Genomic DNA, 72,089 nt, shown 5'->3' with positions numbered 1-72,089 from the left:
CTTGACTCCAAACCCCAATCGGTAGAGAACAGCCCTGAACCAAATTCTTATCAACCAAACTTATCTTTATTGACCAGGCCTCACTGAGCAGCTAAACTCTAACAATAAAAGTCAGGAGGCTGCGTTCCTCTTATCTCCCACCCCAGCCTCTGCACAATACACGTGTGGCTAGATTCCAGACTGATATATCGGACTGATTGTTATCTATTAAACTCTCCACAATAAATTCTGATAAGCCCAGAGGACCGCTCCCCTGTGTTGCACCTTTATCTGTTACGAGGTGTGTGTTGTGATCCCGTGGTGCCAGTTAGCCATTAAAAAACCCGTGTCGCTCTGTGGGGGGTAAAGTCCTGCCGTGGGGAGTGCAGGTGGGGATTGGGGTGAGCCAGTTGCTCCGGAGGTAGATTCTGTGATGCCCCTTAGTTAGTAATGACATGGCTGCTTCCAGATCCCAGGTGAAATTTATCCCATGGGCCAAGGATCAGCACGAGGCTTTAGAGTTTAATGTCACCGCCGGTGAGCAGTGTGGTTTGGGAGAGTCTAAAGCAGGGAATGAACTGGTTTAGACCAAAACCATGACTACTGAGTACCTCAGGACACCCTCAGCACTCTCTCATTCATGCTCAAATGCTACAAAACAGAGGCTAAGCCAAGTGCTACCTCTGTCCCCTCCACTGGCTGACGAGGAATCTGTCCCATTTCTAGGCCCTTTATCCTTCTGCTGGAGCAGATTCCTCTGTGACAGGGAGATGGCATGACAGCTTCTGCAGCCTGACCCCTAAACAGCTTTGTGGCCACCTGCCCTGGCCAGTGATGGATCTAGCTGGCTCCACAAGTTGAAGGATTCTGCTCTGTCTCAGCCACTATGCTCTAAGACAGCTGTTCTGCAGCCAGCCAGGTAGGACCGCAGGACGAGGCAGGTACAAAAAGAAGGAGACAGGAGGGCGCTGGGTCATTATTGGAACTGGGGGAAAAGGTCAATTATTGTTTGTTGGGGAATTTTGGGGGGCAAAATCTGCGATTTTGGTCAAAATTTCCCACAATTTTTTGTCGTCTTTTTTTTCCTGAGGAAAAACCGAAAGCAAAAACCACAAAATGTTTTGATTTCTAAAACCACTTGTAGTTTATTAAAAAAAATTGGGGCTTTCCGTTAAAAGTGTCGGGTTTTCAGAAACTGGATTATTTTTTGTGCCAAAACTGAACACTTGGACTGAAACATTTTGGAGTTTCGGTTTCCCATTTTTGATTGAAAACCCAACAAGTTTAATAGAAAACAATTCCTCCCCTCCGCAAAACATATTTGGTTTTTTGCCAATCTGCCACATTTCATTGAAATTTGGTTTGGATGGAAAAATCTTGAGCAGCTCTAGGTATGGTGCTCATACATTCTCCATGTGCAATGAGCAAATTCCAGTCTGAATGATCAGTATTTATTATTTGTATTGCAGTAGCAACCAGATCAGAGCCCCATTGGTCACTATAATCATAATAAAAAAGTGTCTGCCCCAAAGAGCTTTCAGTATACCAGCCTTTTGTTTTAGATTAATCAAAGCAACACACACAAAAAGATAGTCTCCATGAGAGAGCGCAGTATCTGTGTGTGCTCTCTGACCTGGATGCTAGAGCAGCTCCTATCTCTGCAGACAGTAGAACCTTCAGAGATTTAAAGTTGCAGGACACAGAAAATAAAAGGTATACATATATCCACACATGCCAATGGGCACTTTGGTTTTGCACTGATTTACCTGATTATGCTTCTATCTGTCCTTCTACCATGGATCTGCCCATTAAATACAGTAGCACACAACTGCAGCTTCTGCCCTTTCCATGCCATAAGTGCGCTGTCTTCTTTGGTCATGAAAGATGGATGTGTCCATCTTTGATGTCTCTTTACCCAGGGGGTCTTGGATTACAGCCGATTTCTTAATGTCGACTAGATCTGATTGAAACATTTCATCAAAACATTTTTGGGGATGAAAAATGGCTTTTTGTGGGGAAACCCAAACCCAAATATTTTTGGGTAAAATATTTGGTTTTTGGTTAAAAAAAAAAAAGTTGGGTTTTCAGAAACAGAGATTTTTTTTCCAAAATGTGTAATGAAAAACCTTATTCAAAAAACATATGTAGTAGCATTAAAACAGCAGAACTTTGATTTGTAGACAAGCACATGCCTACCTGGCGCTAGCCCTCACCTGAAAAGCCTCAGTACCACATCATAGCAGTTTCCCATCATACAACGTGAACTTGTGCTATCAAATAGAGCTGGCTGGAAAATTTCCAACGCAAAAATTTCCCGCCAGAAAATGGAGTTTTGTCAAAATTGCAAGGTTTTGTGGAAATGTGTTGATTTTGACCACCACTTTAATGGGAAAGTGTCAAAACGAACTGTTTTGGTTTAATAACATCAAAACATTTTGTTTTCATACGATAAAAATGTTTTGTTTTGACACTTTGACTTTTATATTCTATCATAATAACGTAATGTTATATTATATTTTTAATATTAGATACAATAGCATATTTCAACCTTTTATAGAGCATTATAACATATTGACTTGCGCACAGCAAAACGGTTCACGTTTGAGAATCAGAATTTTGCAGAATTTGCATTCCGTGAGAAATCTTGCAGTTCCAGCTCTTGGTTCCAATTTGGAATGAAAACAAATTTTGAAACATCCGAATTTTCCCTGGGAGAGAAAGGCCAGTATCAGACTAGCTCTATGCCAAGACCCCACAGGGCCTTCCCCACTGCTTTATGGCTTTGAGTCTAAGGCTCGAATCTGTCACGTTTCACTTGGTTTCATATTGAAACGAAAGCTGTGGCCCATAGCACTCAGTATCTCAGCAGCTGGATCCATTTACTTGGGACCTTTTACTGCTGGGGGGCTGGGAAAATCCCCCAGCACATTTAGAAAACAGGAATAGGACAGGGAGCGGAGCTAGGGGCTTAGCGATCTTCATTCTGGTCAGCACCTGCTCATCATTCATCTGCCTTTATTGCCCATTCTCAGCATCTTGCTGCACTTTAATGCAAACCCTCATGCCCCTGACGGAAAGAAACATTCTCCAGGCCTTCCCGGTGGTTCAGTTACACTTCTGGCACATATCTACTAGCTAGATCAGGAGTTCAGTACCTGGGCTATGATGGGATCATTTGAATGCATTTCAGAGGTCCCTGGGCACGTTTTGCTTCGAGAGAGTGCTGCTCTGTACACTGCAGAGAAAAGGCTGGGTCATGAGGTTCTGATCCAGATCCAAACTTCCTCGAAGTGCAGGGGCATCAGCATCTCGGGGGAGATGACAGTTCATTCTAGCAGCGGGCGGCTGTCGGTTTCTGCAACTTCTGGGCTGTTTAGGTCCAAGGTTTTGGTTTTGGCCCCTCACTAATTGATGGTAAGGTAATGTGGGTCCATAAGGCCCCCAACTGGGAGTCAGAGCACCTGAGTGGCTCTGCCACTGACTCACTGACTAACCTTGGGCAAGTCGCTTTGGACAACTTTTGTTTTTTATAAGTATCCACTGATTTTTCAGTACCTCTATCTTTAGGTGCCCAACTTAAGACAGTGGGCTCGATTTTGAGAAGGGCTGAGCACCTGCAGCTCCCAGTGATTTCAGTTAAAGGTGGGAGAGGGCAGCACCTCTAGTGGACACGTCTGAAAACGTTTAGCTGGACGTCTGTGCCTCAGTTTCCCAATCTGTAAAATTGCTCATGAGACAGTCCCTCCTTTGTAAAGCGCTTTGAGAGGACTGAGGACAGGCACTAGCTAAGACCTAAGAGCTATTGTTATTATTTATTATGAAATGGAAGTCCCAGCTTGTTTTCATATTTTGCAAGGGGCTAATTCATGGCTCAGTGAGTGAAACCTCTGCTCAGAGCGCATTTCCGTAAAGACAAAGGACTTACTATATATTTTATATGGGGGTGGAAATCTTTCCTTATGTAACATTCTGAGTCTAGATTGTTGTATGTTTCACGTCTCTTTAGCACAGCTGGAGCAGCAAACATGTGGGAAACAGGTATTTCTTATGCATGGCAGGGTGCAGGTCCAACAGATGATGAACGACTCTAGATGTCAGATACTATGGACTGAGAGTCTATAAAGCCTGTAGGTACGTAGTCTAGATGGACAAGAAGACAGAAAGACTGACTCTGGGCCACCTTTTCAGCGGTGCTCTGGACACTGGGTGCATGCTGGAGGGTGAGCTCTTTTAAAAATCAGGCCTCTGTTCGTGCACTAGGAATTCTGGCCGTGAGCCTCTGTTTTCATTGCATGATCACGCGATGCACATACCGTAACACAAGCTCCTACACCTCAGATGGCGTCTGGCTGCAGAGCACAGGGCCTCCCCCGCGGTACCATTCGCTGAGTGCTCCGTGCAATGCTCAGCGTGGTGTGTGTGCGATCGTGTAATGCGAGCGCCAGATGTGCTGCACACGTGGGAGGGGGCAGTGATAAAGTGGCTGTGGGAAAGAGGCAGCTGGATAGAAGCCCAGACCAGCACTAAGCGTGGTCCACACTGAATTCCTCCGGCTGGATGCCTTCTCCCTTGGCACTGCAGCAGCAGGTGTGGCTCTGACATGCTCATTCCGGTGCTGGCTGGTGCTAATCCCTTGTCCGTATTTTCCTCACAGCATGTGAAAGCAAATCTTTGGTATTAATCTCATTTTCCAGCGCTCCCTCCAGATGGGCTCCCAGGCACAGGTGAGAATTTCCCCACCGCCCTCCCCAGAGATTTGCCCCCTCGCTCTGTTAATTATATTCCCTGACCTGGCCAAAAGAATTTTCTCATCCCCAGCCCATCCAGGCTGTCGGAGTCTGGGCAGGGCCAGCTGAAGCGGAGTGCTAGGCTGGAAAGCAGGAAGAATCCCAGGCAACCAGGCTCCCAAGCTGTTCAGGGACCGGACAGGAGCTGGCGCTCCGAAAATGCAGCTCAAAGAGGCTAGAACACCCCGTGCCAAATTCACAAGGGACGCCTAAGCTTGTGTGACTCATTTAGACGCCCTCACACTCACCCTTGGGCCTAATCACTTACCACCATGGAAAGGAGCCTAAACTGCTGTAGGGAGCCTGAAGTAAGTTGTATGATAAAGTAGTCCCCAGCCTGCTCTAACATATGTCTTCTTCCAGCTCCTCAGCTTGTAAATTACACTCCAGTAGCCTCCCTTACCCATGGGCATGAAGCAGGTGTGGGATGGTCTGTGGGAGTCTGAGCGAGCGTATCAGAGATCTAATTCGCATCACCTCTGGATTCGTCCCATCCCCTCACCGGGGGCTAGCCTCCCCCACCATGCCCCTCTAAGGGCCTTTGCCAGATCTGCTGCTGATGATGATCCACAGACAATCACAGCTGTTGTGAAAGAAAGCATAGAATCAAATGAAGGAGAAATCTTAAATGAACCAAACTGTACCATAGAATCTCCATGGATAGTAATTCTATGCTCGAATAATAAGAATATAGCAGTAGGGATATATTACAGACCACCTGACCAGGATGATGATAGTGACTGCGAAATGCTCAGGGAGATTAGAAAGGCAATTAAAATAAATAACTCAATAATAATGAGGGATTTCAACTTTCCCCATATTGACTGGGTACATGTCACCTCAGGACAAGATGCAAAGATAAAGTTTCTTGACACCTTAAATGACTGCTTCTTGGAGCAGCTAGTCCTGGAACCCACAAGAGGAGAAGCAATTCTTGATTTAGTCCTAAGTGGAGCACAGGATCAGGTGCAAGATGTGAATATAGCTGGACCGCTTGGTAATAGTGACCATAATATAATTAAATTTAACATCCCTGTGGTGGGGAAAACACCGCAGTGGCCCAACACTGTAGCATTTAATTTCAGAAAGGGGAACTACACAAAAATGAGGAAGTTAGTTAAACAGAAATTAAAAGGTACAGCACCAAAAGTCAAATCCCTGCAAGCTGCATGGAAACTTGGCTCAGCTTAAATGTATACCCCAAATTAAAAACCATAGTAAGAGAACCAAAAAAGAGCCACTGTGGCTAAACAACAAAGTCAAAGAAGCTGTGAGAGGCAAAAAGGCATCCTTTAAAAAGTGGAAGTTAAATCCTAGTGAGGAAAATAGAAAGGAGCATCAACTCTGGCAAATTAAGTGTAAAAATATAATTAGGAAGGCCAAAAAAGAATTTGAGGAACAGTTAGCCAAAGACTCAAAAAGTAATAGCAATATCTTTTTTTTAAAGTATATCAGAAGCAGGAAGCCTGCTAAACAACCAGTGGGGCCGCAGGACGATCGAGATGCTAAAGGAGCACTCAAGGACGATAAAGCCATTGTGGAGAAACTAAATGGATTCTTTGCATCGATCTTCACAGTTGAGGATGTGAGGGAGATTCCCAAACCTGAGCCATTCTTTTTAGGTGATAAATCTGAGAAACTGTCACAGATTGAGGTGTCATTAGAGGAGGTTTTGGAACAAATTGATAAGCTAAACAGTAATAAGTCACCAGGACCAGATGGTATTCACCCAAGGGTTCTGAAGGAACTCAAATGTGAAATTGCAGGACTACTAACTGTAATCTGTAACCTATCATTTACAGCTTCTGTACCAAATGACTGGAGGATAGCTAATGCGATGCCAATGTTTAAAAAGGGCTTCAGAAGTGACCCCGGCAATTACAGGTTGGTAAGCCTGACTTCAGTACTGGGCAAACTGGTTGAAATTATGGTAAAGAACAAAATTGTCAGACACATAGATGAACATAATTTGTTGGGGAGTAGTCAACATGGTTTTTGTAAAGGGAAATCATGCCTCACCAATCTACTAGAATTCTTTGAGGGGGTCAATAAGCATGTGGACAAGGGGGATCCAATGGATATAGTGTATTTAGATTTTCAGAAAGCCTTTGACAAGGTCCTTTATCAAAGGCTATTAAGCAAAGTAAGCTGTCATGGGATAAGAGGGAAGGTGCTCTCATGGGTTGGTAACTGGTTAAAAGATAGGAAACAAAGGGTAGGAATAAATAGTCAGTTTTCAGAATGGAGAGAGGTGTCCCCCAGGGGTCTGTACTGGGTCCAGTCCTATTTAACATATTCATAAATGATCTGGAAAAAGGGATAAACAGTGAGGTGGCAAAATTTGCAGATGATACAAAACTACTCAAGATAGTTAAGTCCCAGGCATACTGTGAAGAGCTACAAAAGGATCTCTCCAATCTGGGTGACCGGGCAACAAAATGGCAGATGAAATTCAATGTTGATAAATGCAAAGTAATGCACATTGGAAAACATAATCTCAACTATACATATACAATGATGGGGTCTAAATTAGTTGTTACCACTCGAAAGAGATCTTGGAGTCATTGTGGACAGTTCTCTGAAAACATCCACTCAATGCGCAGCAGCAGTCAAAAAAGCAAACAGAATGTTGGGAATCGTTAAGAAAGGGATAGATAATAAGACAGGAAATATCATATTGCCTCTATATAAATCCATGGTACGCCCACATCTTGAATACTGCGTGCAGATGGGGTGGCCCCATCTCAAAAAAGATATATTGGAATTGGAAAAGGTTCAGAAAAGGGCAACAAAAATGATTAGGGGTATGGAGCATCTGCCATATGAGGAGCGATTAATAAGACTGGGACTTTTCAGCTTGGAAAAGAGACGACTAAGGGGGGATATGATAGAGGTCTATAAAATCATGACTGGTGTGGAGAAAGTAAATAAGGAAGTGTTATTTACTCCTTCTCATAACACAAGAATTAGGGGTCACCAAATGCAATTAATAGGCACCAGGTTTAAAACAAACAAAAGGAAGTATTTTTTCACACAATGCACAGTCAACCTTTGGAACTCCTTGCCAGAGGATGTTGTGAAGGCCAAGACTATAACAGGGTTCAAAAAAGAACTAGATAAATTCATGGAGGATAGGTCCATCAATGGCTATTAGCCACGATGGACATGGATGGTGTCCCTAGCCTCTGTTTGCCAGAAGCTGGGAATGGGCAACAGGGGATGGATCCCTTGATGATGACCTGTTCTGTTCATTCCTTCTGGGGCACCTGGCATTGGCCACTGTTGGCAGACAGGATACTGGGCTAGATGGACCTTTGGTCTGACCCAGTATGGCCGTTGTTATGTTCTTATATTGAGTACCGTGTGCGCACACGCTGGCTGATCTGCTGCTGGCATATCCCCAGAGCTTCCCAGGGGAGTTCTGCTCGTGAACACACTGGCCCTGCCTGGACTAACTTTGAGTGGAGTTTGCAACCGCTTATCAGTGCAGTTGGCTCTAAGCATGTTTTGTGTCCACACCCAGATAATAGTCACTTAGTAACCATACCACTTGCCATGCATCAGCCTTGCTTAGAGGCCTAGGCTGGCACATGGCTGATAGGCTTTGCCAGTGTGGGTTTGCTGTGTGAACAGCACCCCAACCACACCTAAGTTTCAGAGTAGCAGCCGTGTTAGTCTGTATCTGCAAAAAGAACAGGAGTACTTGTGGCACCTTAGAGACTAACAAATTTATTAGAGCAAAAGCTTTCGTGGGCTTGTCTTTCTTGCTCCAAATCATCTACGCAGGCCGCATCATGATGCTAATGCCATCCTGTATACGTGGATATGGTAGTTGCCCCGACTTTCCCACAATGCACCAGTTAGGCAGCATGGCAGTGGCGATGCACAACCACGGTCGACACATGATTAGTTTGTGCAGAAAAAAAAGCTGATGGTTAGAAGAACACAACTCCCATGTGTTTGCTGTAAGCGGGATGAGAGCCATGACCTGGTTACAATAGGGTTGCAACAACCCTGTGTGGGCAGGGTCGCCGTGAGGATGAACACAAGGGGGGACAGGCAGAAAGCCCTAGCAACACCCCGACCAGAGGTTTGATACAGATGAACAACAACAAAAAATTCTTCTACGAAATCTCCCTCCAGGAAATTATAAACTGTACACGCCACCTGCCTCCCCCTCTGCAGACTGCAGTCACACAGTACCTGGGAGGCCAGCACTTGGGCTTTGGTGTGATTTCCGGTGCTATTTATTAGAGCTCGTAATTCAGATGAGAAAATGGAAAATGTCATACGTTTCTCCTCCCAGCTGCCTCCCGTGCCGCCCGACCAGGCTGCTGCTTTCCGCCCCCCCCCCTCCCCTCTGTGCTCCTGGCAGCTGGGAAGTGAAACCTACAAGAATCCAGATGCTCTCCAAAGCTGCTGCTTCCCGGGGCTTTGGAGAGCTAGATCCTTGTAAATTTCACTCTGCAGCTGCCAGCAAGAGGGAGGCGGGCGGGGGAGTTGGTTAGAAGATCTGGGTGAGGAGGAGACGGAGATGGCTCCTGAACATGGAAAATAAACAGAACCAGAGAGGAGAAGTGATAGAGGTTAGGGATGGGTGGAAGGTACAACAGCTCAGAGCACTCCAGGCTGAGACTCATGATTTGGTTACGCAACTTGGGGATTATGTTTAACCCTTTCCCTCTGGGACTGACAGCATAATAAATAAACGTAATAATGAATACGTCTGCCCTCCTTATTAATGACTGTCAATCGTGGTCATTGCAGTCATGCCTAAGAACCAATTGAGAACGGTCCCGTTGTGCAAGGTGCTGTACAAACGTGGAGTAGCAGACAGCCACTGCCCTGAAGAGCTCACAGTCTAAAGAGACAAGGCAAACACAGGGCAGAGGAAAGGGACATAGGACATGGGTGGAATCTGAGGATCTCAAATTTCATCTGGCTGTCTTAAAGCACTTCACAACTAATTAGTAATATAAACACTCCAGTTTTGGCCCGTGTATGTATTCATTATTGCCATTTCACCACTGGCTAAGCTGAGAAGCAGAGAATGTAAAGAACTTGACCAAGCTCGCAGAGTGAGTCAGTAGCAGGGACCCATCCATGATGTAAATAGTTCAAAGAAGGTGTAAAATGAACAGCACCCCAAGAGCTACCAAACTCCTGGACCTGTGATGTCTGAATTTTATACATTCATCATCATGGCAAACCCCAAAGGGACACAGCCTCCTTGCAGGTCAAGCACCACCTGGATCAATCTCTAACTAGCTCTTTAAGGTGGTCTGGGTGGCTAGTCAGTTTCTGTCCATCACTGGTGATCTTACCATGCCACTGACATTTATGGTAACCACATGCTCACCAGCCATGGAGTGATAAACACGCTCCGTGATTTTCTGGTCTTCCCTCCTAAGAATATGTCCATATCAAGAAAGCTGATGAAACCAAATCAGTGCTGATGGAGGCGGGTTGCGGGGTTTGGCGCTGAAGATCCTAATTTTATACATTAGCCCTGTGAACCTAGTAGTACACGTGGAAATTATTTGCTCTGAGTTAAATACACTTGTAGCAAAGGGACATGCCCACCCGCCCCACTGATACACGGGAGCCATGGAGCGACCTGTCAGGGCGCACAACGGCGCCATTTGCTCCTCTGTTAAATCGCTCCTTAAAACCTACCTCTGCTGCAATTTGTATTCAGGGCGTGCTTAGAAACCTCAAACAAGATCAGAGCCCCGTCGGCTCGGGATTTCACATACCCAGAGAGACAGGCCCTGCTCCAAAGAGCTCACAGTCTAAATAGGCTAAGGGTGATAAAGGAAACTGAGGCACAGAGAGAAGAAATTACTTTCCCAAGGTCAGCCGGCAGAGCCACATATGGCACCTGGATTCCTGACTCCCAGGCCAGTGCTCTGTTCACTAGCTCATGCCGCCTTCTTGTGCAATGCCTATACAAGCCACTGATCTTTGGCATTGCCTAGGCCACCTGGAATGACTGTGACCACCTAGACTACTAATTAATACAAACACGAACAGACGCTACTGTTCCTTTGTCTCTCCCACCCCATCCCTGTTGGTCTGTTTATCTCCCTGTTGCATCCCACCATTATCCTAGATTGGGATCTCTCTGGGGCAGGGACTGTCTTTGTGTTACTTGTTCATACAGCACCTAGCAGAATGGGAACCTGAATGGGACCTCTAGGCAAAATTCTAAGCTGTGAATATCCTCTCCCCATAGGGAATGTGTCAGTCATGAGTGTGCTTTGCTTGTGACTGGGTTTGTGCAGATGACATAGTCTCATTGCCGTGCTATGAATTTTTTCCCCAGGACTTGAGTTCAGAACTTAAGAATGGCCATACTGGGTCAGACCAAAGGACCATCTAGCCCAGTATCCTGTCTTCCAACGGTGGCCAATGCCAGGTGCTTCAGAGGGAATGAACAGAACAGGTAATCATCAAGTGACCCATCCCCTGTCATCCACTCCCAGCTTCTGGCAATCAGAGGCTAGGGACACCCAGAGCATGGGGTTGCATCCTTGACCATCTTGGCTTATAGCCATTGATGGACCTCTTCTCCATGAATGTACCTAATTCTTTTTTGAACCCTGTTATAGTCTCGGCCTTTACAACATTTTCTGGCAAGGAGTTCCACAGGTTGACTGTGCATTGCATTAAGTACATCCTTTTGTTTATTTTAAACCTGCTGCCTGTTCATTTCACAAAGTAACCTGATAAGTCTGTTGCTCCTGTTTGTATCACACACAGGCCAGATAACTGCTGGTGGAGCCCTTTCCAAATTAGACCCTTTCTGTCTCATTCTGCCCTCCAGTGGTTACATTCCAGAATTCCTTATAGTCAGAGCCAACTTCACAGATCTCCCGTAAAATGTAAGGCCAAATTCTGCCCTGAGATGAATACAGCATCTCAGATGTGTTAAGGATAGGGATAGTTACCTTAGAACCTAGTTGATGGACCGATCTGCACTGGGAAATGGAAGTGTCTATCTACGATTCCCTTTGACCTCACTGGGCTTTGAATCAGGGCCCAGTTGACTTTTGGAGGACAGATGAGGCTTTCTGAATGGAGAAGATGCTTTCCGTTCTTCCAGCCTTGATCAGCGAACCCTGTGGGGAATTCCATGCTTCCCCCTCACGTTTTCACAATTCACATTTTATTTCCCCTCAAAACTGTGAGCTCATAGCTAGTCTGATGCGATTCTGCCACCTCGTGGCAGATAGTCGCCTCACCAGCATTGTTGCTCCAGAGCTCAATTCTTTAATGCCAAAGCACAGAACCAAATCCCATGGCAAAGGGATTTATCGCTAAGGAAAGGACACCGCAGAAGGAAGCAGTGTGTATTGTTCCACTACACTGTGCCAGAAGATAGTGTGTTGCTGAGATTCTCACTCCTAGGTCACTAATCCAGGGAGCGGAAGGATGTTGTAACTTACGGATGGCCACGGTGCACGTGATGAGTTCGCTAGGTCTCAGGCAGGTCCCTCATAGAGAACATATTGCACAACAGAAATCAGCATTGCTGTTTGTCCCCTGGCCTCTCTGCTGAGATTGCCAAGAAGGGGACAAAGACTAACATGCCTGCTCACTCCTGGAAGTGGCCCCTCCAGGCCTGGATTGAGGGGAATATGTCAGAGGTCTATAAAATCATGAATGGGGATGGAGAAGGGGAAGAGGGAAGTGTTATTTGCCTCTTCATGTAACACATGAAGCAGGGATCACCCAATGAGATTAATAAGCAGCAGATTTAAAACAAACATAAGGAAGTACTTCACACGATGCACAGTCCACCTGTGGAACTCATTGGCAGGGGATGTTGTGAAGGCCAAAAGTATAACTGGATTCAAAAAAGCGTTAGCTAAGTTCATGGAGGACAGGTCTATAGGTAGCTATTAGTCATGCTGTGGGTGTCCCTAGCTTTTGACTGCCAGAAGCTGGGAGGGGATGACAGGAGATGGATCACTCCATGACAGCCCTGTTCTGTTCTTTCCATCTGAAGCAGCTGGCACTGGTCACTGTCAGAGACAGGATACCGGACTAGATGGACCATTGGTCTGACCCAGTATGGCCATGCTTATGTTCACATTCATAGAATATCAGGGTTGGAAGGGACCTCAGACGGTTATCTTGTCCAACCCCCTGCTCAAAGCAGGACCAATTCCTAGATAGATTTTTGCCCCAGATCCCTAAATGGCCCCCTCAAAGATTGAACTCACAGCCCTGGGTTTAGCAGGCTAATGCTCAAACCACTGAGCTGTCCCCCCCCCCCCCCCCGTTAAGGTATACAGGGCTGGGTACTAGGAATCTGTCCTGCCATTGCCAGGGCTGTACTGTATCAGTTTGTTCTTGACACAAATGGACTATTTGTTTTAGAACTGTCAATCAGGGACCTTTCTTTAACTCTGCTTTGAAACTTGCCTCCCCCCCTCCCCAATACACACATGAGCCAGCCCCTACATCCGGGAGCCAGACTAGGAGGTGAATGGTTACAGAACAGCCGCTCTTCTGCAAAAACCTTTGCCTTGAATTTCATCCTAGCCCCTTAGCTCAGTCCATATAAAAACCCACCACCACCAGGTGAGTCCTCTGGGTAGTCTCTGCTGAGCAGGGCTAATAGCAAGGTGTGGGAGGAGGGGAGCCAGGCCTGAACTAGCAGGCCGTGTTGCAGGTTAAGTTTGAGGTGCGTTGGGAGCTGTCTGTGGGCAGCTTGCACTGAACGTAACCGGAGTTAGTCTGAGACATTCCTTTCTTCCTTTTACGTATATTGAAAAGACACCAAGTTGACTCCTACAAATAGAGGAAATAAGTAAAACAAAGCTCATGCATCAGTATCTGACACTGGCACGAAAATCAGCTCCTCAGCTGTTTTACACGCAAACACAGCGGCCCATAAAGTATTTTAATAACTCCCCTTTGAGATCTTGAGATGGAAGGTGCTAAAGAAGTGCACAGTTCTGAAAGCTCTGCTCTTGGGATTATTGCGTGGAAGTTCTCTGGCCTGTCTGGATGCAGGGACTGGCTCATGTGTGTATTGGGGTGTATTTTCTGGCCTGTGCTCTACAGGAGGTCAGACTAGATGATCATAATGGTCCTTTTTGGCCTTGGAATCTAGGAACTTTGGCGTTTGCTTTCCGGGTCTGCGTTGGTTTGACCCTGAGACTCAGAGCAGCGCTGGGGAAATCCTGTGTGCCCCGAAACTGAAGTACAATGCTTAGAATAAACTATTGGAGAGAGGAAGAGCTGAGTTCCACACCTCTCCTTGTGATCCCTTGCCAGCATTAGCTTCACCTTGGGTGCTGCTGTCCTCATCCCGGACTCCTGGGTCCTCCCACTGAGCCTGTGCTGGGTTCCCTCAGCCCCCAGATGTGTATGCACATCACACCGTGCAGGACACTTAACAAACATTTCTTATTTGGCTCTTTAACTAAGAGAGGGAGGGAAGGGCAGGGGGCAATTGGCCACAGCTGCTGCAGTCCCATGACCCTTACCCAGAAGAGGCCCCGTTAGGGAGGTCAGAGTCACCCCGACTGCCTTTGTCTGTGTGGGTCTCTGTGCTCCTTAAGCCATTCCAGGGGGCAGGGAAACTCCTGGCTAAATAAGGTCAGGAGTGTCGATTTCCCCCTAAGGAACAGCCCCCACCAGGGAGAGGCCCACCCCAAAGGTTATGCAAAGGTGAAAGGGTCACCCCAGGAGAGACAGCGGCTTCTCCTCATTGAAGGATCAGCCTCATGTCCCTCAACAGGGGGAAGGTTCGCAACCTTCCAATAACGGACGCTTTGGGGTTACCTGACCCTTCCCATTATAAGGCCCTGTTTTCAGTTGTTTATATCTTTGCTAACCTTTTGACGTCGGGAAGAAGGGGTCACGCTTGGGGGAGGGGGACTAGGACGCACTCCCCTCTAGAGCCTGGAATGGAACCCCAGAGTGCTGAGCCTCATATTCCTCTGCTGTCCCCAAATATCTGTGAAATTCACGGGTGAAGTGCAGGTCTCGGGCCCTCAACCCGAGGGCCGTAGTGCAGGTCTCGGGCCATAGGGGTGTCAAGAGGGCGGACTTTTTTTTTTTCAGTTTGCTTTTTTAAAAACGTAGATAATTACACACAGAAAAACCTGTTAAAAGAATAGAATGAAGGTAGCAAAGTCCAGCACTCGTGATAGGAAATTCTAGAATTAAGGTCTCCTGTGGGACCTTATTTGCCCCACGCCTTGTGCAGAAGCATTTTGATACTGTCTTGAACTACATGCTCAAATGCAATTTTTTCCCCACATTTTGGTACCGAGCCCCCCTCCCCACCCACATGGCCTTGTATCTGCCCTGTGATCCTGCCCCCATGCTATGGTCACACTCCCCACTTTGAGTAGCTGGAGGCAGGAGTGGTGGCATGGGGTCCCTTTCTCCCCATAGGGGTTGCATCAGGGGCCCCTCTTTCTTTGGGAACAGCAGAGGTGGCAGCAGGGGTCCCCTCTAGCCTCCCAGAGAGGCAGGGCAGCAGAAAGAAGGGGACTCCATAGTACTTATTGCAGCAGTCAGGGTTTATTGGCTTGGGTGAGTAGATGGGGTAGGCCTGTTGTACCCTTCCCCTCCTGCTACACACAGTGTCTCTGTTGGGGTGGTGCTGGCAGGGCCCCAGGGCAATGGCTCTCAGACTTACAATGTATGGAAGAGGTCAAACCTCTCAGAATGATTGTTTCAGCCTCAGGCAGGAATCACTGCATTCTTTATCCTGGGGTCAGTTTTCTTCATAACCATGCTAACTAGAAACTGACTTTATTCCTTAAAGGACAGCTGAGAATCTAACATAATCACATGACTCCAGGAGCTGGGGCCTTAAAAGTGCCAGTCTGGAGTGCAGAAGGGAAATCTTCCCAATGGCCCTCTCTCCAGGGTGCTGAAAGCCTTTTCTCTCCCAAACATGATGGGCCAGATCCAAAGCCCCCTGAAGATATGGGAATCTGTCCATTGACCAGAGTGGGCTCTGGAGTAGGCCCCGGATCAACTCCCCCCTCTGCGTACTTGCTATGAATCAGAATAATATTCTTCCCAAAGTCCCCAGCCAGCCAAGGCACAATGACAACTAGCCGTAACAAACTGACGAGAAACACCAGTGCACCCCTTTGGAGTGGGCATGGCGGACCACAGTGGATTGCTCGCTTTCCGCCCTGGCAGTGTGAAATACGAAGGAGAGTGCATTGGTCATGGGCTCCCAGGAGCTGGGAAGGGAGTGATGGGACCTTGTAGCTATACAGGAGCACTAGCCGCTTGAAGCAGGGGATCCTTAGGCCCTGATTCAGCAAAGCACTTAAGCACAGGCTTACCTGTACGCACATGCTGAAGTCCCATTGAAGTCAATGTGCCCCTATGGGGACGCTGGTCAACATGCGATTGCTACTTTCTCTAGGGTGCAACCCTCCAGCGGGCTGTTACGGGGGGGTCGTGGTAGGACTGTCTCAGATTCAGTGTTCCAGGGGGCGCGTAGCTTGATTGCCTGCGAATGCAGCTTGGTCCTGAACTCAGTCAAAGGCGGATGATAACTCTGAGGACGTCTACGTGGAGCTGGGATTCCCAGCTGGTGGAGACGTATTTGCTCTAGCAGGCTAAACACAGCGGTGCAGCCAGGCTAGCACAGGTTGCAGTTCAGGCTAGCTGCCCGCGTACATACCCAGGGGCCTCCAGGTGGGTGCATACCTGCACGGCTAGCCCAAGCCAGGCCCATGTTTCCCCGGGGGATTGTCATTGTTGCAGGGGTTATGCAGAACCAGTGCCTTCTGGTTTGGGCGTGGCATGGGAATGGGAGAGAGCTGCAAGGCAGGACCAAGCTGACTGACCCATCTGGAGGTGGGTCTGGATTGTTGCATGCCAGGGCTGAGGTGCACTGAGGGAGCACCGTGCGGCCGCGCGGTGGTACAGTTTGTGAGCGGGTCCTTTCAGAGCCCAGCAGGACTCAGTGGGGCGGGACTGAAGGACATCAGCAGGGTGGGGAGGGCACAGGCTAAAATGGCAGGGGAGCTGTGAGCTGGGATTGAGGGGCATTGCCAGAGCTGGGGGGCACTGGAACAGCAGAAAGCCTGTCGGTCAGGACTGAGGTCCCTTGCGTTGTACCCAGTGAGATCAGGAACTTTAAATTCAGGACGTTCCCCTCAAAGTAGAAAGCAAGTACGAAATCCGCAGGGGACGGGGGGCGGGATGGGGCTCGCTCTGTGCTGGAGCATGGACGCTTAGACGCTTGTCTACTGCAGGGCCCTTGGCCCCCCGCCCCTCCCGCCCCCAGCTCCCATGTGTGATGGGCTTGTCATGCCTCAGCTTGTTTAAAAGGCTGCTGCGGACGGGGCAGAGCTGCTCGGGGCCTGTCACCCTGGAGGTGGGTTCAGTAGGGAGAGTAATGAGTATTCAATTGCTCCCTTAGGTCTTTTCTTGAGCCTAATCCTCATTAGACTGAAACCCATTTCAATTAGCACAGGCCAGGCTCCCCCTTTGTCTTTCCTTTAATTGGACCGTTCCTGCTGCTAAATGGGCAGCTTAAGCATCCCAAAGACCCTGAGAAAAGCTCGGCATGCCCCCTAATGGGGTTTGAAAGTGGAGACATAACAGCATAATCAGAGTCTCTTCCTCTTTGTGGCAGCACTTGATTAGCCCTGGGCGTCCACCCTCCCCCCCCCGCACCCTTTCACTGGGGGCTGCCGACAGATGGGAACAGGACGGCGGCTTTAATGGGGCATGTGCAAGGCTTTCATTGATCCCACTGCCATTCTCTGTTCTTCTTCTTCTTCTCCTCTCGGCCTTTGTGCCGTGAGACTGGGAAGAAGCTGGGAAAGGCCCGGCTATCCCATAAATGCCTGCCTCCAATGGATGGGCTGGAGGATGCAGGGGCTCAAAGGACAGCCCTCCTTTTATCTGCATCTCTTGCTCTCCTCTGTTCCCCTCCTCCATTCCCCTCCTTCTTTTTTCCTTCGCTGCTTTTTCTCATTGTCCGTTTTTCTCTCTCTCTCATTCTGCCTTTCTTTCTCGTTTCTATTCTGTCTTTCCTTCGGGCTCCATCTTCCTTTTTCTCTCTTTTTCCTCTCTCTCCATCACTTAGCCAGACATGGCCTTAAGCTAGACCAATTTGTTGCCCTCTCATCTTAGCTTCCAGATTTCCGAGCTTCGGGAAGGTTCTTAAGTGCAGTCCGGCCTTTCGGACCAGCCTTCTCAGCCCCAGTGCCCCCATGTGGAACGCAGTGCGTGGCAGAGAGGCACAATGAGGGATGCACAAACTGTTTTCATGCAGGGAACCTAAAATGCTCTGGGATTCCTGCCTCTAGCGTCAATAGCTCTTTCTATAGCCACAGCTCCATGATTCTGCTGCTGTCATTGTCAACAAGGGGGGCACCAAATTTGGGTGGAATGTAGGTAACATCAGGAGTGACGTGAGTGATGTCCCTCCCATGAGAGACATTTCAGAGGTATGTTTGGTACCGACCCATGTTACTGTAACCCACTGGTGAGTCACAGACCCTTCCCCACAATCCACAGAGGATATGAGTATGTTACCGCCACAGCTAGGGAACTTTAGGGCTTTAGCTCAATCTATAGCAGCTCATGCTTTTAGCTCTGGAGAGCTCTGATTCGATCACGCAACCTCTAGAGGTGAGCCTGAACCCAAGCCCAAGATCTGAGCCACCCCTGAACTGTGGGGAGGTTTGAACCCATGTGAAGTTTGCGACTGGCACCATCTCTCTAAACGGGAGTGAATTAATGCCCTGGCTCTGTGCACATCACCAATTAATTTTTACTGCAGTGCCAACACAGCCAAGAGTGAGCAGTTTTCTATTGCTATTGTCTCAGCAGAATTGTTAACTAGGTTCAAGTCGCAGGCTCTTCATTAACAGGGATGATGCATGAGTCAGAAAGAACTCAGCTTGACTCTCAGATCCCAGCCAGTTTGCACCTTCCTCTCATAACATCTGGTGCTGGCCATTGCTGGAGACAGGCTATTGGACTCGATGGACCTTGGTTCTGATTCAGTCTGGCAATCCCTATAAAATCATGCTAATACGTGGTGAACCGGCAGCCAAAGAAGTGTATGGTGCAGTGCGTATGGGAAATATTTCTTATTGGTTAACTGATATTAAACTAGGCTTGGTTGCTATCTCTCTGGGCCTAATAAGCCTGACCCAGGTTCCGAGGGAGCCAGACAACCCAGAGAGTTCTGAATTGGCAACTATCAGTTCCTGAAACCACTAATCTTGCATTATACACACTCACCACTACAAACTTACACACATGCACAACAACAACTTTATTTGTTTATTCCAAAGGGCCTGTAAGCTGCTTTGTAGGTAACCATCTGACAAAGCCTTGGGAAGTGTAGGAAGCCCGAGAGGGGCTCAGCGTAAGGCAGGAAACAAGGAACAACACAGGGGTAACCGTGAAACAAATTGAGAGCAGGTTGTCCCTGGACAATCCAAAGCGCAAATACAAGACTTGGCAACGGGGGGAGGGAGTGGGCTCCACGGTGAAGTTTAGACTGATGGGGATTTAGTTACGCATTCAACTAGAGACAGCCTAAAACCCAGGAGCTGCATCTGAATACCAGGGAGGCTGAATTGCGATGGGTGAAGGTGTTTAGTTTCCATCTTCCAGCAAGGCAGAAGAGGAGGGAACCCGTTCATTGCCATTAGCTGGCACAGTGGTGGCTTCTGCATGTGTAAGCTGCATGAGGGAAGGAACAACAGAGGCCCCTTTTGGGAGCACAATGTCCAATTAATTAGGGGAAGAGATTTAATGAATGACTTGTCCTATCCCTCTGTATTTAATAGCCAAGAGGGTGTCCTAATCAGTCCCTGTCATTGATGGCTCTGCTTGGGAACTGATTTAGCATAAGCCTTATCCCATACAGACAATGCAAGCCTTCCTGGGGCAAAGGAAGGTTTGATCCTATACGCAGCTGGGTAGGAAATGCAAGCTTCCATCCTCACCCCCAGGCGAGGCATGTGGGAGAGAGAACCGTCGCCCCAAAGTCGTCTTGTGTCCCCTCTCGGCATCTAAGACTGGATTTCGGTCCCTAAGTGCTTCACGTGGTCTCTAGGCACCAAAGCGTCCTCACAGTGCACCTTCACTTGGATGTATTTGAACGGAGGGGGATGAGGGCTGATAACCGAGCTCCTGCTAGCATGGGGTCAGGAGGGAACAAGCTGGGTGATATGGTGGAAGCTTGGCTCGCCAGGTGAAATGGGCCCCAGGAGGGTTTAGACAGGTGTGATGCCCTGTCTGGCCTTTCTCCCAGAGCCAGGCACCCGTTTTTCCTCATCGATCGCTGATGAGACGTCATTGGTGGCTCCTGCTAGTTTGTGGGAAACCTCTCCCCTGCTTCCCCTAGTATCTGGGCCGTGGAAGCAAAAAGGCGTCTCTCTGGTTCGGATTTTCCTCTGCCCAGCCAGCCGCACAATCCCTCCTCTCTGGGCTTTGCGCCTCCCAGTTTCCACAGCTGGACTGGGGTGGCTGATTCTGCGTTAGGTGAGAAGCAGCGCGCCCTGGGGGAGAGATGGGCTGGGCTGGGCAGGGCTTGGACACGACAAAGTACGGCCTGACTTAAATTGTGGGTGAAAACAGAAATAAACCGGGATAGGAAGTGAGGGAGGGGACAGCGATCTTGCAGTCTGATTTTACCCCCTCCCTCTTCCTCCCTTCTTCTCCGCTTTCCATTCTCCCTCCCTCTCTCCATGCGCCCCAGGAGCACACGGCACCCATTGAAGGTGGGGTGGGGCAGGGCCATAGCTCTACCCACCCAACCAGCCCACAGAGTGAGCTGGTTGCATTGGGGCTGCAGGGTGCCTCAGGCTAAAAGATTGTGCCAGAGGGAGGCACAATCCCATGGGGTGAGACAGGCTCTGCACTGCCCCCTATTGGGGACAGTAATTAAATGCCACAACTCACAATTTGGCCCTTAGAGCTTGTCTACATGAGGGCATCCAGGAAAGTTAATTCGAATTAACTAAAGGTGTGAATTGGAAGTGGATTTGTTAAACCACATTAAGCCCTTGTGTGAACACCCTCATTTAGAATTAAAATTACCTTCATTTGGTTTACCTTAATTCTCTTCCAAAGTGAATAAAACTAAACCCAATTAAAACCACTTTAATCCTGAATAACAGCATTCACACAGGGTTGTAAAGCGGTTTAACTAATCCACTTCAAATTCACACCTTTAATTAATTTGGATTAATTTGCCTGAATGTCCTATGTAGACAAGCCCTTAGAAGACAGCAGCACTTCCAGGGCCAAATTTTACTCTGTTACATCCATGTAAATCTGGAATACCTCCACTCCAGCGGGATCAGCCTTGTTCTTACTGTTGGCAATGGGGGTGCTGGAGTAGGGGGTCTGGCCCCCATTCTGGGAGCACCTGGCAACTGGTGATGGATGAACCACAAAATATTCAGCGTTTCGGGTAAATACAAAGCCTGGGACATCTTGGCTGCACAATGCTGGGCTGAGAATCTCACAGGAGCAGGCTTTCTCTGCCAATCTCTCAGCTGGAGTCGGGAGGGTGGAGTCCCTCCCCTTTGATATCTGCTCAGGCAGTTTGTTAAAGGAGCTCGCTTGCGTCCTGGGTTCTCTTGCTGAGTTCGCCAGCGCTACGTTCAAAATCTCACTTGCTGCCCTTTGAAATCTCCCTTGTTCAAATCGTCACAGCTGGAGAGCCCTGTGCAGCTCCTGCTATGGGGCAGATAAGGCCCCGATCCAGCAAAGCACTTCAGTGCAGGCTTATCTTTAAGCAAGTTAATAGTCCCGCTGAAGCCAATGGGAGCCTCTCCTCTGAGTTCACTGGGGACTGGATGAGGCCCTTAGTCCTTTGCTGGATAATGGCCTAAATCCTGATTCCTAATTGAGTCTCTCTGCCCTGGCCCCAGCAGCTGGATTCCTACGCACTCACACATGAGGTCTGCTGACCAATATGGCAATGATCTGGGATGTGTATTAAGCCTCTTAACACATGCAGGTCACCTCCAGATTAACTTTCATAAATCTTGACTTCATTAAAGCCACAAGCCCCTTTCACCCGGACTGACCTGGTCATGGAGCGAGTGGGTGAACACGTGTCCGGCGGGGCTGTCCGGCTGACCCTTTGGGCAGACGTGGCACGTGCTGCTGCTAAAGTGGCAGGGACGTGATAAATCTTCCACCACAAAGGGGCTGAGAAGAAAAGCTAAAGCCAGCATCTGTCTGCGGGCTGCATTCAAGGTGTTTCAGGGGAGGGGAAGAAAGGCATAACAGAACACAAGCTGGACAAAGCTGTTTAACGGATGCCTGGCTTGCTAAATGACTGTTCTTCTTTCAAACAGCTCAGCTTGGAAACCGATCCCTCTGCGTGCATATCAATATATGTACAGAGGGGGGAAAAACCCCAAACATTGACAAAACGATCTATTTTTTAACTCATTCTCAGCTGCACTCTTTTTGCGTAACTTTCCCAAAGCCACAGACCCAGCCCAAAAGGCTGAAGCTGGTCAAAGTTTTAAGCACCTGAAAACAGAATTATAATGTAAAATATTGGCAGTGGTACCGATCTGGTCGGCAACCTGTTGGCATTGGAAGTCCGCTGTCTGTAATATCAACAGATTTATCGTTATATACAGAATTATCGCGTGTGAGTAATGAATAATACCTTCACCACTGCTCAGCCTATAATATATACATATACACGTGTGTGCGTGATAAATCACAAACCACTGTCGTCATTGCTGTAATCAGACATCTGCTATTGTATATTCATACACAGAAATACAGGACTGAATGATAAATTAGACCTTAACTATTATGTCACTACTGCTCTGCCGATTATATATACAGATACTAAAAAAATCAAACCCCACGGTTGTCACCACTGTGGTCAGACACCTATGATTATTCCGGTAACGCAAGCATAAACACTATGTGGCAAAGAGGGAAAACGGGTTGAAAGAAATGTATGGCCAGGCCAGCCCACACTGACATGTTTCATCAAATGTTCCACTGGTGGAATGGAAACAGGGAAATCTGCACCAATGGGCTCCACCTTCCATAGAAACCTCCTGTCTTGAGCATCCGCTTTAATATATTCAGCAGAATTTCAGTTAAAGACCCACCTCTACTAGGCAACCAATTCTTGCGGCGGTCAGTTAAGACTGTACATTACTATATACAGCATTTGATTTCCAGCCAGGCCTCCATCCAGCCTCTTCTTCTGCAGGGGGAAATTTTGCCCCATTAATAAACTGTAGGTATAAATATTACTAAGGAGACATTGAACTACTGGATTTGCATTCAGTCCTTCACCTCCCCTTCTGAGAAGGCCAACAAGGGAGTCATTTTCAATTATGCCGTTTGTGGATGAGTGCTCTTACGATGATACCGATCTCTGCTCTAGCCTTCATGAGGGAAAACCGTGCCGCAAAAAGCCAGTGGTTCTGATAGAGGAAGGGGGAGTCCAGTGATTTGCTTCTCGTTGCATAGAAATATTTGATGAACCATTGCAAGGAGGGGTGAAGTGGATTGGAGTAACACTGCACTTCTTCTGTAGCACCTTTCCCCCGAGCATCTCTCACAGACATTAACCCGCCCTCCCCTCCCCACCTCGTTATAACAAAGCCCAAGCCGCAACATCTAAATGGATATTTTTAGTGTGCCAGCACAAGACTGCCAACCCTGGCTCTGAGGCTCACTCTCAGATGCCGTGTAGACAGAGCGGCATTGGCACAGCTGGGGACAGAAGCCAGGAGCTGGATTAACCATTGCCCTGGTCCTTAAGTCAGAATTTACACCAGTGGTACAGTGGGGGTCAAACGACAGTGGTCTCATACAGTAGCGTTTAACGCTCCCTTTGCATTGGAGTTAATGCCAAGGTGCAGCAATCAGGAGTCCTAACACCCAGTCCTGTGCTCGTACCACTAGCCCACGCCGCTTCTCACTTGCTTCGCTTCGTGTCAAAAGAGAATTGGAATCACTCTGTCAGCTGTTGCACAATGGCAAGAGAGACCCTCTCCTCCAATCCTCACCCGCGGCGGGGGCCTGCACTTCCGATTGGCTAATCGCCTTCGAAAGCCTCTGAAATGAATAACGTTTGCATCGGACCATTACCAAATTAAAAAAAAAATTGCTTTTCACATTCCTGATTTCCTGCATGGCAACTGCAGGACGTGACACCCCCCTGCCTTCCCTCTTTTGTCTTGTTTTTAGCTGAACTTCTGTGGCCGCTTCTTGAACAGATTCTCAAGGCTGAAGAGTGATCGGAGACATGCGGCAGAAAGGGACCCGAAGGCGTGAGAAATGCACGGCGAGGCTGCCGAAGGGAACAGAGGGCGCATGGTGTGCTGAGGCAGACAGCACAGCTGGTCTCCCTCAGTAGGACTCTAATCTATGTTCCGTGTGAAATCCCCTTGCACATCTTGGGTAGGCTTTTTTGGGCACTCCTCTGTGCAGAGCTGGAAGGGGTGGGGGCGGGAGGGCACAGAATAGCAGCAGAAGGGGGAGCTGTCTGAGTCCCTCTAGCCTCTGCTTCCCTAAAACCCATGGGGGAAACCAGCAAAAATAGATACAGTCTGAGGCTGCCCCCTGCACTTTTGCAGGGATTTTCAGGGCCAGCCATGGTCAGGGACTCCCGGAGGGATAGCTCAGTGGTTTGAGCATTGGCCTGCTAAACCCAGGCCTGCAAGAGCTGTGCTTCCATGGACTAGCGGTGCTGAGGGAACAGAGCAGATGCAAGGGGGACCTTGCCCGGGTCTCCAGGGATCCATGAGTGATGGGGGATTCACACACAGCCCCAGTGGAGGAATGAACAGGCGTCTGCATGAGTTTCCTCTCTCCCATGCCAATAAAGACCTCAGAGTCTGGACCATTGATGTCAGTGATAAGCCCAGGGGCACAGTGCCCTTTAGGATGTGGTACTGTGGAATTATAGGAAGTGGCCATCCTAGGCAGGGCAAATGAGGCTTGCCAGTGTGGCCTGTTATTATGGCATGGCGATTGGACGATGCTTACCCCCACTGTGACCTTATGATGTCACGAGGTCACCCTACAGCTCAGCCCCTGTCCTATGAGACGTGGCATGTCAGCTGTGCAGAGAATGGGAACCTGTTCTGTAAGCAATGGGCAATATTATTGCACAAACTCCCCAGATGCTGGCGACCTAAGAAACGTTTGCCTCTGAATGGAGAAGTCAGACTCTTGGAGCCAGATGTTTACGGGAACCCTGCTTTCTGTATAGACTGTTGAAATCTGTAACCTCTAAGCATGTTCATGTATCCCTGTGTGAAGCATGGATTGCTGCGCCATGGGGGTGCTAGGTGTGTTTGCCACCTAGGAACTGAGGAATTGTGGCCCATCTGCATTTAAGCTTTCAAACGACTGAGGAGGTGGGGTGCAGGTCAGGATCTGGATTAGGGTTAGGCTGGAGTTGGAGTTCAAGGTTAAATCATGGCTTGGGTTTGAATTCTGACCCAGCAGGGCTTGGGTTTGACAGCGTCGAAGCATCACAAACTGTCCCCATGGGATTTCGGTCCCCAGACAGCAGAAATCTCACGAGATGAGTTGTCCTTGTGAGATTTCCACCACTTTGGGTTCACCTCTCATGGGGGTGTCTGTTCCCGGGAGAGTTCTGCTGAACCTGAATTGAGAAACGGGCCCCTGCCCGCCCGGATTGATACGGTGTGACAGGGACATGGAATCCAGCCTGCACTGAAACCGAAGGGAAGTTTGGATCTGGGGGCTGGTTTTGACCTGTCTCTGTTTGAACGCTGGAGTTCAAAACCTGCCAGATAGTTTAAGACCTTTTAAAAAAATCAATTAAAAAAAAAATTGGAGGGAAAAAAATCCCCCCACTGGAAAGGGGCCTGAGCCAAAGCCCATTGGAGGCTTTCCATTGATTTCAATGGGCTTCGGAGCAGGTCCGTAGTGCCTAGCCCCTCAATGTTAAACATCTGCGCTGTACGTTTGGGGGCTGTACCACATGGGGCAGCGTGTCTGCCCCTCGCTGGGGACGGGTGAGGCACAAGCCTGACTCAGTCAGCTCCATATTCCTCTGAAACAGAGCGGATCATACCTCCTAGGGACTCTTTCATATTCCAGATGGTGTCGGGCCCACCTTGGGCCAGGGACCCTGGACGAGCGCATGGAAGACAGCTGGGGACAGAGGGAAAACAGCCGCAGCCGTTATAGCAGGATGGGAGAGGGATACCGAGCCCGGCGCTGTCTCCCTGGAAACTGCAGCGTAGGAGACATAATGAGGAGTGCGTCTCCCCTGCAACGGCCCTTTCAGTCCTTTTTCCTCTTTATTTATTTATTTTTTATGGCTGGGGGGAGGGCAAGGGGGGGTCCGGCTCAGCTGAACCCATGGTGAATTTATGACACCAGGCCATAGAAAAGCACATGTTGCACAGCTGCTGCAGTGACTTATTGCAATGCCCCCGTGGGCACGGGGAGTGGGGGGGGGGGGGGGGGGGGGGAGGAAGAGGTCACTGAAGGGATGTTGTGGCTCTCAAAGGGGACCCTGGGAAAAGCTTTTACCAACTGAAATCAGATGGAAAGATGAAGCCGGGGGCTCTCATCGCACATCCACACAGGAATCATGATAGTGTGTGCGGAGCTCAGATACTGCGGGCGATAACGATAGGTGAGCTAGATAAATAAACACCCACCCCCCTCACACACACACACACACACACGTGTGTGTACAGGAACACACATCCCTACCCTGCATGCACTCACACCACCGACACACCATGCAGCTACATGTCTCTCCCCTTCACACACACACTACATATACACACCACGCGTGCACACACCCTGGTCAATCACACATACCCAGTGCACACCAATCTCCTGTGTGCGCACACAACACCTACCGCACTCTCTCTCTCTCTCTGTCTCTCACACACTCACACACTCACACACACACACACACACACACAGTCCCTGCTCCAGTGAGCTTCCACTGTAAGAAATCAAGCCACATGTGAGCAGCGGGGCAAGATGGCTCGGGTTACATTCAGGCAAGTCTCAGCTAGCATGGCTTTTTAAACAGCTCTTTGCATTTGTGCCTGGCGCACGTGCTCCGTGAACCTGAAATCAATAAACAGCAGGGCCGGAGCATGGTATAATAACCCCACCTCCTGACTGTATAAGTCACGTAGTGCAGACAGGCTCCTGCTTCAGAGCCCTATGCAGGGCCGGTGCCAGGATATTTTGCGCCCTAGGCGAAACTTCCACCTTGCGCCGCCGCCCCCCCCCCCCCCCCCCCCCCTTCATTTCCCGGAAAAACCCCACCGAGCCCTTAAAGCCCCCAGGGGCCAGCTTGCCCAGGGGCTCCTCCCCAGACCAGGTTCCCCCCTCCCCGCCCCCTGAACTCCCCTGGAGGGTGCACAGCCCCCCCGCGAGCCGTCCCCTCCCCACCCCACCCCGGTAGCCCCCGCCCCGAGTCCACTCACTGGCTTTGCCGGGCTTGGGCCTCTGCAGCAGCTCGGCAGGGAGGAGCCGCCTTCCGGAGGCACCGGAGAGCCAGAGCCTCCCGCTGGTGGCGGCGGCGAGCCCCAGCCATGGAGGAGCCGGCGCGGCACAGGGGGGCAGCAGCCCTGCAAAGGCGGCGGCGCCGCTAGCAGGCGCTTGCAGTACTTACAGACCCCAGGGCCACGCAGCACCTGGGGTTCTCTATTGCAGGTGGAAGGGAGGAAGCCTGTTGCCCAAATACATTCTTTTAAGCCCTGATTCAAAGCCAATTGAAATCAATGCCAAGATTCCCACTGACTCCAGCGGGCTTTGGATCAGGCCTGTATTTCAGTGCTGGGGCCGGGTATGGAGTCGACAGCCCCAGTGTCTGAGGTTCCCTGTGGAGCAGCAGAACAGGTACAGCAAAGGGAATAGAAGCTTCTCTCTAGGATGCCTCTACGCTCCGAAGAGGGCCACCGGCAGCATTGGCAAGGTAGTTTTGACTCCGTGGCCTGTGGCCACTGGTGGATTTTGACATGAGGGTGGCTGTCCCGGGCCTGGACTGAGACAACCCCAGCTCATTTCGCAACAGCCATCAGAGGGTAAAAACTCGCTGAGCTTGGTGTCTTTGATCGAGTGACCTCCAGGGGGAATGCAGCTATATCTTCTGAGCGAGCCCCTCAGCCATTCAGCCTGTCCATGGGGGCCAGTTCTCACTGGCTCAAACAGGAGAGAAAATGTTCTATGGAAAAAGCCATGAGCAAATCCTATCAACTTAACTTCTTATGCCAGAGCCTGGAGTGGGGCATGCAACTGCCCGTTTAATTCCCTCTACTGCAAGGGTCATTGGGTGAGATTCTATGGCCCGGGTTAGGCAGGTGGGCTCAGATGCTCAAAGGTATTTAGGCTCCTAATTGGCAGTGAAATCAATACTGTAGGTTCTTAGGGGCAGGTTATCTTGTTGTTCTCTGTTCATCCAGCTCCTAGCATAAGGAAGTCGTGATCCAATACTGGCTGAGGAGAGTTCATGATCTTAGTGGTCCGTTCTGCCTTTATAATCTGTGACTGTCTATCCCAGGCAGTGTCTATTGGAATCACAATTAGAGCCGAATCTCCTACAAACTGGATTGTTCCTGCCTCAGGTCCTAAACCATTTGGAAATCAGTCCTTAACCGTTGCCTAGCAAAGAATGACATCTGGATTTGCTGGAGCTCTCCTCCTTATGGGCTGGATACTAGGCTACCCCTCATCCATCCGTCTATTCACCCATCCATCCTCTCTCTGTGTTTCATTTCGGTCACTCCCCGTTGTTGCACTGTCTTCCAAAGTGATGACTTTGCCGCTACCTTGCATGCCAATAGCACACACGCCCCTTGTAAACTCTGCCTCTCTTTATACAGTCCCCCAAAAGAAAAGACGAAAGGGAAACGAAACATTCCCTAACAAATGAGTGTCCCTCTGCCCTGCTTCAGCCAGTGACACCCACCCACCCATGGTGGACTCGGCCTGTCCTGGGAACAAAGGAGCAATTGCATACACCATGCCGGGGTCACTGACCCACTCTATTGTCCGGAACTGGGCCTGCATGCTCTGCCTTTTGACAGATTTTCCCGTCGGTGGTGGTAAAAAGAGAGAAAGCGAAAGAGTTAGCTGTGACAACGGGGTCAGGGCTGCAGCTATTGTGGCATCAATAAAATGTTTGGTAGAGACGCTCGACGGAAACTCAGGTCCCAGAGCAATTGGGACCATCTCCCCACCCTTCTGTCCAATTATGAAAGGACAAATGTCAGCGGTGACCCTGAAGGTTGGAGAAACAACCTCCCTTTAGCCAGGACACGCTCCTCTCCTTTGTACCAGCAGGAAGATGAACCTTCGAGGTGTTTATGGAATCCTCGGCCAGGCAACTGTCAGCAGCATAAATAAAATCAGGGCTCAGCAGCACTGCTGAGGGGAGGGAGTGCAGGTGTTGAGATGTTACGGTGATGGGTAGCTTTATAAACACCTAGATAGGTAGGTAGGTAGGTAGGTAGGTAGATAGATAGATAGATAGATGGGGGTGTATGAGGATGGATAGATAGATAGATAGATAGATATGGGAATGGATGGATAGATAGATTATTTCCTGTCCTGATTACTCTACCTTTGTTATCTGTATTATGGGAGTACCCAGAGGCCCTAACCAAGACAGAGGTCCTGTTGTGGTATGCATCCGAAGAAGTGGGTTGTAGCCCACGAAAGCTTATGCTCTAATAAATTTGTTAGTCTCTAAGGTGCCAGAAGTACTCCTGTTCTTTTTGCGGATACAGACTAACACGGCTGCTACTCTGAAACCTGTTGTGGTAGGTACACTATGTACAGTCAGAGTGAGAGACAGTCCCTGCCCCGGAGACCTTACACTCTCAATAGATAAGACAGACCAGCTGTGGGAGAAAGAGGGTATCTTCCTTTTATTGCCGAAGAATCGAGGCACAGACATATTAAAAAGCGACAAAGAGTCCTGTGGCACCTTATAGACTAACTAACTACAAGACTATAGTATTGGAGCATAAGCTTTCGTGGGTGAATACTCACTTTGTCAGACGCATGTTAAGTGATGAGTCTAAGGTCACGCGGGGAGTCTGTGACAGAGGCAGAAAGTGAACCCAGCTCTCCTGACTCCCCACCCAGTGCCTGGACCACAAGCCCATTCTTCTCCACTGCCTGTTCTAGTCAGAAGAAAAACTTTAGCACAAAGACCCTGATTTTCTATCTGGGCCTCCATTTCTGCAGGCTCCGTTTCATACCCTCAGTTAACAACACCTGCAAGGACACGTAGGGGCAATTGCTACTGTTTAGCCTCCTTGTTGAATGTTCTGGGAGTTTTAGCACAGGCAAGTGAGTGTAGATAGATGCAATTAAATGCAGGTGCAAAATTTCACCTGCCATAATGGAGGCCCCATTGGAAAACCAGACCCTGACTATTTGTACGAAAGGTTTCATTCTAAAATCTTCTCAGATCTGCTAACCCAGTGCCTTTAAGGGTGGGTGGGTGGGTGAAGCGAGATCTTTGACAAGCGCCTGACTTTCGGCGGCTGCTGAAATGTTACTGTCGGGTCAGTGCTGATTGAAGCCGAGATGGCTGCTGCCAGCCATCAGCTAAGAAACGCTTTGGGGCAGGGCCTGTGTTTCGGTTCTGCGTCTGTACAGCACCTCGCGGAGCGGGATTCTGGGCCACGTCTGGAGCTCCTAGGTGCTGCAATGATGTAAATAATAAATAATAACAAGAAGGAACAGCCACGGCAGAAAAGATTTGGCTGAGATTTGGTGGTGGGCCTTCCGAGTCACCATCCAGAAAGGCACAACCCAGGGAGCGGGGGGGGGTGGAAAGGGCAGTCTAAGCCACCTTCCTAGTCTGGGCTTCTTCAGGAGTTGGTGTGAGCCTCGGCATCAAGTAAAGCAACCAGGAGCTGCTCTTTTATGGCAGCCGCCTCCCACGAGGGCTGCCTATAAGGGTATGTCTTCCCAGCACACTAAGCCCGGGTCTGCGTGAAATGCACTGGGAGATTTGGTGTTTCCAACCCACGTTTGAGCGTCCACACTGCATTGGAAACCCGGGCCTCCCAACCGTGCTGCACTACGCAGACCCGCATCACAATTTCAGCTTCTCTGGGCACATCCTCCTGTATCCCAGGGTTCCCTGTGCCCTCGCCAGCCGCTCTGGGCTTGGTTCAGAGTGGGTTGTGGGAGAACTTGTCTGTCTGTCCTGCGGAAGTTGGCTGGAAAGATTTTAAGAACATAAGAATGGCCATACTGGGTCAGACCAAAGGTCCATCTAGCCCCGTATCCTGTCTTCCTACAGTGACCAATGCCGGACACCCCAGAGGGAATGAACAGTACAGGTAATCATTAAATGATCTATCTCCTGTCGCCCATTCCCAGCTTCTGGCAAACAGAGGTTAGGGCAATATGATATTTTCTGTCTTATTATCTATCCCTTTCTTAATGATTCCCAACATTCTGTTTGCTTTTTTGACTGCTGTTGCACATTGAATGGATGATTTCAGAGAACTGTCCATAATGACTCCAAGATCTCTTTCTTGAGTGGTAACAGCTAATTTAGACCCCATCATTGTATATGTATAGTTGGGATTATGTTTTCCAATGTGCATTACTTTGCATTTATCAACATTGAATTTCATCTGCCATTTTGTTGCCCAGTCACCTGGATGGGTTTTTGGATGGTTTTAGTCTGCAAACCCACCCAGCCTGCAGCAATAGAGAATCCCTGCAATGGGGTAGTCTGTGGGGACATATTGCCCCGATCCTGGCCCTCCATGCAGCATTCCCCCTATGCTAGGCCTTGCGAGGGGGCTGGCTACCCTACGCAGTGCTTGTGTTAGGGGAATTCTTCCCCACATGGCTAAGTAGTGTTTATAAGCAGCACACGGGAATGGGACACAAAGGCAGATCCCTCCCTTGGTTTTTCAATCCAGCACCGTTGTCTCGCTCTCTCTGTTCTCTGCATGTCCCAAAGTCACAGCTGCTCCCCTTACTGAGAAAAAACAGCTTTTTTCTCTTGCTCTCCCGGTGGAGCAGCTACAGCTACAGGAGATGCAGCTGGAGGCCATCCTGAGCCAGGTATCATCAGTCTAGCTTTGAAGGCGTGCTCTTTATTCTGAGAGCCCAGGGAGGAAGCAGGGAGGGAGAGCTGAATTCTCCCCTCTCGGGGTTCTGCTTGCAGCCCTGACGGTTAGAAACAAAATCACCCGTTGTCCTGGGAACCGAGTAAAAGTAAGTGTCAGCTTCACTGAGTGGGAACCCCACCGTATCATTTCTACGGAGTCACTTTTCAAATGATAGCTGCATCTTAAAGAGTATCAGAGCCAAACAGCTCACAGAACCAATGGGGGGTGGGAATAGCGCATAAGCCCCTAGTGAACCAGGGGCTGTCATTCTATGGAGGACTGTTTTAATATGCTCTTTCCCCCCAATATAAACCACCCCGTAGGTTCATTCCTTTCCTCTCTTAGACACAATAATCCCACCCCCTACCCCTCACCTCCTTGCTTTATCTTTTTTCTTTTCTTTTGTTATTTGAGAAATAATTTTTGGAGGGAAGAAAAAAAAAAAGGAATCAGTTTTCTCTTTGGGGGATTAAGGCCCTTAGCATTCAAGCATCAAGCGCTGTAAACACTGTCTTTTCTTCTGGTGCAGCTTGGAAAGACATGGGTCTCTGTTCTCCCTGAAAGGCCCTCACACTGAATGACCCACGGGCCCTGAATGAAGTGCCTCAATTAAAAGTTTCCCATTGATGCCGGCTGAATGAGACCTTGCTGGGGAATTCACTCGGGCTGAATGGCCCGGGACTTCATGAAATATTAAGGAGCCAATAGATTTCCCACAATATTTGTACACCTTCCTTTGTGCAGATTTTTCCCTCCATTGAACCAGAAACCGTTAACACATCCGCTCCTGACGTGCCCCGTTCTGCTGCTCATTAGAGGCCTTGGCGGGGTAGGTTGGCCTGCCAGTGTCACCCCCGCCATCCCGTGTAGACGGATTCTCAGCCATTCATGGCAAGGCTGGGGGGGGTTGAGGGGGTGGGGAGGGGATTACATGAGTGAGAATGGCCACCTGCTTACATTCATTCTCTGGAGAGGTCACGCTTAACTACAAATCCTAAGACTAAAGGAAGGGGTGGAGAGAGACGGAGAAACTGATAGGAGAGAAGCAAGAGTGGAAGCCCTAAAGGCAACGCCCACTCATGCCTCAGCCCAAAACTGTCCACCAAGGAATTCCCCAGGTGCCCTATTCCTAGAGCAGATGAGGTGCCTTAGCAGATAAGTACCTGATGTGCTGGATTTTTACCCCACCCCAGTGCTGGGTTTTTACCTCCTCCGCCCAAAAAAGACATTTTAGGGGCATCACCTCATGCTCTTTCTTGGTGGTCCCAGGAAGAAAGCAGAGAAAGGTAGAGGGAGGGAAAACCCCACCTTGCGTCCCCCCCCCCACCGGTCCCGTCTTCAACACAACAGGGAAGCGTCTGTAAGTCCGGGGCTCCCTTGTCCTTGACAAAGGGCCTCGGGTATTTTAACAGCATCCACCGCCCAGTTGACAGCTCCAATTGTTAACTGGGCTGCAGCGGCAAGATTGCCCCCGCCCCCCATTAATGATGTTAATTAGAATCCTGCAGTGCAGCCTATTGGGGGGCTCCGTGCGAACTGGGAGTGGGACGTGAGGTGGGGGAATGGCTCTTTTTCTGAATAATTCACTCTTATTTAATCTCATTAAGAGGGGGAAAAAGGGGTTGCCCCAGGGAAGAAAGCAAGCTGTGTGTGGGAATGGATGCCAAGGGCTAACTAATAAAAATACCTAGTTCTTATATGGCACATTGCATCCATAGATCTCAGGGTCTTACAAAGGAGGTCAGTATCATTATCGCTATTTTACAGGTAGGGAAACTGAGGCACGGAGCGGCAAAGAGGCTTACACCAGGTCATCCAGCAGGCTAGTGAAAGAGCCAGGACCAGAGCACACCTCAATCCGTTAGGCCACACTGCCTCCCTCCTCCCCCATCAAACAAAGCGAATGCATCGGAGACCCTGGGAATGCTGCTCAACTCAGCAAGCGAGCAGGCTGCAGCCTGAGCGTCTAGATGCTGATTTCACCAGAGTCCAGGTCCAGAGTTTTGGTTTGGGCCTGTTTCTAGGCCACATGGCTCCCTTTCGTTCCTCCCAGACCAGTGTTGCAATGGTCTTGTGACCTGACCATTCTGCAGGAGGGGACTGATCATGAGTGTTATAAATTAGTTTCTCTCCGCTGAGTCTGCCCCAGGGACATTAGCCCTTATCACAAAACCAAACGTAGGGCCAATTTGGCATCTGCTTGGAAAAGGCCCAGAATTGGGCTCGCATGTGTGGCAGTAGAGGGGGGTGCGAGTGGTCCCGGGGTACAATGGCAATCAGGGGGAAGTTAACACAGCACCTGCCCAATCACCAGTCCCTTGGGTCCTTCTGAATGACACAGGAAAGGGGAGACCATGGGCATAGCGACTCTGAGCAATGGGAGGAGGCACATACGGGCCGGTGGGCACGAACGTCACAGCAGCGCCAGGCAGCATTGCAGTGTCAGGAAGTGACTGTTCGGTTGCACAGGGCAGGGTAGCAACCTCACGCAAGTGGTGGAGGAGCTCCCTTTAGCTCAGCCAGTCGGCTCGCTGCTCTGAGATGGTGTCACTGGCCCATTGCCTGCATGAGGCCTGGGCATGAGATGGGAAGAGCCCGTTAATTCAGTCCCTTCTGGATGCCTTACCACTAGCTGGCAGTGCAGACAAGGCAGTGAGTTCACCCTGGCATCTTACCCTGCATGTCCTAGGTGCCTGGTAAGGTGCTTCATGTCCCATTGGACTGAACCCTTAGCTTACTGAGTGGCTGGAAATCACACTCACTCCCCATATCATGTGACTAAGCACCTCATTTGCTCTGGGACCCACTGCAAAAAAAAGACCCATGGCAGCCAGTCTCAGAGCCCAGGTCAGCTGACTCCAGCTCACGGGGCTTGCACTATGAGGCTAAAAATAGCAGTGTAGACGTTCCCACTCAAGCTGAAGACTGGGGTCTAAAACCTAGCAAAGGGGGGCTGGGGGTGTCTCAAAGCCTGAGCGGGAACGTCCACGCTGCTGTTTTTAGCCCTGTCGCGCGAGCTTGAATTGGTGGACCCAGGCTCTGAGACTCTCTGCCATGGGGGTCTTCAGTTTGTTTGTTTGTTTGCAGTGTGGACGCACCCACAGTGGACACTGCTGAGGATGGGAGAGAGGCTTTTCAGAAGGTGCTTGGTTAATGATCTGCAGGAACCTGCTGTCCCTTTAAAAAGAGGAACTGGAGGGGCTGGGTCCTAGCTAGCAACAATGGGTGCACTAGACAGGTGGGCAGGCTACAGGATCTGGTCCCACAGCACATGACAGACTCCGGGAATTCTCCCGCAGATGAATTCAGGAAGGACCATATATGAGGGAGGGAGCGGGGCCTGTGGCTTAGAGCAGTGGACTGGGATTTTGGCCTCATTGGTTCTGCTCCTGGCTTTGCCGCTCACTCTCTGTGTGACATGGGGCAAGTCCTGTCCCCTTGCAGTGCCTCGGTTTCCCTATTTGTAAAATAGGAAGAATCGTGTTGACCTGCCTCAGCAAGAACGAACCGCTGTGAGCTCTGTGGAGGAAAGGTGCTGGAAAAGAGCAAAGGGTAAATCCACAGAGAGCTGGGCGGGGTTTACTAGTCCCCAGGGCTCAGCCATTCAGGAGAGGCAGATATTTCCTGGGGCGGGGTGGGGGAAGCATTGGTAGCTGTGCTCAATAAAACCTGGTGAGGGTGAAGAGTAAGAATGATCTTTGGATTTGGCCTCTGAGCCACATTGGGGCTGAGAAACCCACATCCTGGCATCCTCTGGAGCAGAAAATTTGCCATTCCTCCCCTCCACTGACCTGGAAATTGTTGCTATGGTCCTGTGGCTCCTAGGTCACGGGCCCCGTTGGCTGGGTGGCCACACCTCATTGTGTGACAGGCAATTAGCCACCTGTTCCCCTCCCCTAATCCCGCTTGGAGGGGAGGGGCCAGTGCTGCTTCACTAGCCTTCTTCTGCAGTGTTAGCGCCACACACGCTAACAGGCCGGTTAACCTGGGGCTGGCATTGTCTGAAGCCCAGGAGGAAGTGGTTTTTAGTAGGGGGAGAGGGAGTCCGGGTGTGTCTGAGCGGGACACCCACAAGAGAGGGCCGAGAGGCGCCTCCGAGTTTTCTGATTCTGATATAAGGTGGGCTCAGCCAAACAACTCATCCCGGGGTGCAGGACTGGTGGGCGGACACTGCAGAGAATACCAGATCCTCGGTTTATCCTAAATCCCCTTTGCACCACTTAAGAGGTGCAAATGAGACTGAACGGTGTCTTAAGGGAGCACTTGCAGAGTTCTCTAAAATAGGGGTATCCTCAGCTGGCATAGGGCTGATGAGGCCAGCCCCTCTGGTCCTGGCCTCCTGGAGCAGTGGGTTAAAAGAGGCAAGAAAAACAAATGACACTTTGGGATGGGACCAGAGTGATCTCTCCAGGCTTTGGATGTGCAGGGTCAGCTTGCCAGCTCAGCAAGGGAGACACAAACTGGGAGCTAGAAAGCCGGCACAAACGGTGCTAAGCAGTCTGGGAACCACAGGGTCTCTCAAGGGTCCAGGAATCTCAATAGAAATCCGGTCTATGTTCATTACAACTGAGTCGTGTCTCTCCGCTGCCACAGAGGACATTACAGGACCCAGATCTGGTCAATTGGTGTTCTCTCGTTATATCCCACCAGGGCAAGAGGTCTTGCAAACTCGGTCTTCAGTCCCAGGCTGTGTGGAGCTCTCTCATTGCCCTCATTCGGGATTCAGCTTGAGAGTTGGGTTCAACACGCCCTCCCAGCGTGAGAGGCAAAAGTGACTTCAAACCCCCGAGTTCCACTTGGTTTTGCATTGAAGCTGGGGCAATGGGGAATGTCGTGGGACTTGGATGCAAGACCATAAACTGGTCCTGAGACTCAATAGACAGCACTCAGAATGAGGCTCAGATTCCATCAAAACTTTTGTGAAATTCTGAGACCCTTTCAACTCAAGACAGGGGCCAGATGACAAGTCTGGATCCGGATGCAAACTTTCCCCAAGTTCTGGATGCTCGGATCAGCACTTGAGTGGTGCCAGAAGGCCCCGAAACGCTGGCACTTTGTGGCATGTGGCACGACTTCTGGTACATGCTTCCAGTCTGACGCCACTCCAGCATTCGTTTTTAGGACTCAGGCACTGGCTTGTCTCCAGGGTTTTGGTTTGGCCCAATACAGCAATAGAGGCCAAAATTGCTGGGGGAGATTTCTGCTTGTGGAGGTTTGGCTGAGCGTTTTGTGTCTGTGACTGAGTGGGTGGGTTTACTGGGGCTGGAGGTTCATGTTTCTCCCAGCCCCCATCTCCAGTCGTTTCTTATTTATCTTAGATGCTTTGTGTAAACCTTTGACCTGTTGCCTGGGTTTCCCCTCTCTGCCTGTTTGCACAGCTAGCCCGCCCACACAATCCCTACAGAAGGGAAGGTTAAACCTCCTCTGAACCACAGATCTTGAGTGGCTTCCGCAGCCCAAAGGTCAAATGGCAGCGAAAGGTGGATGGGGAAGGGGAGCGAAATATGTAGTTCCTTCGTGATGCAAAACTGGATGAAGAATGTCCCCCTGAGACAGACCTCAAGGGCCAGGGAGCACAGGGACCCTGCAGGCCCAGCCCAGAGATACAGACAGCGGTGCTGGCATCATTCTAAAAGGGAATTCCGTGTGGCCCTGTTCTCCCAAAGGAGTTATGGAGCTGTCCGTATGGGGAGCATATGTGACTTTTGCGGGAGGCTTGCACGCAATGTGCTGTGCACATGTTTCAAACACACGCCTGAAACGGAGCCAAACTTAGGGGGGGAAAATTGGCCAGTTTGACAGAAAGGCCGAGTGACACAATGCCTCGCTCTGGTGTATGATTCTTTATAACCTGACACACTGTGGGAAGAGACGGGTGGGTCCCTGCCATGGAAGTGTTCTGTGGCACTGGCAAGGAAGCTAGATCCCATTAGCCTTCTGTGTTGTGCGGTCTGTGATCCATTTGGCATATGCTTGTGTGTTCTTGTTGGATCTAAAATTGATCTGCTTGTCTCCATGGGTCTCATTTAAAGCAGCACAACACAGGGACACGGTGTGGCTAAGAGGAAGGGGCTGGGAATCTTGGCATCTATTCCTGAATCTGCCGCTGACTCACCACTTGACTCTGTGCAAGTCACCGTTTCACTGTTTGCCTCAGTTTCCCCCTCCATAAAATGGGGATAATAACGCTGACACACCTCACAAGGGGGTTGTGAGGCTTAAATCAAGAGCCGGCCTGGACATGGACTCCCAGTTCCATAAAACAAATTTTTGCTGCTCCCCTCTGGACTCCCTCCAATCGATCCACAACCTTCCTAAAGACTGGCACCAGACCTGGACATAGTGTCCAGCTGTGGCTTCATCATCATCATCAGCAGCAGTAATTCTCATCCCTAATAAACTGCAACTGGCCTGGAAGTGCCTGTTCTAAACGCTGCTCAGTCCATCCCTATTAAACATATAAATAATCAAGGCTAAGCGAGGAGGTGGCAACAGTGCCATTTAGCCTTTACCTCTGCGGGCCATGACTCAAACACGACGTAGGTCACAAGTGAACTGAGTCTGGTGGGCTCATCCTGCCTCCCACGCGGCGTTTCAGCTCAGTGCTCCGCCTGAACTCAGGAAAGACTCAGGGCTGAGCAGCGGGCGATTTCCAGGGCATGGTGCATTTGGAAGAAGGGTGAGTGTCGCGGGGAAGCTAGCATGATGCCTTGTGTGGTAAGTCACTTGCTGTCACGTAAAAAGGACACATGATCACACGTGGCAAACCTCAGGAAGGGAGGGAAACATGCCAGTGCCTTCAGTGAGCATTCAGGGGTGGTTCCCAGCACGTACCAGACATGTGCTTAGAGACCTGGAATGCTCTTCCCCTGTATCATTCCAGCCGGTCGGTGTATTTCTGATTTAATGCCCATTGGGTTGAAGGGCTTTTGTATTGAACCCCTCAGGTCCGAACAGCTGCTGAAAGTGACCAAACAACTTCCAACCAGATGGGAATCCTCTAGGGGGAGGGACGGTGGGAAAGCAGCCACTGAGATACAGGAACAGGCTAAAAAAAAAGACAGGGGGGAGACCCAAGACTACATCTGTCTCTTAGGTGCTGGTGCTGTTTCTACAGTCCCAGTGAAAGAGCTCCCTTGGTTCCATCTGGTTTGGGGACAATCCTGGTTCTTATGGAAACACATGGCTGACATCTGGAGAAACAGGAAACAGCAACAAGCATCACCACAGCAACAGTGTGTCCTTCCCGCTGGTCCCCCACTGGGAAAGCCGCGGGATCTGCGGCTGGCAGCTCTGTGAAGTCAAAGCACAAGACCGAGGCCACTGATGGATGGGTCGGGTTCAATGGGGAGGGATATGATTAATAAGTGCTACAGCCCCATTGTCCCCACTGTGCAGCCGACAATGCTAGTTAGCTCTGATGGACGCTTTGATGACTCTATGTCTTCAGGCGAGTCACTGAGTCGTTGAATCTCAGCCAGTAGAAAAATATTCCCTATGAACCCACCCTCCTTTCCTTGGACAATAGCAGGGCTGGCCCGCAGTGTGAGAGCCTGGGATCAGGCGCGATGGCGCAGCCTGGATCCTCCAGCACAGACTGCGTTGCAGACCTCACTTCTCCAATTCCCCCGCAATGGAGTCAGACTCACGCTCACCCAGCCCCTCGGGTGGTCGTTTATCCTGGGTGTAAAACACTGGGATCCAGCACTGGCTGGGCAAGTGGTGAGCTGGGGCTTCTATTTTAGAGTGAAACTGTTTATTTAGTTCCCTTCCACCCACCACTTTAGCCCACCTGCCGTGCCCTGTCTGACCCATGGACTGTAATCTCTCTGGGGCCAGGCCTGCCGCCTTTGTTGCTTGTCTGTACAGTGCCTGGCACCCAAAGAACCAGCATCTTCTGGGAGTTCCTGGATGTACCGTTCTAAAATAATAACAATCACAACCAAACGGAAATGGTAGCATATACACGCTCTTTGCACTCGGGGAAATGATGACACCAGAGCTAGAACAACAGAGAATTGGGCCCACAATATTTATCACCCCCTTTCTGGACACTCAGCTGAAAAGACGAGGAAGGAGGTTATGTCCGGTGTTCTCCAGGCTTTTTGTACCTAGAACCAGACCTCCCTCCCTGTCTAATCTATGCTGCTCCCCAAACCTCAGTATCTCAGCTCCTCAGACCTCTCTGGGCTCTGTCGTTCCTATGGCGGGATACAGCCCTGAGCGTCACACTGCTGCTCAGATGGGGTGGCCTGCCCCTTTAAGGCCTTCAGACAGTGAGCTCCCTCATTTAATCCCACCCTGCTACACCTGTGGAGGGTGTGGGACTCAAAAGGAAGAAAGCCCCATCATTGAGGGCTGGTTGGGAAGCAGAGTGGATAAGCTGCTCTGAGATGAGGAGCTGGCTGAAAGGCTGTGGTCTGCCAGAGGACTTGGGTAGGAGGAGAGACCTGACCAGGGTGGTTGGGTGGTTCCCAGAAGCTGGTGATTAGACAGTGAGACAGGCTGTTGCTGCTGGGAACCCACCTGTAAGGAAGGAGGCAGAAGGCTGAGCCCATGGGAGCTGGGGAATGTTTTAGCCCTGATGTTGTTTTCTAGACTTGGATTTAGGCCGTGTCTCTCAAGCAGGGGTATGTGTACCCCTGGGGCCATGCAGAGGTCTTCCAGGGGGGACATCAACTCATCTAGATATTTGCCTAGTTTTCATAGAATATCAGGGTTGGAAGGGACCTCAGGAGGTCATCTAGTCCAACCCCCCCTGTTCAGAGCAGGGCCAATCCCCAGACAGATTTTTGCCCCAGATCCTGAAATGGCCCCCTCAAGGATTGAACTCACAACACTGGGTTTAGCAGGCCAATGCTCAAACCACTGAGCTATCCCTCCCCCCCAGCAGCAATCAACAGGCTACATAAAAAACACTAGCAAAGTCAGTACAAACTACAATTTCATACAGACAAGGACTTGTTTATATGGCTCTATAGACTATACACGGAAATGTAAGTACAATATTTCTATTCCAATTGATTTATTCCTTAATTATATGATACAAATGAGAAAGTCAGCATGTTTTCAGTAACAGTGTGGCTGTGACACTTCTGTATTTTTATGTCTGATTTTGTGGTTTTTAAGTGAGGTGAAACTTGGGGGTAGGCAAGACAAATCAGATGCCTGAAAGAGGTACAGTACTCTGGGAAGGTGGGGAGCCACTGGACTAATGGAAGGGGCTGGATGCTGTACAGTGGCTTGGCTGGAGAGTAGGCCATGGTGCAATGCTGGGGCTTGCTATGAGGGCCCTGCTCCCCAGTAATGAGTCCTGTAACACACCCCTTTGTCGCATACACTCATGTATTTCTAGTCTTTATGTTTTTTGCATAGGACTTGTAGGAAATCAGAGGTGGAAACGACCCATCAAGTAATCCAGTCCATCTCCACGGTGCCCAGTGGAGGACTGAGCATAGAAGATGTCTAGAGACCTGGATTCTTTTCCCAGCTCTGCTGCTGACTCACTGTGAGGCTTTGGACCAGTCACTTAACTGCTCCGAGCCTCAGTTACCCATCTATAAAAGGGAGATAGGAATGTTACCTAGCTTCATAAAGCACTTTGACATCGGCAAGTGTCATTACTTAAATTGTAAGTTCTTTGGACAGGGGCTGTCTTTTGGTTCTGTGTTTGTACAGCGCCTACCGCAATGAGGTCCTGGCCCCTCACTGGAGATGCTAGACACGATCACAATACAAATCATCATCATCTAATACAGCATCTGCTATGCAAATGCTAAGTGGCAGCAGCGCCAGTAGAAGTATATTTCCTAGTGCTTTGGCTTGAGGTACAGAACGCTGCAGTCACTGCACGGATAATCTCCAACTGCAGAGTCTAACTGGATTCGTGCTCTGCTCTGACCTTGGACAAAAATACAGCATCACGTCACAAAGCAGAGAGCACGTCTGTGAGCAGTAGGGGGACGATGTGAGAACAGTCAAGCTACAACTGAACGTGCTCTGCCCAGTTTGTCTGGTTCAATGACTTCATCCGTTTACCTTCTGCCTAAGTACGTCTCTCCTGATGTTTTCATTGACATTGCTGCCACAGAAGGCTGTGCTAATGGAGGATCCTTGTGTTTATTCCATACGCCAAGAGCAACTGCGTTCTCTCTGTCGGAATGGCTTTTATTTTAGACTCCGAATAAAAGGGAAGACCTGGATCTACTCTGGCAGAATCCCCCCAATATTCTAACCAGTTTTTAGACCCCTTCCGCCACAACCAGTTTTAAAACTAGATGGAGCCACAGACCAGGCTTTGGGTGGCCTGAATCTCTTTCAGAACCAGCTTCAGGAGAAAGCACCTGGTGTGTGTCTCTGGTATAGTCTGCACCGTGTGGAAACCTGGGTGTGTGGTGCCTGGTGGGCAGTGGGAGGCAGGGATCCGAACCACAAAGTGTAAACTAAGTAAGTGTGGAAAACCTGAGAGGAGAATGAATGAAGATCCATTCTCTGTCTTGCTGCTATGTCGGCCACCAAGGCTACCTCTGAAATGCAAGGGTCCTGCTCCTTTCCCCCACCACCCCCCACACGCTCTGTTGAATGGGGTCCAGAGCTACTGAGCAGAGATACCTCTGGCAGCCCAAAGCAAGGGGAAGGTGCTGCCCTGACTGAGATGAAGTGCTGGACGAGGAGGGAGTTAAAAGCAGCTAACTAGCTTGTGTTGTCCCTAATTCCAGGTTTGGCACCTGGTCTCCCCAATGGCACTATTGTGTACACAGGCAAGAACCACCAGTTCCTTCTTTGGAAAGCTGGACAAACCAAGCCACTGGGAAGGTTGAGTTCTCCTGAGCTTTGGTTTGTTACATGTGGCAATAAAAGGTGAACCTGCCCCACAAAGAGCCAGTTCCCATACAGCCCCCTCTCTCAATGAAGGAATTCACTCTTTTCCCCCCGACCCCCTCTTAGCAGGGCAAATGAAATCGTCATAGCCCCTATTGTACCTTGCATGCCTTTCATCCCAACATCCCATGCACATGGAACAAACAATACACAAGCTACACTCGGGTTGCTCCGTCCACTGCTGGGGTGGAGTCCGCAGGGGTTTAACAGCGCACAGCAACACCGTTCAGTGGGTAGGGCCGGAGGAAAGCTTTAGTCCGCTGAAACCACGGTGGGAATTTAGGCAGAGGCAAATGCTGTTGGGAACCCTGCTTTCGCAATGCCGTTGAGAATCCGAACGGTTCCGTTTTACATCTTACCCCAAAACCAGCACCTCCTACCTAGACCCTAGTTCAGTGCAGACTCGGAATAGGGCACCTCTCTTGAATCACCAGAACTGACCCTGGTTTCTCCTCTCAGGGTCTTTCCTCCGAATACTGACCAGCCCCAGTCCTGATCCGCTTGGGAGGACATAGCCCAGGCTGCTATAGCAGGTGGCAGCTTTTTCCTATCTTTCCCCACACTGTGTATGAGGCACTAGTGCCCTCTGCTGGCTGGAATAGGTTAGATCTGTGTATTATAACGGCTCTGTTCTCTTGAGCTAGCAGACCTGCATTTGGACCAGCATGTAGGAGCCTGCGTATTTGAAGAAGAAATCAGTTTATTCCCTATGCTATCTGGGTGCATGATGGCAGAAAACATGGGGTCTGTGTATGGAGATGCCTATAAATCGTCGCACCATCATCTACAGCCGCTTGAGTAAAGTTGGACAAGCTGGTTCTGAATCAAACTTGACCTGGTCTGGAATGATTCAGCCCAGCACAACGTGAGCTGGGTCTGCTTGGGCAGTCAAAGGCCTCAGTCCCGGCAGAGCTGTCAACCTCACTTGGCACGTAAAGCTAGTCCGCTGCAACCCAGGCATCTAGGGCAGAATCTGAACTGGGGTTGCGGTCACCCTGCCCATGCTTAATCACAGTGCGTGCTTGGTGGGACACCACAGCATGGTCCCAAAGGCTGTGGTATGATACCCATGAACAAAGCTACACTCTGGGAGGCAGCATGGGCCATAGAGAAGGAGTGGAATTCAGAAGAGCTGGGCTCTGCCAGGGACCTTGGGCAAGTCACTCACTCCTCCTCTCCGTGCCTCAGTTTCCCCATCTGTGAAATGGGGACAATGACCCTTATTCTCCTTGCTAAAACTCTGAGATCTACGGCTGAAAGGTGCTATAGAACTATTACACTGTGTCTGCTGCAGGCCTATGCAGTAAGGTACCATGCCTAAATCTGCAGAATATAGATGCCCCTGTCTTGTAGTGCCCCTGACGCTAAGAAGTCTGCTGTGTTTGTGCATGCCAAGGCACGCGGCTGCCTGCTGTGCCTACGGGCAGCACTGAGCCAAACCCCTGCCTCTGTGGATTCCAGCTGAGCTCCAAAGTCTAGTGGAACAGAATTGAACTTTCCTTTTTGCTGAGTTGTAAACTTACCTTGCATCACAGCTTCTAGCCACCAGGGGCCACTTTGAACTGCTCCACTGTTTGCTGCATCAGCAAAGCGCTCTGATTCTCCGAGAGCACCTGTGCTCAAGAGAAACCCCCATGCAACTGAGCAGAAAGCAGAGTGCTCCAGCCTCCTTCAAGGGGTACATCTCCAATGCCGTGACTTCATGATGCAATGTGCTTGGCCTATAGGTGGTTCCCCCCCTAGGAACTGAATGGGAGCTGAGTCGCTAAATCCTATGCCACTCCTTTAAAACTGGATTCACACTGCCGGACAGTGAAGATCCCTCTGTCCAGAATACGGACAGCAGAGGCAACCCAGTACAAGCTTTCCTGCACCCAAGGGTGCCTCTGCCCTGCAGGGATAAGCACTGAGTTGAGAAGATTGCTCAGCCTCTGTGGTCTGTTCAGTTTTTGGTTCCCTGCTGAGGCTGTCAAGAGAGCCTGTGGTGGCAACACTTGTCTATTAGCACCAGCGCTGACACCTCTTTCACTGCGGTACAGGTCACCAAGCAACCCTCAGGGGGTGACAGGTTCTAGTCACCACTGTCCTGAGCTAGATTTAAATCAGCCAGCCCAAAAGTGCCAAAGTGATTTAGGAGCACACGTCCTTTTGTCTTTTGGCGAGACATGCTCCTAAACCACCTAGATGCTTTTGGAAATCTCAATCCTAGACATGAGCTGGAGGAAGGATGGATCAGAAAAAACCCCAGCTGCGATCAGCGAAGCCTGGTCCTCCAGGGTTAGTATAGATAACAAAGATGTAAAATAGCTACATCAGAAAGGGAATGGAAAACTCTGCAGCATGGGCTTTGTCTCAGTCCTACGATCAGCGAGCCCTCCTTCTAAAGACCTTCTCCCTCCTCTGTCTCCAATGCACCCCTTCCTCACAGAACCTGTGCAAGACCACGGGACTGGTATTAACCCCTTAATCACCAGGACCAGTTCACACCTCTGCACCCCATCAAAGCTTCCCTATAGCTTATCCGATTACAAATCCAATGAGAGAGGCTGTGCTTTTGCTTTGTAGGTTTAGGGGATAGTCTGGCAATCAGCCGTGCAGCAGGTACGGGACTTCCCTTTGGTTTAATCAGCCGTGAGCTGGGCAGATGGAACCTGAGAGCCCATAAACGTTTTGGCTTCATGCATGGGGAAGGCTGGAGGGGCCTTGTGCACAAGAGCCAACATTTCAGCAGCATCACTTAGAGAGCAATGGCCATTGTCAGAAATCAGCTGCTTGACAGGCTGCAGGTTCAGCTCTTGGCAATGGGACAGATTCATTACTCTAATTGGAAAGGCAAATTGTCCCAGGTCCTGGGAGCTTTAATTAATTTGCAAAGGGGTGCTTTGTAATGACTCTGTATTCTGATCATGCAGTTGGCTCGACCGACCCAGAGAGGATCACCCTAACGTACTGGGAACCACAGCTGGGGCAGCCACCTCCCCTTTCTGGGGTAATAAGGGTGTGGCCAGAAAGAAGGGGCTGTGGCTGGGGCATCTATAGACCAGGCTGACTCTTGGCTGTGTTTCCAGCTCCTTACAGGTGTTGCAGCAAGATGTAAGTTAGAGCAGCCCTCAAGCTGCTCTACCATGGCACAATAGGACCTGCCTGCCCAGAGCAGCATCTGGATCAGAGCAGTGCAAAAATGAAGACTATGCCATTTTTTCATCCCCAGCCCTGACTCTCTCTCTGTGCAGTTCAGCCCTAGCTCAGAATCTGGTGCTAACACACCGCTTAGAGATATAAGATCTAGAAGCTTTAGTAATACCCTCCGTGCTGTCTTCTGAACTGACTGGACATGACTAAGACTCCCTTTTACAGCATCCACCGGTTCTCAATAAAACCTCCCAGGCTGTCCATGTCTCAGGCATTTCAAAGCCCCGATGGGGATCTACGCAGGACGTGACCAAGAAATCCCCAGTCTTGGGTGGGGAGGAAGTGGATTAACCCCTTCTGTGCTGACATTGCCAAGATGCCCGAGACACACACCCCCTTTAGAAACATGCAGAGAGCCCCGCAGTACAAAAGCGCTTGGAGGTGGTGATGTGAAGCCGTCTCTTCTCTTTCCCAGCAGTGTCACCTGTAAAGCCCTTTGCCACAGTCCATGCTGGGGCTTAAGGGAATGAAGTGTGTACCAGAGCATGACACAGACAAGAGACTCATCTTAGTCCATCCCCTAGAAGAATCCAGTAGCTATGACATCGTTTCCAGCCTATGTGTTAACCCCACAATATCCTGGCCTGGCCTGTAAGAACTCAGTATTTGCCTATGGTTACTGCCCAGAGGTACCTGAGAAAACACCATTTTCCAGTATGCTGAGTATAGACAGCATCTGCAGTAAGGTGGTATTGTCAACGTTTGCTGTAGCTGGCAGCTCTAGAAGCCTTGGTCACTAAGGAGATCTTAAAGGGTTTTAGATGCCGGGAGCCTCCCACCATCTCTGTGAGCTAGGGAGAGATCCTTATCCCCATTTCTCAGACGGGAGACTGAGGCACTGAGCAGAGAAGTGAATTGCTATTCGGGTTTCAGGCTTAGTTATAGTGTTTTTCCCGGCTTCACTTTTCTCCCATGATAGGGGTGATTTTTTTTTTTAGAATAATCAGCCTGAGAACAAGTTAGCAACCCTCCCCTTCCACCCAGGCTGCCATTGTTGATGATTATGGGTTATTAGAGAACTGCAAACCAGATCCTTTCCAATAATGACACACTTGGTCCTCTACCCAGCCCATAAAATGACTGACCCTGCTCCCAATAAAGTCAATAGCAAAGCTCCCATTGATTTCCATGAGAGCAGGCCAGGGACCCATCAAAATCAAGACTGTCCTTTGGAAACTAGGGCAGGGTTCATTGCCTCCAAGAAGTTGCTATTTAATAGTGCCCCACCCTCCAGCTTGCTAACCAGCCAATGAGAACTTGTTCAGAAGAGGCAATGAATCTGGCTTGTATTTCATTGGCTGAATATGTTGTCACCTGGTATCCTGCCTGGTGGGAAGTTGTATGGGTGGAGCTTTGGGGGCAGGTTTCATCAGCAAGCTGTAGCTGAATTAACTTGTCAGTGAGTGCAGTTGTGCCTTTTGAATTCATTTTGGACCTGCTGGACACATACTCCAAACCCAACCTCACCAGGGCCTACCTGGCCTGTTGCCATAACCCTACTCCTCCCACAGTCCCAGTTCCTTGGCAATCGCTGACCAGCCGCTTGCTGTTCTTTGCACACTCTTTGGCCAAGGGATTCCATTGCAGTGAATTCCTGTAACCAAAAAGAAATAACTGCTCTCCTGCACCCACCAATACTTAACCCAGTGAAGCCTCGTGACCATCCAGTGCACTGCAGGAAGTCTTTGTAACAGACCACTGGCCCTTTAAGGCTCTGGCCCGGCCCAGCATTCTTATTACATGGTCTTAGGCCCTTTAAGGCCAGGTGCTCACCACATTCCCTGGTGGGGGCATATGATTGAGAGTGAGGCCTGCTGGGAGAGGAAGCAGGATATAAAGGGTAAGCCATCTCCTCAGCAAAGTGGGAGCTTCAGGGATAAGTAATAGCGGGATGAAAGACATTTCTGGTATCTGAGGAAGCTTCAGAGTGAGGCGTGGAAGGGAGGTGGTCTCCTGTGCATGTACTGGGACAGAGTCTCTGTGTTAATAAAACCTTCCCTCCTGGGTAGAGTGACCAGACAGCAAGTGTGAAAAATTGGGATGGGGTGTGGGGGGTAATAGAGCCCATATAAGAAAAATCCCCAAAATCGGGACTGTCCCTATAAAACTGGGACATCTGGTCACCCTACTCCTGGGATCTGTTTGATTTGGTATCTCCAAGTGTGCTAAGCCGGTGAATTGAGGCTAAGCAGCCCACCTACAATCTTCCCCTTTCTCCTTTCTGTAGGGTTCCTGGATGCCATCAGGTCAGGTCAGTGCATTAGTTACATGACTGGTCTCTTCTCTGGGATCCTCATTTCTTCCTTGGTGAAATAGCAATACGAAGGCGGGTCAATATCTCCATCCGTGTGAGTAACATCTATCTACTGCTTCTTGGCATTGTTTTTGCGCTCTTCTTGATAAAGGTTTATTGCATTGCATTTCATAGACGCCTTAAAGCTGCCAGAGTCTCAAGCCAGCCTTTTACTTTAGCCATATTAATTCTCCCGTGTCAGGCTTGCTTTGTTGGTTTAATTGCACATTCTTTTTCTGTCTCCCTTCTGCAAATTCAGCCTCGATTTTTCTTCCAATTTTTCAGGGATGGGCGGGGCTGGAACAATTTGTATAGTGGGGGTGCTGAGAACCATTGAACCAAACTGTAAACCCTGGATATGATGGGAACCATTTCAAGCCAGGGGGTACTCCAGTGCCCCTAGTTCCAGCACCTATGGGGGGTGGGGGGGAATGACTATGCCATTGGCTGACCCAAGAAAAGCACTTAGTAAACCCCACTTCCTCTGAAAGAGGAGTCAGATCTTCCCAGGGGCCAGTCTTCTGCCATTCTCCCCAGCAAAGAAAACGTGAAATATCCTAACAGAGGTGGAAAAACTTTGCACTGAGAAATCTTTGTCTAGACTTGCCCAGACAGGGCGAAACTCATGTCAAGACCTCTGTCAGCAGACCCCAATGTGAGAGGAGCAGGTCTGCTTTTTCATAGAATCATAGAATATCAGGGTTGGAAGAGACCTCAGGAGGTCATCTAGTCCAATTCCCTGCCTCAAAGCAGGACCAATCCCAACTAAATCATCCCAGCCAGGGCTTGGTCAAGCTGGGCCTTAAAAACCTCTAGGAGGTTTCCTGTGCCAATTCATTATTTCTGGCTGTTGCAGGCAAGAAATGTAACATTTTCTTTCTGACCTCTGGGTCCAGGACCAGGGCTGGGCAAAGTTTAGTCTGAAAGTGTAGGGTAGGGTGTGAGAGATTGCACCATTCTGACCCCTCTTCTTATCCTTGACTTCCGCTTCAGCAACTGATGGCTCACAAACCGCTAGAGTTGGAGATGACCACTTCTTGGGCCTGGAAAGTTGGGGGGGGTTCCGAGCTGCTTTTGAATGGTGTAATGTATTGGTTTCAAGGTACAGCAGCTCGTTCAAGAGCGACTACTAAAATCATGCCAGAATTGGAGTGGAGTGGAGAGAAGTATTACAGAAACTAGGGTGATGTGATTTTTATGGTTTGTAATCTAGTGGGATGAATTCAGCTCTGACCACACGCTTCAAAACATGGCCTCTGGTTTCTAATGCTTGGGTGTGTTTGTAGTGATCCCCAGGGGTCAGTTCTTGGCCCTACGCTATTTATCACTTTTAACAATGACCTGGACGAAAACATAAAATCATCACTGATCAAGTTTACAGATGACCCAAAAATTGAAGGAGGGGTAAATAACATAATAACGAAGAGGGCAGGTTACTGATTGGTACAGTGATCTGGATTATTTGGTAAACTGGGCCCAGGCAAACAGGGTGCCTTTTGATGGGGCCACATGTAAAGTTGTACATCTACAAACAGAGAATGTAGACTATTCTTTGAGGACTCTATCTTGGGAAGCAGTGACTTAGAAAAGGACTTGGGGCGTCATGGTGGATAATCAGCTGAACGTGAGCTTCCAGTTCAATGCTGTGGCCAAAAGGGTTGATGCAATCCTTAGTCTCCTACTTAGTAGTCCCATGTTTGTTAATCTATCTGGCATCGGTGTGACTGCTGCTAGAATACTATGTCCAGTTCTGCCGCTCAGCGGTCAAGCAGGATGGTGATAAATTGGAGCAGACTCCGAGAAGAGCCACGAGAACGATTAAAGGAGTGGAAAAGATGCCGCAAATTGTACATCAATTTCCATTTGTCTCCCCTTGAGACCATCGCTTGATGAGCTGGGATACCACAGAGAACACCCTCCTGCCAGAACAGGCACCCCTCCACTCCTGTCTTGCTAGGTTAGACACTTCAGTCAGCTTCAGCACAGACAGAGGTTGGGCCACACCCATCTGCAGTTCACTGAAACTGAGATGGACTCAGTTCAGGGGCTTCTTAGTTAACAGAGACATTCCCAGTGCCCATTGTTCAGTCTTTCTGGGCAATTTGCAACTTGAGTAGTTTTAGCTTCTTTTGATCTTCATTCTTACTTATTTTGCTTCCTTTTCTGTCCCTACTTCCCTTTCCCGAAATAAGCAAACAGAAAATAACAAACCAGTAACCACTTTGTCTGTTCTCCAGCCACCACACTTAAAACTCACTTAAAATCACTACCAGTATTTCAAAGCAATCAGCTGTGCACAGATCCTGCCGACTACGCCACTGTGACGGGTTGGATCACAGAAACCCCCTTGGGAGCTGCCACCCGATGTGCCAAGACTACCCCTGCTTCTGTTTTCCCTGCCAGCTTAGGGCTCCAGCACCCTGTCTTGCTGAGCCAGCCACTCCTGTCTGGCTCCAACACAGACTCAGGGTCTGAATCACTTGTCCCAAAACTGCAAGTTTACCCCAAAACAGCTCACAGGAGTGTGCTTGTCTTTAGCACTCAGATGCCCAACTCCCAATGGGGTCTAAACCCAGATAAATCCGTTTTACCCTGCATAAAGCTTATGCAGGGCAAACTCATAAATTGTTCGCCCTCTATAACACAGATAGAGAGATATGCACAGTTGTTTGCTCCCCCAGGTATTAATACATACTCTGAGTAAATTACTAAATAAAAAGTGATTTTATTAAATACAGACAGTAGGATTTAAGTGGTTCAAAGTAGTAACAGACAGAACAAAGTAAGTCACAAGCAAAATAAAATAAAATGCGCAAATCTATGCCTGATCAAACTAAATACAGATAATCTCACCCTCAGAGATGCTTCAGTAAGTTTTTCTCAGACTGGACACCTTCCAGGCCTGGGCACAATTCTTTCCCCTGGTACAGCTTTTGTTCCAGCTTAGGTGTTATCTAGGGGCTTCTCCATGATGGCTCCTCTCTCTCACTGTTTTCTTCCACCCCTTTATATATCTTTTGCATAAGGCGGGAATCCTTTGTCCTTCTGGGTTTCCACCCCCCCTCACTGGAAAAGCACCAGGTTAAAGATGGATTCCAGTTCAGGTGACATGATCACATGTCACTGCAAGACTTCATTACTCACTTGCCAGCACACACATATACAGGAAGACTCAAAGGTAAATACAGCCATCTGCAGACAATGGGAGTTATCAAGATTCCAAACCATCATTAATGGCCCACACTCTACATAATTACAATAGGCCCTCAGAGTTACATTTTATATTTCTAGTTTTAGATACAAGAGTGGTACATTTATACAAATTAGATGATCATACTCAGTAGATTATGCACTTTGTAATGATACCTTACAAGAGACCTTTTGTATGAAGCATATCCCAGTTACATTATATCACTTATTACCATATTTTCTTTAAATCTATCCCAGTTACATTATATTGACTTATTATTATATTTTTATAAAACCATGTAGACTGCACAACGTCACAGCCTGATTGTGATAAACCCAAGGAGCTCAATCTGTTTAGCTGAACCAGGAGGCGGTTCGGAGATGACTTGATCACAGTCCTTGTGCATCTACGTGGGGAACAGAAATGTTATAATAGAGGTCTCTTCAGTCTAGCAGACACAAATATAACAAGATCCAAAGGCTGGAGACTGAAGCTAGACAAATTCAAACTGGACATAAGGCGCACATTTTCAACAGTGAGGGCAATTAACTATTGGAACACTTTACGGAGGGTGGTTGTGCATTCTCCATCGCTCACCATTTTTCAGTCGAGATTGGGATGCCTTTCTAAGAGAGATGCTCTAGTTCAAACAAGAGTTAATTCAGGGAAGTCCTATGGCCTGTGTTCTACAGGAGGTCAGACTAGATAACCTCATTGGTCCCTTCTGGCCTTAAATCTATGAACAAGGATCCGTGCTCAAAGTGGGGTGAAAAGGGCAGACAAAGGTCCCTCAGCCTAGAGCCTGTCTGAACAGGGTGTTAAAGTTAGCTAATGAAGGGAAGAGCAACGTGAGCCAATGAAACTGGAAACCTTCCCAACCCTACCCTGGCCCTCTCTGGGCAGGGCACCGTTCCTTCATCCTGCCTCCTGGGCTCTGATTCACTGAGGTTCCAGTTCAGAACAATACTGCAGCCTGGGTCTAAAGTTAAGCATATTCTTAAGTGCTTGGAATAGAGGTGGGCTGCTGAATTGGGGCCTAAAATAGGGAGAAATAATAATCATAAAAAGAAAGACTTGGTGCCTCTTTGTGTCCTAGGTGTGTGTGTCTGACATGCATCAGGGGATGTACATAGGTCTGTAGTCAGAGTCATGCATGTGTGACTACAGCTCGGGTTTTCAGAGTTCATCATTTTAAAGATCTTAACCGAGATTTGTTTGCCCTTGTATACGGCCTGCCTCCTCAGTGAGGATTATGTGTCTGAACATGTCTGGAGCTCAGGGAGCAGCTGTTTTTGAGCTGCTGACAAAGAAACCTTTATGAACACAGAAAAGTGAGGATTTTTTTAACAGCCATGTAACTGGGAAACCGCTTGTCTTAAAAAGCATAATAGATATTTCCCTCAGGATCAGACAGTGAGCCTGATTCTCCACTGCCTTACTCCTGTGCACAAAGGAAGTGCAACACTACTAGATTGGGGGGGAACACGACTATTTTGCACCAGTCCTGCACTGATGTAAATGACAGCGGGGAGCACGGCCTTGGTCGTGTTGTAAATGGACAGAGTTCGTTCCCGATATGTCTCCATGGACTTTGTGGATGAATTTAGTGGAAGGTGACTACAATATAACCTCTGGAAACCGTAGTGATCATGCATTCATCTGCGTTGGGGTTAACATGGCCCATCGTCTGTCTTGCGGCTGTGGATGCGTGTCTGCATCCGTGTGCGTATATGTTCTATGGCACATACAATCTCTCTCTCTGACTCACACACACACACACACACACAGGCTTCCCCACTGTCTGCATCGCGTACACGTCCCCTGCCCTTCTGCCTCTGCTGATGAGAATCATTTCAGAGAGCCCCACCGCTCATCCGTGTCGCAAGGCTCTGCTCACAGAGAGCTAAAGATGCGAATCCTGCAGAGGCTGCAAGACGTGGTGTATTATGGGCCGGGGGCGGGGAGGGGTGGCTCTGGCGCAGTCAATCCTCATTTTCTTTTCTTAAACCAATTTCACAAATGAACCTTCTTGGAGCAAGGGACAGACAGCGAGAGCCTGAGTCAGATGGGCCTAATGGACAGGGAGTAAATTCACTGGAGCAATTGATTTAATTGAAAGGTGCTGCTGAAGGGTGCCAAGAAGTGTGGGAACGTGCTTTCCCCTGACAGGCCCTAAATAGACAGCACAATATATGGAGTCTTGGCTCCCCGAGCCCTGTCGCACTAACAGCAATGTGTTTGGCTCCTTGGCTCTCTTCCCGCTCCCTGCGGTAAAACAAGACGTTCCTAGCTAGGCAGCCACACCTTGCCTCGACTCCCTGCTCCACCAGTGTCCTGCAGGGGGAGCCCATGCGCACACCTGCTACAAAGGGACCCCTGGCCTGCTAGAGGCAGTCAGCTGCCGCCTCCAGCTTCTAAAGCCTCTAGCTGGTGGATGGTCCCCAGGATGGGAGTCCTGGGGGCCAGGGCTGGATGTCTTTGGTGGAGGACCCTCTGCTGGGGAACTCCCTGCTACTGGAGATCAGGATGAGCCTCTGGCTAGGCCTACACTGAAATTGAGAGGGGTGACTGCAACACATGTAGACCTACCTAAAATGATTTAATCTGGATCATACCTCCTGATTGCTGTGTAGACATACACTCTATCTGGCCATGTTTAGGACACAATGCAAGACTACATCTCTTTGTAACGGAGCTATAGGATTCTCCAGCAATGTTTTCCTGGGAGCAATGTGAACCTGGGGTGGTGGCTAAAAACAGGGAGGGTGCAAGGATTTAGTTCTTAGTTGGGACGGGATCCAGTGTGGCTTTGAGAGACCAGGGAACCGGAAGATGAGGTGGGGTGGAACAGTAGGTTAGTGCACTGGCTTTTCAGTTCTGGAGTTGTAGGGCTGGTCACAGTAACTCTGGGTGTGGACGTTCTGATTCCAGAATAAACGTGGGATTAAGTTAATTTGGGATGAGGCACTTTTGTTATTAATGTTATTCGTATTACTGTAGTGCCTAGGCTGTTGTCATAGACCAGGACCCCATTGTCTTGGCATTGTTATTCCGGAATTAGAGCGTCCACACGTGGAGTTAGTCAGGAGTAGTTAAATCCACTTTCAATTCAGGCCCTACCTTATTTCAGATTAACTTTTGTGTGTAGACATGCCTTTAGGCTTCACTCTTGGCTTGTGTCATGGGTGAAATGAGTTTGGTGTCTCAACCAGCTACTCCTAAACGGATATCTGGCCACACCATTCAACCCTTAGCCAGATGGATGCAGCCGGTTGGCAGAGACTCAAACTGAGATGCGTGGGGCCTGATTCACCCTGGTAGCATAGGAGATGCACTCTGCACCCAAGTGGGCATTTCACCTTGGAGTGGAAGGGACGGCCAGGCAGTGTTTGCCCAGATGTAGCTTGTGAGCAGGATTCCACTTTCTTGGCCTTGGCCATTAACTCTTGGGATTGTGGTGGGTCCCTGTACGGAGCAGCTTTGGGACATTTTGGCAATGAAGTCTCTGGTCTGTAAGCAGCTATCCTTCCCACACATTCCTGAGCCGCACATTCATAGCTGATGTTAGATTGCAGGGGTGATGCCCTGGACGGTTGATCTATGAGTGCAGGACTGGTCAGATTTCACAGGGCTGAGTGTAGGCAGGGCGAGTTTCCAGCATGCTGTGAACGGAGGTGACGGATACAGGAAACAATCCAGACATATCCCCTTCCTGGGGTTTGCTGCTATTATTTGTCTAAGAATACAGAAAAACCACAGCCTCAGCCAAAGCTTTCTCCTTAAGCTTGGTTGTTCCCTAGAGTTTTCCCTGCCGAAGCTTTTTTCCTAGCCCCTTGTTCCCTCTGCCTCCGAGAGAGGCTGCCCTTTGTCTCTTAGATTGGAGCTAACGGGACACACCTGCTCGAGACACACGGTGATTCAGCAATATGCTTCTGCATCTCTATGCAGAGTTGAACCCCTGACATCAAGAGGATGTGACAGAAAGAGCCCTGTTGTACATGTAATCAGTCTGCCATAAAAACAGGCTACGCCAACCCCAGTGAGTCTGGAACCTCTGTGGAAAGCGGAAACCCCATTTTTGGTTGGAAAATTGACACCCAAAAGAGAGCGGTCTAAGGGCTCCTAGGAATTATAACACAAATAAGGTTGTGTGAAGATGAATACTTCCTGGTGCAATGTTTCCTGTTCACCAGAAGATGGCACTGTACCTCCCATCAAGTATAGGCTGGGGCCTATAGCAGATCCAGGAATGCATTAGAACAGTGGTTCTCAACCAGGGGTACGTGCATCCCAGGGGGTACGCAGAGGTCTTCCAGAGCATAGATCAACTCATCTAGAGATTTGCCTAGTTTTACAACCAGCTACATAAAACGCACTAGTGAAGTCAGTACAAACTACAATTTCATACAAACAACGACTTGTTTATACGGCTCTATATACTATATACTAAAGTGTAAGTACAATATTTATATTCCAATGGATTTATTTGATAATTATATGGTAAAAATGAGAAGAGGGGCACTTTTTCAGTACTAGTGCGCTGTGATCCAAATCAGACTCCTGAAAGGGGCACAGTAGCCTGGAAAGATTGCGAACCACTGCTCTAGAAGGGGAAGTCTCTGCTGGAACGATCCCTGGCTATTTCAGCTTGTGAGGTGCAGCTGGTAGAGCAGGGCAGGTGCACAGTGTAGATGTTTTCCCCCTTAGAGCTGTTTGTTTAAAACTGTAAATTGTAAAAGACACGGGGCGCAATGCTCGATTGGGTTTCGCAATACACACAATCCTTGATTATCCTAATGGGCTGGGGATGAGGAATAACCAGGGTCGGCTACAGCTTTTTTGCCGCCCCAAGCGGCAAAGCGGAAAAAAAAAAAAAAAAAACCAAGATAAAGCCGCGATCGGCGGCACTTTGGTGGCAGGTCTACCGCGCCGCTTCATTCTTCGGCGGCAATTCGGCGGCGGGTCCTTCGCTTTGAGAGGGACTGAGGGACCCGCCGCCGAAGACCCGGATGTGCCGCCCCTTCCCATTGGCCGCCCCAAGCACCTGCTTCCTTTGCTGGTGTCTGGAGCCAGCCCTGGGAATAACCTTAGGTAATGGGGCTCTCGGTGAACCTAGGGACTTGCTAAGTAGGTAACATGCCAGGGGACACGACTGTGCTGCAGATAGCAGAGGATTTGAGCTAAATGGAACCTGCACTGTCTTTAGGAGAAACTGCACTATTCCGGTCACTGGGCCTGGCTGCAACTGAGAACTAGGCCCCTTGACACCGGGCTGGTAAACGACAGCTTTACGCCTTCCTTGTTGCCCCTTTGCACCCAGGGAGCAGTAATGCTTTAAGCCCCGGGTGGAAGGCATCCTGTCTCCAGCGGGTTTTTATCAGTGATGTCTTTAATCACCATGGCTTTTTGGGCCTCCCAATGCTGGTCTCCTCTAGTGTTTCCTAGCAGCTGGAAAGGGGTGTGGTGGGGAAGGATGGCCCAGTGGGTAAGGAGCCGGCCTCGCACTAAGGTGAGCCAAGTTCAGTTCCCTGCCCTGCTACAAATATTCCTGCATCACCTTGGGCAAGTCACTGAACCTCTTTGTGGCCCATTGATAACAAATCCTAAACCCGTAGGCGTGTAAATGGGGCTGACAGAGAAGCACCACCTCGGAGGGATGAGAATAAGGCACTAAAGATTGTGAGGGGCTCATATACGGGCCATACAATTGCTTTAGATAAACTGGGACTCGGATCATTGCAAACGATTTTATTGGCACGATTAAACCAGGGTGCAATGGGACTTAGGCACCGAAATCCCTTTGAGGATCTGGCCCTGGGCCTCTGTGAGAGGTGAGGGCTGGCCTGCAGGGGTGGCCATTTGTCACTACGGCTCAGCCCCGGCGCAGTGGCAGGCAGTTGTATCACGTGGTGCTGACTCGCTCCTTTCTCCCAGGGTTTTTTCCCCCCTCATCACTTTTTGATGCAAATGGATTTTTGATTTGGATTGAAACCTCTGCAGTGGATGCTGCAGACGGAGGCCACAGAAAAGGGATCGTTCCCCAGAGAGCTCAACGGGGGCCTCTCTCCAGCCAGCTGATGGGTTCTGGAAGGCAATTTATCTTCCTGGCCACTCAGTTCCTCTTTGGCCAAATTACTGGATTAAATCAGACCAACTGCAGGGTGTGTATGTGTGTTTAGAGCAAGAGAAAACAGCTGGAATCCTCGGGGCTTGCTTAGGGTGTATGCAATCCCCAGAGAGGCAGCATCCCTTTTGATTTGAACTGGTCTTCAGTGCGTTTGATCCAGTTTACTTCCCTCACTGGGATGGGTAACGCTCAAATGCTGCCTCATCTGTTGCAGGCTAAAGGGGGTATTTTGCTTCTGCAAGACAATGCAATCCAGGTGCAAGCTTGCTTTTATTCCAGCGCTGTCTTGACCGCTTTACTTGGAGTGAGAATTCCTTGGAACAATTTCTCATTACATTGGGGCCTCATCCCCTAAGGCAGGAGACAGAGAGCACCCTCAGAAACGGGTCTCCTGCTCTCTCTCATCAGATCCTGACACCTGCTTGGTGTCATAGGGCGCTGTCCAGAGAACTCCCATGGTTTTGCATGTGGCCTGACCACCTCCTAATCCCAGGCACAGGTGAGACAGGTGATGGGGGAAATCCCAGATAACGGATTCGGACAAATGTCATACTGCAGTGGCAAACATTCATCCTGGTTGCATCAACTGAAAACTAGCCTGATCCTCTCTAGTTTAACGATCAAATTTGGCCACTAGCCCTATGTCCTGGGCAAGTGAGTGCGAGGCTAGGTCTGTGGTTCAAATCCAGCTCAGTAGGGAGTGAGAATTGTTACCAGCTGGGTGAATTAAGTTAAATGGGTCTCAGCCCAGTTCCCAGGAGATGTGTATCCATGCCACAAACAAACCCACCATTGCAACTGGCAAGCTCAGCAGAAGCAAAGGATTAAAATGGATGACCCCTTCATAGAATCATAGACTATCAGGGTTGGAAGGGACCTCAGGAGGTCATCTAGTCCAACCCCCTGCTCAAAGCAGGACCAATCCCCAACTAAATCATCCCAGCCAGGGCTTTGTCAAGCCTGACCTTAAAAACCTCTAAGGAAGGAGATTCCACCAGCTCCCTAGGTAACCCATTCCAGTGCTTCACCACCCTCCTAGTGAAAAAGTTGTCCCGAGACGAGACTGGAGACAGGTTGGTTTGGGCTGGTGGAAACAATCGCTCTGTCACTGTCCTTGTTCCGTGGCTAAGAGGGGGACTTCAGTCTTTAGGGCTGTCTATAGGGGACTTTCTCCTGACTGGCATGAAAATCATTCCAGAAATTGACCTCACCTGCTGGTTTCAACTTTCCATATAAAGCTACAGGAGGCCTCTAGCTACGAACACCCACAGAATTTAGTTTCTTTGGTTGCACGTCAGCTGCTGCACTGAGCTTCTATGTAAGTACCTCAAACTTTGCTGTGCACGTGGCCAGTGGTGGGTTGTTGTTTTTTTAATAGCTCGATTGTTTCTCTGGCCCCGCCCACGCACAGCAGGATTAGGACGTAAATGGAGGGGCCAGCAGGTGGCACTAAGACAGTTTGTTCATTTCACTTATTAATTGTTCGTTATGATATTTCCCAGCACTGGCTCCCTCTTGCCTGGTGCAAATAACATCCCCTGTCTGGTGACTCACTCCCAAGGCCAGGGCCTGCATTAGGGACAGCGCTGCTAAGGGAAGAGGTGGGGAATATATAAATCGATGGTACGCCCACATCTCGAATACTGCGTACAGATGTGGTCTCCTCACCTCAAAAAGGAAATACTGGCACTAGAAAAGGTTCAGAAAAGGGCAACTAAAATGATTAGGGGTTTGGAACGGGTCCCATATGAGGAGAGATTAAAGAGGCTAGGACTCTTCAGCTTGGAAAAGAGGAGACTAAGGGGGGATATGATAGAGGTATATAAAATCATGAGTGATGTGGAGAAAGTGGATAAGGAAAAGTTATTTACTTATTCCCATAATACAAGAACTAGGGGTCACCAAATGAAATTAATAGGCAGCAGGTTTAAAACAAATAAAAGGAAGTTCTTCACGCAGCGCACAGTCAACTTGTGGAACTCCTTGCCTGAGGAGGTTGTGAAGGCAAGGACTATAACAGCGTTTAAAAGAGAACTGGATAAATTCATGGAGGTTAAGTCCATTAATGGCTATTAGCCAGGAGGGGTAAGGAATGGTGTCCCTAGCCTCTGTTTGTCAGAGGGTGGAGATGGATGGCAGGAGAGAGATCACTTGATCATTACCTGTTAGGTTCACTCCCTCTGGAGCACCTGGCATTGGCCACTGTCGGTAGACAGGATACTGGGCTGGATGGACCTTTGGTCTGACCCGGTACGGCCGTTCTTATGTTATGTTCTTATGTAATCCTGACAGTGCAGCTACCCTGGGCAGCAGGTATAGCCCCCAGGTGGCTGACTAATGCTCTAGGGCTGGGGCTCTCGAATGGCCTGGGTGTGACAATACAGAGCTTGAAGCTCAAGGCTGAGTGATATTGAACCTCCTGGGACTTGCAATGATATCTCTCGAAATATATGTTATTACTTCATATCTATATTGCGGTGGTGCCCAGAGGTTCCAATCAGGATGGGAGATCCTTTGTAAGACCTTGTCTAAACACGCAATTGCACTGATATAATTAAAAAGGTGACTTTTTTTTTTTTTTTTTTTAGTATCACCCAATTTAGTTAAAGTGGTGCAGCGTTTGTGTGTTCCTGTGCTCATGGCACATGCTAAAATAGAACCAGTTTCAAAAGAACCTGAAAACAAAGTCCAAGGCATTACCCCACCTTGACACCAAGTGCCACAGAAATATTTGAAAAATGTCACTCCAGCTTATTTTCTGGTGTTTTCCATATTCCATGTGTGTTGCCCTGCTGCAGTTTTGTCAGACAAACCATAAATAACGCGCGCTGGCTAAGTGTGGAATAGGAGAAAAGCTGTGTCAGGATGAAGGGTGGGTCTATGCCACTGGGACAGTGTGCTGCCTGGGGCATTTCTTCTAAGAGCCAGGAATCAGAGGAGCTCCTTACCTCTTCCATAGACAAAACCAGTGAAACCTGGAGGTGCCAGCTGCCTCTGGGCTCCCATAGGGCACCTCCAGCTCCATCCAGGGACCACAGACACAGTATCTGATGGAGAAACCTGCTGACCGAAGTCTGGAGTTCCTAGTTGTTTTGGAGAAACACAAAGTGTGCTCAGCAAAAGGCCCTCTGCAGGGGTAGGCTGCAGTAACTCTTGGATAACTGGCCTGGGAAGAAGGGTGCAGCATCGGATTAGGTTCTGGCCTAGTTAGTAATAATACTTTGCATGTCTATAGCATCCTCCATCCAAGGGACCAATAAATTTTGCCGCTGAATCCATCCCTCTGAGATAGGGTCACTGACAGCATCTCCCTTCTACAGCTGGGCGAAGGGAGGGGCTATGACTCACCAGGGAAGAGAACCTGTGTTTCCTGCTGCCTAAGTGCTGTGCCTGACTCACAAGCCACTCTTCCTCCCTCTGTGCCGACATCACCTCCGGTAAGAGGTCTGGGAACAGTCTCTGCGCAGGCACCTGGGCTGGGAACAGGGACGGACTGCCAGTTTCCTGGGGTCTCCCCTGTTCTTGGGACAATCGGTTCCCTGCTTTCATTCTGACCAGGTCGCATGTGCTGTTCAGTATTAGGGGTCTAGATGGCGAGGGGTCTGCCTCAGTATAAGGGATGGCAGAGGTTAGACCTCATTTTAGAGCTTGTTCTGCTAGATGTACCCCAGGCAACAGGAGGGGGCAAATACCTTCCCTTCAGCCCATCTGGGAGCTAGGCAGTCTCCGCCTGTTGCCCAGCTCAACTCAGAGGAGGAACAGCTAGAGCTTAGCAAAGCCCAGGCTGCCCCTATCCTGATCCTCAGCTGCCCCACGGACAGGCCAGATGATTCCAGCCTGTGAGTCCAAGTAGCTGAGATTCCCGAGGGCGTTCTCTCCATCTCCTGTCAAGGGCGGTCAGTTCTCACCTGTGCCCGCTGCCGTGCGGCTCCTTCTGCAGAGTTACAGGGGCTCTGCCTCCTGGAATCGGGCTCCTGCCAAACTAACCAAGAAATAAGATGAACATCAGGGCTGGGACAGTACCCTCACACGTGGCACCTCCATGACCTTGGGGTCCCCTCCGAGCTCAACTTTGAAGCCAGGCAATAGTCTGTTTTTTCTCTTTGAAATAGGAAGGCCCTAAGGAGTGAGGGCAGCAGGAGCCTCCTAGGGGGAGGGATGGGGGAGAACCTGGCTCTGCCATTGGATGGCTCTTGCACTACCTCTAAGAATGTATGAGACCAGCACAGAGTTCGAGTTGTGACACACACACACAAGCCAAGGGCCAAAGAAACTGAAATCAATGAGGGGAGCTTCTGTTCTCTTCTGGGGTGTCCAGCTTGGGGCCCCTTAGAGGGCCAGTTTTCAGAGGCCACGTGTGCGGCACTTCTTGGAGATCAGGCCCCTGGGCACCCAAAATGAGGAGTCACTTTTGAAGTGTTGACCTTGGGTCCTAGCAACAGCGAGTGAAGAGCCACAGAGCAGAAGGTGCGGACTGACCCCACACTGGCCTCGCCCAGCCAGCTGGGAAGTGCTGATGTCCCTTGAGCTGTTGCTGGGATAGCGGGCAAAGAAGGCTGTAATTCAAAGTGGCACCAGCAGCCAGGAAGAGGTTAATTCCCTCTGAAAATGTGTGTGTGTGTGTGTGTGTGTGTGTGTGTGTGTGTGTGTGTGGAATAATGAACGCAGGAAAAAGCATTAGGGGCTTGCAGTGCATGGTGATATCGCCCCTGCATTGGCTTCCTTTATCTTGGCACCAGTAGAATAAAATATTTCCTAGTTATTCCATGTGAGTGTTCAAAACATTGATTTTTTTTTCTTTAAGTACCAAAAAAAAATCTTTTAAGAGGTGGCAGTTTTAGTGCCTTCCTCCCTCCCCCACTAATGGGACCGGCAACAGCTGCATTAACAGTTTGGATAAAATTCAACACAAAAGCGTCTATCTCCCTCGCAGTCGGGTCCAATAACTCCTGCCCTTAACTAGGAAACGGATTCCGGCAACCACAAAGCCACAAGCAGGGATCTCCTCCCCTTGGGCCCATGCACGTCCCAACCCCGCAGCTCAGCTGAGGGCTTCAAACCTTTTGTAAGGGGACCCCGGTGCCCTGGGGGGTCCAGCGGCACAGCTCCCGCATGGCAGCAGCTTCGCAAATCCTGCCCAGTGCCCGTAAATGGGATTCTCAAACCCTCTGGTGTTTCTCGCTCGTTTTTTGTTGACACCCAAATCCTGCATGCGCTGAATCTTAATCTCGGCTCTTTCGACTTGAAACCTGCTTCCCAGAACCCTCAATGTCTTTCTGTTAGACGGAGGCTCCCAAATGCGGGGGGGGGGGGGGGGTTTCCTTTGTGATGTCTGCCAACTTGGCCATCAGATGCTGGGGCAGCTGACCTGACCCTCCAGCAAATCTCTACATCCGGTGGCTGCTCTTGCTGCCTATGTATCTCCTCCTACAGCCACAGCTGGGCCTTGGTGATCCACAGAGGGCAGCTTTGCTATGTAGACCTGTAGGAGCTGTGCAGAGCCTGTTATCAGAGCGATTCAGTCCTAAGGGCCTTGCACCATTTAAGGCCTATTGAAGATCTCCAAGTAGGGCTAAAGTGGGACCAAAGCGGTGCATTGTACTGGCTCCTCTGCACAGGTTTCACTTCCCCCATTGATTTGAGGGGAAAATGGTAACACAGCCACCCGAGCTGTCGGTAACGACCGATGGGCTTTGAAGTTGAGAGACTCTGGCAGGATAATCAGGTTGACACCATTTCCGTGCCCTGCCTTGCTCCTATCTGCCTCGTTGGAACTGATCTAAGGGGCCACGGGAGAATTTGCCTGGGGCAGACGCAACATGGAACGGTCACAAGCAGCCCTAAGTTGGCACCTTGTAAGCACGGGCACAGGGGATGTGCTGCTGGCAGGGGCTAGAGCATACCACTAGGGCGAGTCTGGGCAGCTCTGGGTGGTGGGGCAGCCCCTGGCTCCTCCAATCTGTACTGGGGTCCCTCCACCTTCTCCCGGAGCAGCTCAGAATCCCAAGGGCACAAAGATGGCTTTAAACCACCTTCCCCCCGTTGTGTCTCCAGGAGAGCAGTGGAGGATCCCAGGACATATGGGTGTTTTTTAAGCTGGTGGGTTTCCTTTGGGTCTGGTTCACCCAGAGACTCAACCAGGGGGAGGATGCAGAGGTTGGGGCATCAAGCAGCAGTGGCAAGCCTCGCAGTTGCGATATTTCAATGTCAAAACCCAATTGCCGGCATGCTTCCTGTGTGGCAGCCATCGGCATCACTCAGAAACCAGCCGGTTTTCAATGGGCACAGGGATCTGTGTCCACTCAGAAGTTGGGTGTGCCAGCTTTTAGCAGGTGATGCTAGTACCGGGCTGCCATGAGGGGAGGAGATTGTATATATTTGACCTTATAAAGGATGCTTGGCTCTAGTTGGTAGCATTAATCCTCCATTACCATTAAAACAAAACAAATTCACTCGGAGAAATAATCTGGGTCCCTTCCTCAGTGGGTGCAAATCATTGTTCTATTGGCTTCAATGGAGTTATGCCCAGTGACACCAGCCGAGGATCTGCCGCTCTGTTTCTACCTCAAATGTAAAAAAGCCTTAATTTTTGGTTTCTATTAAAAAAAAACAAAAAACGCTGCGGTTGCACTTTCTCCCCTGCTAATCCAATCTGTCTCCTTACTGCTTTCAAATGCCTTTTAAAGATTCCTCGCGATGGTTTACAGAAATCCATTTTCCGAGATGCAGCAAAGAGGGGCAGTTTTATGTCACGGTTATTAGCCAACGACAAGGTAAGTAACTCAAAGAAGATTGATCACCCAACTAAGCCTTTTTACTTTCCCAATTAATCCTGGCATAATTGTAATAAATCCAAGTGGGGGAGTAATTGGATCTGAACGGACCTCGCTTCCCTTTGCTGTGGGATGTCAGGTGTAATAGACAGAGACATTTCTCCTGGAAGTGGCCTACGGAGACGTCCGGTGAGATGGGATTTCTGGAAAGAAAGATAGATGTCAGGGGGTTGCGTTCACTTTTTTTTTTCTCAATGGAGAACAGATTTATGCCATCAATCCACATTAAGAAGCCTTTGTGGTTACACAGAAATCCAGCAGGAGCAATACAATTAGCCCTATGCACTTTTAAATTAAAAACAGAAAATTCAGGGCAAAAGATTCTCCATTTAAAAGAGTCATTGTGGATCATTTGATACTTTTGCCCCTGAGTCAAAGGGTCATTGTGGGTTTAAATCCTAACCCAAGAGCTGGGTTTACTCCTCTGATGACACTGCAGTGTAGTGTGTGTGTTGTGTGCTGTACTGCTAGACACAACCACAACTCTCATATAGGGCGTTAGATCAAGAGCTCTTCTGCCCAGAGCAGGGAACATCCATGTGAAAGTTAGTGCATTGCTGAGCCAAAGGAAAAGGGCATGTGTAGTGGTTAGAACCAATCTGCTAATCAAGAGCCCTAGGTTCTCATCCTGGCTCTGCCATGGATTTGCTGCATGACCTGGAGCATATCACTTTGCCAAAGTGGCCACTGATTTTGTGAACTTCTATTTTGGGGTTTCCGTCTCGATACACCTTTGGAGCTGGTTTTCAGAAGTGTGGGAAGCATTCACAATTCTAATGGGAGGTGGGCGTGTTCGGTACCACAGAAAGCCAGCCTAAGTTGTCTTAAGTTGGGTACCCCAAAAATAGAGACCACCAGAATTAGTGGCTATTCTTGGAAATGTTGGCCTACATTTGACCCTAGTATAAAATATAAAATAAATTATCTGAGGGTTCTGTGCTGCTCCTGTATATGTAAGAATCACTTTGCTCATCTCTGGAGTGGAAGCTGCCTTTTTGTTCTGTTTGTACAGCGCCTAGCACAACAGGGGCCAGTCTGTGACTGGGCTCATAGGTGCTATGATTAGACAAATGATCATACTTCTAATCACATCTGGCATGGAGCAAAGCCAATGTACAGCAACCCTGCATGGCAGTTTGGGACAGGAAGTGAGGACAATATCCAATAGAAATGTCAGGGGGAATGTGGTCACTTAAGTTAGAATTTGGCTCACAATCATGGGGCTAACACCCACGCTCTGATTTAGCAATGGGATGGGATTGGTGATAACCACCTGGGATCAGGATGTGGGTTTGGATGTCTCATCCCAAAGGCAGCCGTGGCAGCAGGGCTCCATCATGCAGGGAGCACTGGCTCATTGCTGACTCAGAGGGAAAAGCACCCATCTACTTATGACTCCTGGGCAATTTTCTGAAAGAATCATTATAAATAAACCTGGTATCACGGCCAACACTCTTCCTCCTCAGGGAGAACAAGTGTCTGTGAGCTGCTGATTAGGTGTACAATGGCTGCAGGATATGCCACCTAACCAGCCACTGCCTGATGGACATCTCACTGGGCTAATCCCTGGCGTGGCTATATTGACTTCAGGGGGGTTCCTCTAGGCATCAATGTGCCCATCAAGTATGAAAGGCCCTAAAGGAAACCCAACTCTGCTCTAATATATTCCTGATGGGAGGCGCAAGTTCCTAGTTGCTGGCACTGATGGCTATGTACAGTCTTCCAGCGGCCAGAGCCTGTGGGGTACCAGTCCATCTCCTCACTTGCCCCTGTTCTTGCTGATCCAGTGCTGCAAACTCTTGGGCTAATCAGTGTTTTTCATAAAGCCCCAGCTCCTGGAGTCATGTGACCATGTGAGACTCTCTGCTTTCAGTTAATAGACAAAGTGAGTTTCAAGCGCTTGTTGTTGCAGAGAAAAGATTGAAAATGGGACCCTATGGCCTCGGAAGGGAAAAGAAATGAACTCGAATGATATTATTATTATTTCTTTAATCTCATGATTTTTAAACTGATCTCATGAGGGGCCTGGCTCATGATTTTTATATGTTTGGGGTTGGCAATACTGCCCCTACTTCCCAGGGCATGCGACATTAATTCCCTCCGGTTCCACCTGTAACCAGCAGGTAGGTCCCCTGTGTTAGATAGTATAGCCACGGTTCCCTGGAGCACTTGGGAGCAAGTGCCGCCCCCTCCATGGCAGGGAGGATCCAGGCTCAGAAGGATCTATGTGGCTCTCTGGGGTTGGGATTCCTGGGCAGGCGGCTCCCTGCTCTGCTGGGCACAGCAGTTCTCTGGGGCTGAAGCAGAGAGATCTGCCTCTGTGTTGGATCTATTGGCCATTGCCTCCCTCCCCCCTGCAGATCGTGAGCCCAAGGACGGTAGTGCCTGAGAAGTGTTCCCAGGAGAGCTCTGTTGACTCGAGTGAAGGATCCCTCTCTCTTTGCCCCTGAAGGACCCCTCCCTCTTTGCCCCTCCAGCCCCCCGCACACCAGCACCTGCCTCCCCAAGAGCTGGCGGCAGGTGGCCCTACCCACAAGGGCCTGTTGTTTCAGTCACCACTTCCTCCAGCCCCTCTCAAACCACGCCCACCTGCATCCCAGCTAAGGGGGCCAGGGCAGCCCCCGGCCCTGTGAGCTGCGCAGCCCCGTTCCACTTCGCGGTGATGACGGCGGTCGGGCCCCGAGCAATGGAGCGACTGCAGGGAGGGGAGCTCTGACGTCCACTCCCCTCCCACTGCCAAGGAAGGGGAGCTGGCGTTGGGCTCTGAGTTCCTGGGCCTAGTGTGCAGACCCCAACCCTTCACCCGACTTGCTTGTTCTTAAGGCCGCCCTGGATCTGAGCGAGCCATAATGATTTCAAGCAGGGCCAGTCCAAGGGGATCTTCCAGCTGGGAGCTATGGGCCAAAGCCCAAGCTGAGTGGGCTGCACACGTGAGCAAAGGGATCACTGGGGACACGGAAGCCGCACGTGAGGTCCAGATGGGCGTATTGCAGCTCCTCTCTGCCGTGTCTACGTTCACCGACTCGGCGCAGCTTGAAGCAGGCTTCCGGTTGTGTTGGCTTGCGCCTGCTGAGCCCAGCTCAGGGGCAGGGCCAGAACCTTGTTGGCTAGAAAAATGGGAGGGGGGAGAAAACCAACCCCACCATCGGAGTGAGCTATGGTGAGACGGACGCCCCCGCTCCCTGCACGTTGCCTGACAGAGAGCTGCTCCCTGGCTCTCCCAGCCCGCCTCCCACTGAGATCTCATTAATAGATTTACTTATTTGGAAATGGTTATGCAGGCAGACAGCCTACTTAGATGTAGGATCCCAGGGGCAACTTGTTAGCAGCTGCTGTGTAGCTACATCAAGAGGTTTTCTGACAGTACACAAAAGCCATTTGACAATGTCAGAAACCACCGAGAGGGATTAACTTAAAAGAGAAAAGAAAGGGAAAAAAACCCACCACATTAAAACATCTCTTAAGGCTTATCAGAGTTGTGGAGTGTCAGTGAAAGAAGCCCAGTGAGTTAAGGACGTCGGCGCATTGTGAAGAAGTCAAGGACCTTCTGTGGAAGGAGGAAATTGTGGTTGTAGTCTCATTTACGCTGCAGTGGGGGTGTATTTCTGATTTACATTCAGACAAGGGTATATTTAAAGGGGCTGGAAGCAGGTTTTCGATACTAGTGATTGGACCAGGTGTGACATATAAAGCAAAGACATATGCACTCCCAACTGTAACACCTGTTCCAGGCCCAGTTAGTGGGAGCTCATTGAATCAAGGTTCTGTGATTTGATAGCGAGAGGAACCCAACTATAAACTTTGCTCTTCCTTTTTGCACTGCAGGGGGATCCACCCGGCACTCACTAAATTCCCAAAGTCCTGCCCCAGCATGCACTGGGCTTGGTGTGAAACTTGAGATGGACTCTCTGGGAGCAGAGACTCTGCTCCAAAGCCTTGCTTCAGAATCTAGAGGGGATCTGCTCAGGGCGTTATGCATAGGACATCTGTGGGTGTGTTTAGACTGCAGCTGGGAGTGAACCTCAGAGCCCAAGTAGACAGACTAATACTAGCGGGGCTCGGGCTAGCATGCTAAAAATAGTACGGTGGATGTTGCGGTTTGGGATTTTAAGCTCCAGCCTGAGCAACAAAGTCCATCCTGTTATTTTTAGCAAGCTACTGGGACTGGGAGGCTTGTTCCCAGCTGCAGTGTGGACATACTGTGATCCCCCAGTGCCTTGTCTTTGGCCAGTGCCCAGAGCTAGGTCAGTGTGAATGGAGAATTCTACTCTGAGCTCCTCCCATTTTACAGATGGGGAAAATGAGGCAGTCTGCGATTTAGACCAATATTTGCCCTAGTGACTTGGAGTGCCTCGATTTTTCAGGTGTACAACTTGACACACCGTAAAAGGGCCCGATATTCAGAATGCACTGAGTCCTTGTCCTCTGAAAATCGTGGCCTTCGAGGTGTCTCAGGTTGGGCACCTGAAAATTGAGGAGCTCACGATCACTGGTCACTTGTGAGTTGACCTAAAGCTACATCACTAGATTTCTGTAAGAGAAAGGTCCAAGGTCAGAGCTACTCTGGCATGAAGCTGCTGAGTGGAACATCAGGGCATCTGTCATTTAATTTTCACTGAAAAAGATCTTGAAACAGGCACTCGTCTGAAATGTCCAGATAATTTAAAACAAGCTTCCTCGGCTGCATTACCAGTTGTTAAAACGGGAAGGATTTTCCAGGGACATTGTCAGTTTAAAACTTGTACTTCTGTAAGGAATTTTATAACTGCAGTTGCTCAGGGTAACATGAAAAAGCTCTGATCCTGCACAGACTAATGCAGGTGGTTAGCTTTAAACATGTGAGAAATCCCATTGCTGGGATTCACATGCTCAAAGTTGGCAGCTCTGCTAACGCACATGCCTAACTCTCACAGTTTTATTACTGGTTTCCCGATGTTTCTTTTGAAAGCTCCAGCAACTGGAGTCAACTGAGTGGGAGAATCACAACTTTCAATTAACATTTTTTTTCCCTAGCCCTTGTGATTGCGTAGGGAATCTTGGAAATGTGACCCCAGCATTCCCTGAAGGAGCCTGGAAGAAAAACAATGATGTATGTATTTCATTTTGTCAATTAGATAGTTTATTTACATTGTGCGTTCAACGTGGTGTATAGTCAGTTTCAGTGTTCTTACCTTGTATAATCAGTAAGTAATGCTGTGTCTACTGTGGGAGCTGTGATTCCCAGGTCACGCAGTCCACACAGATATACTAGTGTTAGCTCTCATCTGAGCTAGCGTGTTAGAACATAAGAATGGCCATACTGGGTCAGACCAAAGTCCATCTAGCCCAGTATCCTGTCTTCTGACAGTGGCCAATGACAGGTGCCCCAGAGGGAATGAACAGAGCAGGTAATCATCAAGTGATCCATCCCCTGTCGCCCATTCCCAGCTTCTGGCAAACGGAGGCTAGGGACACCATCCCTGTCCATCCTGGCTAATAGCCATTGATGGTCCTATCCTCCAGGAACTTATCTAGTTCATTTTTGAACCCTGTTATAGTCTTGGTCTTCACAACATCCTCTGGCAAGGAGTTCCACGGGTTGACTGTGCGCTGTGTGAAAAAAGACTTCCTTTTGTTTGTTTTAAATCTGTTGCCGATTCATTTCATTGGGTGACCCCTAGTCCTTGTGTTATGGCTACACCCCTGCTACGAACAAGAGGTGCGGTCCCCAGTTCCCGCAGACACACCCGTGCTAGCTCTCTTCAAGCTAGTGCACTAAAAATAGTAGCGTAGCCACAATGGCACGGGCAGCAGCGGCACCTTGCTAGCAGCCCCGAGTATAAACCCAACAGAAGCCAATGGGTACGCGCACGGGGCTGCTAACGTGTGCTACTGTGGCTACATTACTATGTTTAGCACACTAGCTCAGCTGAGATCTAGTGCAAGTACATCTACGCAGGCAGGGAGTCACGCCCCTCGCTCGTTGTGTAAACGTAGCCATAGTCAGTTTCCCCTGTTGTCTGGGTGGGTGTTTCCCACTGCAATAGTAAAGGGAGAAATATTTTTACAAGTAGTATAAATGTGATTGTGAAAGGACAAACATTGGCGGGGCAGGGGGACTGCCTGGAAGCCGTAGCATCGAAAACTATCTTTAACCCAATCTGTTTTTAAAGGGCGAGATTTTAAGGTGATGGTGTTCCTTTAAAAATCCTTTTCACCTTTTACTATGGGTGCTCTTGGGTTAGTGTTTGAACTTGAGTAAGCTTGGACATTGGATGAAATCCTGGTCCTGCTGAATGCAATGGCCCGATATAAAGAGTAGAATAGTCAGTTTCATGTCTGCATATGGTCAGTTTCATTTTCTGGTTGTTCTTATAAACCACCTGACAGTCTCTCTCTGAACAATCGGCCTCCTAGAGCCGCACCCAGGATGGAACGATTCCCCCACAACCCAGTTGAGGGAGGAGTATTTTCTTAGGCTGCCATTTGCTGCCAGCTGTGGACCTGTCATGGAATTATGGGCCTGATCCTGAGAGAGAATGAAGAGCTATATTTCTCCTCCACTTTAATGGGAGTTGTGGATACTCAATACTATTCTGGTTCAGACCAATACCTGTTTGTGATGCAAGATCTGCTCAGAAGCCTGTCCTCATTACAGTACATGCAGTGCTGTAGTATGTTTGACTTTATTCTTTCAATAAAGCAAACAGGATCAATGAAAACAAACAATAACTGGTATAGCCTGCTCCATCAGCCTCTAAAACCAAGTCAATTGACTTGAAAGAGCTAACCAAGCAAAGGCCATTGCACAGAAAAGCTTGTTAAATCCATTTTCCTCGTAACAGTCTTGAAAACAGCTGGGGACGGGTGAGAAATGCTAAATAGAAATTAAAATAAATAAAGAGTAAACAATTCCCCTTCTCCGCTTTGCAAAGCGCTGGAAGCGTAGTACAGCTGTGTCTTTTCCACCCCGGAGTGGAGGTTGTTTCCAGGATTTACCATGCTCAAAGATACAATACAAATTAATAATTAAAATAACAAAATAATCTGCCAGGCACTGAAATATTTTTAGCCGATTGCCTGAGTTTACAATGGCTGCGATGTAATAAAGATGTCCTTTGTGCTAGACCTTGACTAAAAAAGCTGATGACTCTGCAGGTTCAACTTCGCTCTAGGCTAACAATGCATTCTTCCCATCCTAGCCATTCTCTTGGCCCTTTGTTGTTTAGGAACACTTTCCCCTCCACACAGGAGCGAAGACTGGTTTGCTGGGAAATCTCAGAGCTATCAGCAGAAGCTGTGTGTAAAATAGATTAGAATCGGAGTGTGCTAAGTTATAAAATACAGACCCAAAGATTCCCAACATTGTTGGATCCTGGGGGCAAATTGTCACAGCTCCATTGTTTTACACCAGATAATGATCTGCCCCCAGATGTTTCCTTTTAGCTCTGTATGGAGATGAAGCTGTTTAATAGATTCCAAGGCCAGAAGGTACCATTGTGATCATCTAGTCTGACCTCCTGTAGAACACAGACCAGGGAATTTCCCCAAAGAGCAGAATTTTCAGAAAACACATTCAATCTTGATTTTAACATTTTCAGTGATGGAGAATCCACCATGACCCTCGGTAGATTATTCCACTGGTTTAGGGTGACCAGATGTCCCGATTTTATAGGGACAGTCCCGAAATTTGGGGCTTTTTCTTACATAGGCTT

The sequence above is a fragment of the Terrapene carolina genome, unplaced genomic scaffold (genome assembly GCF_002925995.2).
Source record: "Terrapene carolina triunguis isolate 2854851 unplaced genomic scaffold, T_m_triunguis-2.0 Scaffold714, whole genome shotgun sequence".
NCBI classification, from domain to species: Eukaryota; Metazoa; Chordata; order Testudines; family Emydidae; genus Terrapene; species Terrapene triunguis.
This window is presented reverse-complemented; position numbering follows the sequence as displayed.